The sequence below is a fragment of the Anomaloglossus baeobatrachus genome, chromosome 9 (assembly GCF_048569485.1).
Source record: "Anomaloglossus baeobatrachus isolate aAnoBae1 chromosome 9, aAnoBae1.hap1, whole genome shotgun sequence".
Classification (NCBI taxonomy): Eukaryota; Metazoa; Chordata; class Amphibia; order Anura; family Aromobatidae; genus Anomaloglossus; species Anomaloglossus baeobatrachus.
Genome location: NC_134361.1, coordinates 26732688 through 26804776, shown reverse-complemented (window position 1 = coordinate 26804776; position 72089 = coordinate 26732688). Strand labels below are relative to the sequence as shown.

The 72089-nt window shown below is 44.9% G+C and overlaps 2 protein-coding genes across 2 annotated transcripts; both read right to left on the bottom strand.

The window, feature by feature from the left end:
* Positions 1-14862: 14862 nt before the first annotated feature.
* LOC142250346 (uncharacterized) lies at positions 14863-46291 on the bottom strand. Its single transcript, XM_075322497.1, has 4 exons — positions 46245-46291; positions 18367-20697; positions 18167-18273; positions 14863-15415 (listed from the first exon to the last, which is right to left on the bottom strand). Exons 2-4 carry the CDS (start codon positions 20138-20140, stop codon positions 15350-15352), a joined length of 1947 nt encoding a protein of 648 aa, XP_075178612.1. The 5' UTR covers positions 20141-20697; positions 46245-46291; the 3' UTR covers positions 14863-15349.
* Positions 46292-48268: 1977 nt separating this feature from the next.
* On the bottom strand, positions 48269-56385 carry LOC142251752 (uncharacterized). Its single transcript, XM_075324803.1, has 4 exons — positions 56321-56385; positions 51901-56255; positions 51563-51672; positions 48269-49428 (listed from the first exon to the last, which is right to left on the bottom strand). The coding sequence occupies exons 1-4, from the start codon at positions 56383-56385 to the stop codon at positions 49354-49356; spliced, it is 4605 nt and encodes a 1534-aa protein (XP_075180918.1). The 3' UTR covers positions 48269-49353.
* Positions 56386-72089: the final 15704 nt, after the last annotated feature.

Sequence of the window (72089 nt, the reverse complement as noted above, 5' to 3'; positions counted from 1 at the left end):
CACTAGCAGGGATCATGTGGCAGATCTTTGGGAATGTAAAGGTTATTTTGGAAAGGCTGTTATTATAGGATCATTATACGTGACCCATCTGGCAGAGCACAGAGATACCTGATACAAGCTGAGCCAAGATACAATTGCTTATTAATAAAATGGATTGGAAAATTCTGATAATAACGTATGGTTTTCAGGGCATACTGGTATTTTTGGTTTGCAGTAGTTGGAGAGTCCCTAAGTTGGAAACTACCATTTTTACTGTGTCTACATTAACACCATCAAGTGTGGTGAGTCATCCAGAATATCAGATTAATTTTAATGAGTATGGTGTAATACTGCTTTTCACCTGCGGAGGCAGTATAGAAAAACTAAACACTTGCTGCTTGATCCATGACCAAATACAGATACCCTATGATTAATGTTTGGGCTGGGGATTCTTATAACATAAAGGATTTGTCATAATTACAACAATTGGTTGGAAAAATGTAGACTTTCTTTACACTGACTTCAGGTGCTTGAATGCATAAGATAGCTGTCGGCCATATTTCTCCTTACACATGCAATTGATTTGGCCAAAGCTTATGTATTTTCAATAGTGAGAGGGGAGTAAGCCAACATCAGACATCTATGTTGGTAGATTATCTCTCCTGAGAACAAAAGAACCAAGCGTTGAAATTCAACATGCTGAACCCTTAAGAAGGGAGGCCCCCTGTAATGCTCGTGGCCAGTGTAGGGGCAGTGAGCGGGAGTAGTGGACCCACTGGACCACAGGGGGGACCCAGGCTTACCCTTTAGTGGAAATGGCTTAACTAAGCACCCACCGCAAGGTGGACGCCTGGTACCACTTCCAGTGCAGTGACTGGGGCTGTGGCAGCTGACCACCAGGACAGGAGACGGAGTCGGGTATGGACACAGATGCAGGCAAGTGCAGATGGGATGACCAGGGCAGATAGGCAGGCAGGTATGGACAAGTATGGTGGGCATGGCAGTAGCAGATAGGTATGGGAAGGCAGACTCAGGTAAAGGTGATGGACACAGGGATAACGAGACCAGACAACTACCTAGAAAGACAGACCTGACAATGACTAATTAAAAGTGTTGAGCAGGCACATCCCCTAATGTGAGAATGCCTCAATACACAGTGCCTCTCAGCTATAGGCTGTAGGACATTTCCTGGAAATAGCGCGCTGACCCTTTATGAGGAGGGCTGGCGCGCGCACGCTTGCCATAAACACACTCTCGGGAGACCAGGGCTGTGTGCTCAGGCGTCGGGGTGGGAAGGAGGCAGCAGCACACGTGGATGGCCAGGGGATGCAACCTGGCTGGGGTGGCGAGTAAGTGGTGAGTAAGTCCTTGTTCCTGCAGGGATGCCAGCGCTACACCCCCCATAAGTACAAGATAATCTTCTTGTTTGTGAATTTGGGGAGCTTGGATGAGTTTCTATAATGTCAATCAGATGCGGTTGGGATCCGCAATATTATCTATTTTGTAGCGACTAGCTGATTTTGCCAAAATTTAAATTTGGCAGATCGATCAAATTAGGCAAGAAAATTCAATTTGCATGTCTCAAAATCCCAGAGAATAATAAAAGTAGGGTGTAAAAAAAAATTGATATTAACCTGTCACGCCGGGCTATTGGTATAGTGGGAAACTGGGGCCCCTAAGCTGACCCTTAAGGCTGCTTTACACCACACAATCTATCGTGCGATAGATCGTCGGTTTCACGGTTTTTGTGACGCACATCCGGCATCGCTGGCGATGCCGGACTGTGTGACACCTCCTAGAGACGCAGTATCGCTCACAAATCGTGAGTCGTGTACTGGTCGCTAGGTTCCATAATATTGGTCCTGAAAGCGGGCGACGGTTGTTCATCGTTCCCGTGGCATCACATGTCGCTCCATGTGACACCACGGGAGCGATTAACATCGCGTACCTGCCTCCCGGGTCAGCCGCTGGCTGTATGTGGAAGGAAGGAGGTGGGCGGGATGTTTACATCCTGCTCATCTCTGCCCCTCCGCTTCTATTGGCCGGCGGCCGTGTGACGTCGTTGTGACGCCGAACGTCCCTCCCACTCCAGGATGTGGACGTTCGCCGCCCACAGCGAGGTCGCATAAGAGGTAAGTATGTGTGACGGGGGTTACTGACTTTGTGCGCCACGGGCAGTGATTTGCCCGTAACGCAAAAAGGACGGGGGCAGGTACGATCGATTGTGAAATTGCACAATCGGTCGTACCGTGTAAAACAGCCTTTAGACTAGAGGGCCTTGTGCTATCTCGATTCTCAGAGATTGGGATGTCTGAGTCTTCTTCCGGGCCCTGCTCCTGACCAGCCTGATCTGATACCCTCTCCCCAAAGGGGGTCGGGACAGGAGTGAGATTTAACCCACGGAAATAGACAAACGGGAAAAAACAAAACTCTGTCCCACAGCATGCACACACAGAGGTATAAGACAACAACAGATTAGGAGGAAAACAAGAGCAAGGTTGAAAACAACAAGATGACAGGTATCTCCACAACAACACCAAGCACAAAGCAACTCTTTCTCCAGAACCTCTGGGACACCACAACTCTCAGACCAACACAGCATAAACTATAGTTGGCGTAGGTAGATAATTTCCTCCAGCCTAAAAATGAGAGGAGCAGAAGTGATCGGTTTCCTTACATGTGATCAAAGAAGCCTACACGAGCAGGCTAGCAGAGGTTAGCCTGTTAATGAATGAGCAGACAGCAGGTTGACGCCCGGGTCTGCATGAGTTGAACAGAAACACCAGAGAAACCATTGGTTCGAGTGTCAGACTCTGCAATGGGAACAGAGCCTGACTCCGTCATGATAGTCGGTAAAACTAAACTATTCCTCTACTTCTGCAGCTCCTTGTCCAGCCCTCTACTCCATCTGACATCTTCCTTTCTCTGATACATGGTGTCTTCTTTGGGCATCATCACTCTACGCTTGGGCTTTCAGCGCCGAGTGTGTAGTTGATGTCACTGTGTGACGTTGTAACTTCGGAGACCTACTTAGTGTCGAAAGCCAAAAGTACAGAGCAAAGATGCTCAAAGAAGATATCACGCACCAGAGTAAAGAAGAGTCTGGCTAGAGAGGGGGACTGGACGGTACAGAGTGGTGGCAGCCGGACAGGTGAGCAGCAAGGTGAAATGTACATGAAGCACTGAAGGTGCCCCATTACTTATCCAAAAGTCGAAAAAAGGTCAAAAGAGATGATTCCAATAAATGATGATTGAATGATTTTTTCTGTGTGAATTTGTAGGCGTTTTATCTAGCATCTAGATCTCTATATTTCCAGAGTATGGATATTCCAGTCATGACTTATTGTCAGAGACGTTCCTTGCTCATGACGTGGCTCCAGGATTGAGCACATAAGCTTTGCATATATTACTCAGATCCTACAATTATCACCGAGGCTCCTGAAGGATCGCTAGGAATTCAAAGGAATTGCTCAACCTAAATAAGCAAAGTGCAAGTTGTTGTCATTAATCTCAGATACAAGATTTACAATTTCCCCATCCCGAAAATAAAAGCTAATAAGATAGATATTATTACGTAAATTAATTACAAAAATACATTATTTTATTATTTTAGATAGATGTTGAGGTACTCAGTCATTTCTCTGGAGAAGGCTTCTTGCATGACCTCTTATGCCATAATTTCCTCCTTATGGACTAGGTGGTTATTATGGACAAGGTCAAGCACGTGTGGACTCCTGGTGACCATATGAATTACAGTTCTTCTTCAGAACATTCTGTTATTGGGTTTGGCCTTCAGGGTTCTTGATGTCATCATGATCAAGACTTCTTTGATTGTCTTCCAGTTGGTGACTTTGGCAGAGACAGTAAAATACTCCTCCTACTCTTTATACTCAATCACCACCAAGTACTTCAGTTTGTTCTACAGGGTTGTTCCAATTTCATAAAGCGATGGCAAATCACTAGGAGCCTGAACCACCATCACTAGGAATCTATAGAACCACCATCACTAGGAACCTATAGAACCACCAGAGATCATAAAGTCCCAGCAATCACAGGTGTATGGAGCTTCAGCACAGCAGATTCGAATGAACGGAGGTGTGCTGTAGTTCTAATGCACAGTCGGTGGTGGGACACCACTGTCCAGGAAGGAAGCAACGAAAGGGCCTAGTGGCCTACCTGCTCAATTTCAGGATCGGTGGGTGTCCTAGAGGTCGGACCTTCTCTGATTAACAAAATTTGGCATATTCTAGTGATAAACCTTAACTTTATTAGATAGGGATAACTGTTTTATGGATCTGGAAACAGGGAATAAAATTAAGATCTGACAGAATAAGGGGATTGTCCATTGTACAAAAAAATCATGGGCTCTTCTTGAAGACCATTGTCCTCAATGCAAAATCTTGTATTGATAGTAATGATCTCATGTGGATAAAAGAGACCATTTAAGCCTTGGCATCAGGGCCTGTGTGCCACTACAATCCCTAAACCCACCATGATTATGCCCCTAATCCTTCCTGCCCAAAACAGCACCACATCTGTCAGTTGGTTGAGTCTGGTATTGCAACACTGTTCCGTTGAAATAATTGAGGATAAGCTGCAATACCACCTGTGGACAGGTATGGTGCTGTTTTTTCTTTTAGAAGAGGTTTCCAGCTACAGATATTTCTAACCTATCCACAGAATAGGTGATAAATGTCAGTTTGTCCTACTCCTGAGACTGCCACAGTTCACGAACATGGGCTTCTTCCATACATGACCAAGGTGAGGAGAAGTCTTACCTTTGTCATACTGATTAACGATTTCTGTGACCGAATAGATCTAATCAGATCCCAGATGATTTACTGGGATCTCTTTGTATATATCTTTGATAAGATCCTATAGATTAGACTTCCCCTTAAAGACTTGAGACTGCACATTTTTGTTAAGGGGTTAAATTCTTATTTTGGGTGTTGCCGTTTTTTAAGTATTCATAGAGGATCTCCTCGGCTTTTTGTCTTCTTTTTGGATTAGTCTGGGATGGGAGCGGTGATACTAGTGACTCAGCGCTCAGCCACGACACAGAAACCCGGCTCATGAATTATTAATGAGCTGCCACAATGCTTTCGATATTTTGCATCACTCTATGTCTTGCAAGAATCTGGTCATTTATGTCCTAATTACCTCTCATGACGTTGAGTAAGATTTAAAGGGGTTGCTTCTGTGAATTTTGTGTGTATCTCTCCCTTAGGAGGACCCAACATGTCCATGCAATACACAAACATCTCATAAAGCTGTGTAATCCCTTGTTTCACCTATGTAGGCGCTGCAGGCAATATCAACCTTGACTACCAGGTTGCAGCTGATCGTTGGAGGTCGAGGTGGCTAAACAGTTTGGAATACATTTTTATGTTGGGGCCATTTTTTTTTAACAATAAGCATTGTTTAAAGCATGCAATATTCTAAAGGGATTATATAGGATTATATTATTTTTAGAAAACAGCGCCACTTTGGTTATATTTTGGTATTGCAGCTCAGCTTTATTAGAAAGGACAAAACTGAACTGAAAATTGTACCTTTTACATTGACCGTTAGACGACAAACAATATACGGACATATCTTTATCTCTGCAGCTCATTTTCCTGCTTTGCTGTGTTAACTTTGGCAGGTTCAGCAGAGTCATCTCATTATCATTAGTGAAGTGCAATTATTCTCCTGTTGTTCTAAATAATGCTGATGTGGAGGTACTGTGCTCCTGTACCTGTCACTGATGGGTTTGCCTGGCTGCCATGGCAAAGCCATCACTGATCCCATTTTGGTGGGCCAATGTGTGCCCGAATGGCCCACTAAAGACACCTCACGAAGACTGCATCACTTAAAGGGATATTCTCAAGTTTTGAAGGTATCCCTAATACATGTGTGGCGCCCTGGACTAGCCAGGTCATCACAGGTACTACAACACACACCCCCACCCTGAGACAGGCACATCAGCCAGACACAAAATCCTTGTTGCCTCCCTCCAGGGGCTGATGTCCACACCCGGTGGGGTGGAGCCATGCGGTTGGCCCCACCCACTGAGGAGTACACAGTCCTGGAGGCGGGAAAGGAAGTCAGATCAGTGAGTGAGAAGTAGAGAACAGTTAGGGAAGTGCAAGGGAGAGGAGAAGTGAGGAGTAAACTGACCGTGTCCGGGTGTGTGGCCCGGGCACCAAGAGCAAGGTTGGCAGACGGTGGTGGCCGTCTGCAGGAGAGGCAGATCAACGCGGAACCGTAGGACCGGGGACAGGCGGTGGCCCGCCGGTACCGAACCGGGGAGCGAAGTGAAGCCATCACACACAGGCAGGGCCTGCGGACCCCGACCAGGCTTGGAGTTGCCTTTAGAGGTCAAATCCGTCAGTGACCGGAACCCCAGGGGTTTCCTAACAGCCAAGACCCGATTGAAGGCAACCGTCCGACCAGCAAAAGGAAATACAGCTACCGCCACAGCTAGAGTTCCAAGGGCCAGAGCCTGCGGGCAAAAGGGCTCCTCCGGCACATATACACGCTGGGGAGTGGGTTACTGGTGGGAATCCATCGGGACCGAACATACAAAAAGGTGCAGGGAAAGGCAGTCACCACCAACCGTCCGGGAGAAGCCACAGCAGCCGGCTGCGGGACCCGTCCATCCAGCCGTTTGGTTTACCAGAGACTTTGCGTACATTTGTGGCTGAGTGAGTACAACCGTGCCATCCGGCACCGTGCTGCGCAGTCCAGGCGACCCTGCACCTTGCCAACCCTGCCTCCCCGTCACCTCACCGGGCCCCGGGACCACCAACCCCTACCCACGGAGGGGGAAAACAACATCCCAGCTGCTCCCTACATTCGCTCCCGGGATCCCCGTCACCAGCAGCGGTGGTGCCCAACCTCACCACAACCCGTGGGTGGCGTCACGGACCAAATCCCCAAACCAAACTACCCCCTTTCACTCACTGGCGAGGAGGGCCGCGCGAGTCCCCGGATCCGGCCCACCGCTCGAGCCACCGAGTAGCCGTCGCAGCAGCGCCGGACCCGAGCGTTAGCGAGCGCAGCGCAGCGGCGTCCTCCCCGCCCACGACACATGGGATGAGGAATAACTTCCAGATCGGTGGGGCACAACCACTGGGACCTCACTGATTTCGAGAACTAAAGCTCTGAAGAACCCCTTGTAAACAAAGCAGTGGTCAATCAAGCGCTCTGCTGCTCCATTCATTCTTAGTGGAAATGATAAACAACTGCGGTCAGCTATCTCTTACGGTCCCATTAAAATTGATTGCCTTTGCAAATGATGACCACCGCTCCATTCACATTGGACACTTCAAAGCCCCAGTTCTTAGGGTTCCCAGTGGTTGGAATAAGTAATATGGAAATGTAGGAAGGTGGGCAGAACAGCCTGTTCAATTAGAGCAACCTAATAGGATTAGTAATGGGATACTGCCCTCTGCTGGCCGAAGAAATAATAGCCTGAGAAAGAAAAGTCACCTAAGAAAGAAAACCTGTCAGCAGTTTCCTGATGGGAGGCCGTTCAGGGTAGGATGAGTTTTGAAGGGAGCAGTGATGCAGAAACAGGATAAAAGCGGCCTGGAGGTGACTGGAAGGGGAGTTCTGGTGCGAAGAAGGAGAAACTGAGACATGTGCACGCAGGGGTGAGGATGGTGGCCTCCCCTGCAGAAGACTCACCTGGCCTGGTCTGTATTCCTAAACAGTCTGGGACAGGTAGTGTGCCTGAAAAAGACCCTGAGTCCAGCCTGCGAGACCAAGTCCCTGACACTGCCTGCCAAGACCCCGAGTCCAACCCGTAAGACTAAGTCCCCGACGTCACCTGTCAAGACCCCACATCCAGCCCGCGAGACCAAGTCCCCGACAACGCCCATCAAGACCCCAAGTCCAGCCCGCGAGACCAAGTCACTGACATCACCTGTCAAGTCCCCAACATCGCCTGTCAAGACCCCGAGCTTAGAGTACGTGGTCAAGCCGCAGACAACGCCTATCAAGACCCCCGGCTGGGACTACGTGGTCAAGCTGAAGATGTCGCTTGTCAAGATAGACATCCGTGGGTGCCCCAAATGTGCAAGGCTGTTGCTTCCTGCTCGGCTGTGCGGTACTTAATGTGGAGACTGTAATGATAGTGTTTTAAATTTAAGAGACTAAAGGCCCCGTCACACGCAACAACATATCTAACAATATATCGCCGGGGTCACGGATTCCGTGACGCACATCCGGCATCGTTAGTGACGTTGTTGCGTGTGACACCAACGAACGACCGTTAACGATGGAAAATACTCACCAAATCGTCCATCGTTGACACGTCGTTCATTTTCAAAAAATCGTTGATTGTTGAGGTCGCAGGGTGTTCGTCGTTCCCGAGGCAGCACACATCGCTACGTGTGACACCACGGGAATGACGAACTACAGCTTACCTGCGGGCGCCGGCAATGAGGAAGGAAGGAGGTGGGCGGGATGTTACGGCCGCTTTTCTCCTCCCCTCCGCTTCTATTCGACGGCCACTCAGTGACGCCGCTGTGATGCAGCACAAACCGCCCCTTTAGAAAGGAGGCGGTTCGCCGGCCACAGCGTCGTCGCTAGTCAGGTAAGTCCGTGTGACGGCTCTGAATGATATTGTGCGCCACGGGCAGCGATTTGCCCGTGACGCACAAACGACGGGGGTGGGTGTGCTCGCAAGCGATATCGCTGTGTGTGATGGGGCCTTTAGGATATAATATTGTTGGGACTACGGGCAGAGGCCCTGATATATATACATCCCTGTGGCGCCCTGGACAAGCCAGGACATCACAGGTACTACAACAACACACCCCACACCCCGGCTAGGCACACCGAAGCTAAACACAAATTCTTGTTGCCTCCCTCCAGGGGCTGATGTCCACACCAGGGGGTGGGCCAGGCGGTTGGCCCCGCCCACCAAGGAGTTCACAGTCCTGGAGGCGGGAAAAAGGTTCAGTTCAGTTAGGGAGTCGGAGAAGTGAAGTGGCAGTAGAGGAGACTGACTGTGTCCGGGTGTGTGGCCCGGGCACGTACAGCAAGGTTGGCAGACGGTGGTGACCGTCTGCAGGAGAGGCTGATTTGAGTGAACCGTAAGGATTGGGGATGGGCGGTGGCCCGCCGGTACCGGATCGGGGAGTGAAGAGAAGCCAGCACCTTCCGGAAGGGCCTACGGACCCCGACCAGCCTAGGAGTCGCCGTAAAACTGGTCAAATCCGTTAGCGAAGGGAACCTCCGGGGTTTCCCAGCAGTCAAGACCCAATTGAAGGCAACAGCTCACACCGTAGAGGGAAACACAGTCACCGCCAAGGCTACAGTTCCCAGGGCCAGAGCCTGCGGTCAAAAGGGGCTCCCTCAGCATCCACCCAAGCTGGGGAGCGGGTTATCGGTGGGAAGCCATTGGAACCGTAAACACAACGCAGGTGCAGGGAAAGGCAGTCACCATCAACCTACCGGGAGGAGAAACACCGGAGCCGCCTGTGGGACGCGTCCATCCAGCCGTTTGTTTTACCGGAGACTCTGCATTATTCATTGGCTGAGTGAGTACCACTGTGCCGTGCGGCACCGCGCTGCCCCCGCGACCCTGCACCTCACCAGGCCCCGTAACTCGCCTGCCATCCCTAACCCTCACCGGGGCCCCGGGACCTCCAACCCCCCTACCCACGGAGGGGAGAAACAACATCCAAGCTGCTCCCTGTCATCGCTCCCGGGATCCCCGTCCAGAGCAGCGGTGGTGTCACAACCTCACCACAACCGTGGGTGGCGTCACGGACAATATCCCCAAACCACACCACCCCCCCTTTCACTCACGGGCGAGAAAGTCCCCAGGATCCGGCCCACCGCTCGAGCCACCACCGAGCAGCAGCAGTAGCAGCCGGACGCGAGCAGTGGGTGAGCGCAGCGTCCCCTCCTCCGCCCGCGACATCGCCATACTAGTTGAAGTGGGTACGAATTGTTTAGTAAAGTAGTGCTCTTCCTGGAGCCAGCTAAAGCAAATCTGTACAAACAACTGCTCTGTCTATTGCTCATGTAATCTGAAGACTGGGAACAATTCATCTTGTGATAAATATCCCCTGTATTTTCCCCATCCCAGTTTGTGCATTAATAAATACAGTTGAGTCATCTCTGTGTTTCCTTCTCTGTGTGCTGCGTCCTGGGCCTGCTGTTACAGAAACACCAGCTTACCTCTTCCAAGTATGGATGAATGTGAAGCGCAGAATCACACTGCTGCCATGTGTGTACAAACGATAGGGAAAATATATTGCAAAACGATCCAATTTCAGATGTATAATCTTGAGGAGTTAAAATCCAAAATTTATCGGTACACAGTAGTGTAACTAGAGTGCTCCGAGACCCTGTAGTAATGTCCTCCATCCTGTAATAATATCCCCCATCCTGTAATAATGGTCCCCATCCTGTAATAATGGCCCCCATCCTGGCCTCTTTATTTAATAATGTCCTCCATTATGGTCCCTGTCTGTAGTAATGTCCCCAGTCCTGTAATAATGACCCCCTTCTGGCACCATGCTTTAATAATTCTCCCATCCTACCCCTTATTATTTAATAATGACCCCCATCGTGGGCCCTTTATGTAATAATATCCCCCATCTTGAGCTCCTTCGTGTAATGATAGCTTTTGTCCTGGACCCATTATGTAATAATGTACCCTATCCTTTAATAATGCCCCCCATCCTGGCTCTCATTCTTTAATAATGACCCCCATCATGGTCCCTTTACGTAATAATATTTCCCATCTTGAGCTCCTTCGTGTAATGATGGCCCTCGTCTTGGACCTTTTATGTAATAATGCCCCCCATCCGATAATAATGTCCCACATCCTGGCCCAACTTTTAATTATGTCTTCCATCCTTTCATCCTGACCCTCATTCTTTAATAATGTCCCCCATTCTGGGCCCTTAATAATGTCCCTCATCCTGGGCCCTTAATGTAAAAGTGTCTCCATCGTGGTTCCTTCCTATAATGGCCCTGTCCTGGGCACATCCTATAATAATGGCCATCATCCTTGTACCCTCGTTAAACACTTTTAAACACAAAAAATAATTTATCCTTCTTACTTGTCTAAACTCCCTCGACTAGCAGCACCCTCTTCCTCCATAGTAGCTAACACAGAGGAGAAGGCGGCACATGGCGGTGATGTCATGTGATGCCCGCGATGAGCACACCGATGTCAACTGCCAGCCTCTGATAGGCCGGTGATCACTATAAGTATTGAGGGACAGGAAGCTGGTGGTCTCTGCGCCACAATATACTTCAACGAAATGCGCATCTGTAGAAGCTGTCATAGTCGGGCCTCCTACCTGCACAGGCCCGATTGTGGTTGCACTCTTTGTGACGGCGAAGGTTATTTCGCTTTTGATACAATTAAAACAAAAGGATACAGTGAGTGCTAAAAAACCCCCAACGCATTTCAAGAATCAAAGTATTTTTAGTCTCGGCCCAGTGGTTGGACCCCAAGTGATCGGGAAGTTATACCCTATAGAATAGATAGGGTATAACTTCCAAAATTGAGAATACCCCTTAAAATGCCATTGTCAGAGTTGGCAGTGGCATCTAAAGTGGTTAAATAGTAGTTATCGAAGCGGAATAGGAGTGTGCCACTAAAAATAGTGTAAAATTAATAGTTTATTACGTAAGATAGCAGCTAATGAAGTGGAAAACCTCCAAACTAAAGGTGAAAAGTGTTTGTTTCTCACATGGTGTATGGCGGTGGTCCCAGTTCTTGGTGATGGTCCTACCTCTTGGCCACCACTTATGAGAATTACTGAACGTTCCGATTACATAACATTTGTCCACCGGTTTATAAATAGACCCTGATATTGGCAATCAAGGTAAAGATAACACAATGTGACATTGAGAACATATCGCAGATAACATATTTCATAATATCTGGCATGAGGTCAAGTGAACTTTGATCAACGTTCCCGAGAGGCGTCACTCGTTCTAGAAGGAAAACTAATTATAGACTGGATTGTTGGCTGAAAGTGAAATAGATCTTGTCGCGGAAGCTACGCTCACCGGTTACAATCAACCGCTACTAAATATTGTCATAAAGTTAATTAGGAATAGTCGTCCTCGCTCATAAACATGTGTTATATATACTGGAGGGTGCACCGTAAAAATCCTTAGCTCCTGGAAGGAATTTGATGTTTTTGTCCATCCATCGGGCAGCTCAGATCTAACCCCTTCCACATTCAACGATTGTGACTGAAGGCATATTCTCAATACTCCTTAGATCACACACCGGAGGCCAAACAGACTTTTGTTTTGCTTTAATGAGGAGAAAGAACTCTGAAATAGCTACATGCAAATGGAGTTTCAGGTTTGGCTTCTTTTCCTAAGTCATGTGATAACGCTCTTTAATGTGATGATATTCACTTATCGGATTACTCCTTTTGTGACGCTCCTGGACTAGTCAGGACATCATAGGATACTGCACGCTCTTTACCTCATAGTGCAGGACTCAAACCCCCAGGGTTCTGGATTCCCAACCTATAGTACTGCCTCCATCAGCATCCAAAATCCCAACCAGACCTCACACCACACCCTGTCAGACACACCAGTTGGGCTGCTGAGTTGGAATAGCGCCGCCCATCTCTATGCAGCCGACTCCCTCCTCTGAGGAGAGTGTGAGTCCGTTCCGGGTGATGCAACGCGAGACTTGCGCGAGATAAACGCGAGGCACTCGCAAGTGTGACACCGGCCTTAAGGCCCCGTCACACACAGAGATACATTTTTGGCAGATCTGTGGTTGCAGTGAAATCGTGGACATATTGTTCCATTTGTACACAGCCACAAACCTGGCACTGATTGTCCACAATTTCACTGCAACCACAGATCTGCCGCAGATTTATCTCTATGTGTGACGGGGCCTTTAGGGGTACTTTGCACACTACGACATCGCAGATGTGATGGGGTCAAATCGAAAGTGACGCACATCCGGCGTCGCTGTCAACATCGGAGTATGTGAATCGTTTTTACTACGATTAACGAGCGCAAAAGCGTCGAAATCATATGATCGGTGTAGCGTCGGTCATTTCCATAATTTCGGAAGGACCGATGTTACGATGTTGTTCCTCGTTCCTGCGGCAGCACACATCGCTGTGTGTGAAGCCGCAGGAGCGAGGAACATCTCCTTACCTGCGTCCCGGCTGCAATGCGGAATGTTTACGTCCCGCTCGTCTCCGCTCACCTGCTTCTATTGGCCACCTGCCGTGTGACGTCGCTGTGACGTCGCACGAACCGCCCCCTTAGGAAGGAGGCGGGTCGCCGGCCAGAGCGACGTCGCAGGGCAGGTAAGTGCGTGTGAAGCTGCCATAGCGATAATGTTCCCTACGGCAGCTATCACAAGATATCGCATGTGCGCCGGGGACGGGGACTATCGCGCTCGGCATCACAGCATCGGCTAGTGATGTCGTAGTGTTAGTCTGAAGTATTGGCAAACACAATCCAATCCCTCCCCATTATTATGATCCACACCACCCAAAAATGATAGCAACATCTACCTGTGGCGCCCCTGAGGCTTCCGTCGCCACAGGTCATTGCACCCCACCAGCGGTGTGATGCCCCATTCTGGGAGAGGAAGAGAGTGAACTCCCCTGGTAAATCCACACTACACCCATTCTTAGGTACATACTAGGACCAGGGAAAGTGGCAGGCAACCCTCCCATGCTGCATGCTGGGAGGTAAGACCCATCCCTGCTCCTATAGGTTACAGCTTAGCAACTGGGGAGGTGGGAGGAGCCATCTGAGAGCAGACACAGATAGGAAGGTCAAGTTTAGTCAGTCTACCTCAGGGAGAGCAAGGGTGAAGAGCCAGCATGTAGTTGGAGAACAAGAACGAGAGAAAGGAGGGAGGAGGAGGCCTGCTGGAGGCAGGCAAGGAGGAGAAAGAAAAGAAAGAAGGAAAGAAAGCTCCAAGTCAGACAGGAGCAGAGGAACTGAAGGAGACGCTTCCTGGTGAAGACCCTGGGACCCAGAGGTCCAGGTGACACCACGTAGGAACAGAAGGAGTCGCAGGGCCACGGGTAGTCCTGGAAGTATCACGAGCAGGCCTAGAGGTACCAAGGAGAGAGGGCCCTAGAAGTGCCACGGGTAGTTGTAGGCTGCGGTGGCCTGTTCCACAGTAACATCGGTGGAGGGATTAAGCTGCGACAGGGGACGGTCCCTAGAGACTGGAGGAGTGCAAAATCATCTCCAAACAGTAAAAACCGAGGCCCAGGGACGTTGCAAGCTCCCAGGGCCAGAACCCATAGCAGACTTCCAGAAAAGGGGTAATCAGCCGACAGGTGACCCCCCAGCCTGGAGGCTGTAGTGGAGGCCAAGCCAGGTCTATCCTAACAAAGGCAAGGCTAAGGAAGACAGCAGAAGAAAGAGACACTAAGAGAAGGGCACCGGCTTTCTCTCTCAGAATCACCCAGAAACGGCGGAGGTCCCTGACAGTGGTCCCAGCAGTCCAAGGGTCCCTGCAGCTGTGACAAGAACTGTGAGTAAAGAACTTGAACTGCACCCTTGAAGTGGTCTCTGTTATTTCATCTGCATAGACATTCACAAGCACCAACTGTGCCCCGGGCATTGCTCCACCTGTGGGGAGCAGTACTACCATTGCTGCCATAATATCATCCCGGAGGCCTCACACAGCAGCGGCGGCTTATTAGCCGCATACCACAGGTGGCGTCACGAACACAACCATTAACAAGCAAGCCACATATTCTACTGACACCCACCAGGGCCACGGAGCCGGGCCCAGCCACCACTGACTACCACAGGACTAGTCCGGCCCGGCACCGAGTGTCCCATAGCCCTGGGGTGGGCGAGTCATACCCATCCAGTGTAATGACTGACGTCCATCCGGTTTGTTGTTTTTTGGTTTCTTTAATCGTCAGAGCATTTGTAGCTACAGAACATATAACTTTAGGATACATATCAAAAAAATAAATTATTTAATACAGTTATTACAAAATCTTACATAACATCTTTAAGTTTAGCACTGACCCGCAATGCTGCATCACTTTGGTTATCAGATCAGCAAAAACGCTTTCATCATATCACCCGATCCGGTTAGAGAAAAATAAAAGATAAAATATAACATATGTAGTAGACACATAAACCACTGGATGTCGCCCTCACACTGCTTTCTATATTGCGGAGCATCTATAACACACACAGTGGCCATAGGGCGCCAGAATTGCTGAGTAATCTCCTAAATAAATACTATACGGTTCCAAAGATTCAGTAACAGTCAATTACGACAGGATGTAATACTCGCACTGGCCAGTAGTGGCAGTATATCTCTCTATGGACATAACACTGATGAGTTGAAGATAGAAATCTGTACATTTTAGATATTGAAGTCAGCAGCTTAAATAAAGGAGCCAGAAACAACGTAGCGGTTCATTCCTTTAAGATTTCGGATATGGTATATCGCCTGCAAAACAAAATGAATAGTTAGAGGAGCTTTGTCTTTTAATAAATATTCATTAGGTATCACACGATAAAGTCAATATTAGGGTCACCTAAGGCTGACGTCACACGGGACGATATATCGTGTGATCGTTCGCATGAGCGATCGCACTCGCCCCCATCGTTTGTGCGTCACGGGCAATTTGTTGCCCGTGGTGCACAAAGTCGTTTACCCCCGTCACATGTACTTTCCTCCCGAACGACCTCGCTGTGGGCGGCGAATATCCTCTTCCTGAAGGGGGTTGGACGTTCGGCGTCACAGCAACATCACACAACGGCTGCCCAATAGAAGCGGAGGGGCGGAGATGAGCGGGACGTAACATCCCACCCACCTCCTTCCTTCTGCATTGCCGACGGCCGCAGGTACGCTGCAGTTCGTCGTTCCCGGGGTGTCACACGGAGCAACGTGTGCTGCCACGGGAACGATGAACAACCTGCGCGCAGAAGGAGGAACGATTTTATGAAAATGAGCTACGTGTCAACGAGCAACGATAAGGTGAGTATTTTTGCTTGTTCACAGTCGCACATCTGGCATCGTTTGACATATCGTAGCGTGTGACAGCTACGATATGTCAAACGATGCCAGATGTGCGTCACAGAATCCGTGACCCCGATGATATATCGCCCCATATATCGTAGCGTGTGACGCCGACCTTAGTAAATCAAAAGTGATTGTGTAACGACCATCATTAAAAGAAAAACTCAAAAAGCTAATTTCACGACCATCTGTCGGGAGATGTTTATGCTTTATGGGTTTATATGTTGAGGGTTGTTGTAATGCAAGTTGTGGATTGTCCATGGTTTTGTTAGCATTAACTGATATCTTGAGAAACTAGAGTCCATGCCAAAATTTGTGGAACGTTAACGTTGGACTTAGGGGTGGAATGATCGCGGTTGCAGGGATTGCGACCATGGCCGGGCCCTGGGTACACGGGGCCCATTGGCCCCAGCCCATGCTTTAGAAGGATGTGCGTCCGAGGCTGCATATCCAGTTGAAATGCATCGCAATGCATAGACCTGTCTGGTCCATGCACTGCAATACACGGTGCTGGCCGTGATTGAGGCGGCGCATGACAATGATGTCATGTGTTGCCATAGCACGGACGCCACTGTCTGACGGCTATAGAGGAGGATGGCGCACAACATGGGAGCTGGGGAGGGTGAGAACAGTATACACCAGGAGGGAGACAGTATAGACCAGGATGGGCCCAGGAGAAGAACATATATACCAAGAGGAGCCCATTAGGATGACAGTATATACCAGAAGGGGACAGTATATACCAGGATGGGGGCATATATACCAAGATGGGGGACATATATACCAGGATGGAGGACAAATTTACGAGGATGAGGGGCATATATACCAGGATATAGAACAAATACTGTATACCAGAATAGGGGACATATTTACAAGGAAGGAGCCCAGGATGGGGGACATTACTACATAATGGGATGGGGGAAAGGCAACTTGTATGTCTTTATAGGATTTAGAAAGCTAAATATATCCATACATATACATACATCTGACCAACATGCGGTGATGCATGGGGTCCCAGGTCCAGAATTTGCATCAAGGCCCATCAAACTCTAGTTACGCCAATGATTGGACTCATCTATATATTTAGGGCGGCTTTGCACACTACGACATCGCAGGTGCGATGTCGGTGGGGTCAAATCAAAAGTGACTCTCATCCGGCGTCACTTGCGGTGTCGTAGTGTGTAAATTTTAGATGATACGATGAACGAGCGCAAAAGCGTCGTTATCGTATCATCGGTGCAGGCTCCGCACATTTCCATAATGCCGGTGCCGCGACAGGTACGATATAGTTTCTCATTCCTGCGGCAGCACACATCGCTGTGTGTGAAGCCGCAGGAACGAGGAACATCTCCTTACCTGCCTCCAGCGGCTATACGGAAGGAAGGAGGTGGGCGGGATGTTTACATCCTGCTCATCTCCGCCCCTCTGCCGCCATTGGCCGCCTGCCGTGTGACGTCGCTGTGACGCCGCACGACCCGCCCCCTTAGGAAGGAGGCGGGTCGCCGGCCAGAGCGACGGTCGCAGGGCAGGTGAGTGCATGTGAAGCTGGCGTAGCGATAATTATCGCTACGCCAGCTATCACAAGATATCGTACCTGCGACGGGGGCGGGGACTATCGAGTGCGACATCGCAGCATCGGCTTGCGATGTCGCAACGTGCAAAGCCCGCCTTAGGGTTTCAGATGCCATATTCTAAGTAGCATCTGTTCAAGTGTAGACGGATTCTACTAGTTCCTTAAAATGAATAGGATCTGAATTGCTAAATTTCTGGTCCATTGGGGGAAGACAAATACTCCATGGTTAACCCTAGCCCTATTAAAAACAGCTTGAGATAATTAGAGCAATCCATGAATGGCCATACTCCTCACAATCATCCCACTCTGTGGTGCAGAATTAGGCCGGGTTCAGACAAGCCTGTTTCATGGTCCATATATGGTCCCCTATCCCTGAGCTCATAGCCTTATAGACATGTAGGGGGCTGTCAGTTTAGGTTGATAGACCCCCGGTCAGTCCAGGTATTACGGTCCGTATATGGACCATGAAATACATCCATCTGAACCCAGCCTTACTAATAGCAGTTTCAAAAACTGATAATGACCCCCCAGGATTAGATGTTTTAAGTAAAAAAATGTTTTTCCATTTGTGCTGCTTGAAAATTAGTTAAGAAAGAAAGACTTACAAATAATGTTCCTCCAACAACAACAAAAGCTCCGATGCCAACAGCCAAGGAGATGACAATGATTTTCCAAGGAGCCAAGAAATTGATGGAGCCATTGGTTGTGGCAACTAGAAAAAGAATCAAGTGGTGAATTAGCTCACATTCATCTATTTTCCTTCTAAATCTCATGTATATGTCATGTCTATGATATACTAATTTACCTGAATTCTGGCCCTGGGTGCCTTGGTTTTTGGTGATTGAGGAGAAGTGGGTCACTTGAGAAGAAGAACTGGAGTTGGTAGCTGCTGTTGAAGAAGGCTTTGTGTCTGTGCTCAAGCCAGTGATGGTGGAAGGTGAAAACGTGGTAGTAGATGTCTGGTTGTTGGGAGACATGGATGTGTTGCTCATTGGAGCCATTGAGTTATTTGTTAAGTTCATTGTGGTTCCCTGTGTTGATGTTGACACTGATGAGTTAGTTGAAGTATTTATGGAAACTGTTGAAGAACTGGAAACACCAATGTCTGAGGATGTCGTCATGCTTGGTGGAGTTGTGTGGACACTGGAAGAAACTTCAGTAGTATTAAGTATTGATGACACTGAAGATGAGACTGTTTTAGTCATGTCAAATGAGGGACTACTGGTGACAGTAGATTGGCTAGAAGCCGGTGCCATGCTACTGGTGGATACTGTTTGAATACTGGTTCCATTTTTGGATGAAGTCACAATATCAGTGGTTGCAGTTGGTGCTGATGATTGTGTAGAGCCTCCCATGTATATGGTTGAATTGGCAATATTACTTGAAGATGCCACTGTGTTACTGTTTGGGGTGGACGTGATACTTGTTGGATTAGAAGATGAGGTTATATTGGTCAAAATAGTAGGTGACGTAGAAGTTTCACCAGAAGACACACTGGAGGCACCTGTAACATTATCAAAAGAAGAGATTGGACTTGAAGTTCTTGTCGAAGAACTAAAAGATTCATTAACCTTGGTAACACCTAAGATGTTGATTGTGGTGATACTGGAAGTTGTTGGGTCTGCAGTTGTCACTGAGTCACTTACAACTGCCTGGCTTGTAGTATCACTGTTGAATGATGTTATTGTGGTTCTAGTGTGGGAAGGTGGGTTACTGGCATCATTCCCAGAAGGTGTGGTCAAGCTGCTCTTATTTTCAGAAGATAAACTGGAAGACGTTGATGAATTACTCATTATGGTATGAGGACTGGTGCTAGGAAATTCTGTTATGCTATCAGTCGTTGATTGGTTCCTATCGATAGAAGATGTCACCATGATGTCTTTAGTTGAAAGCCTTGAACTTGATTGTGTGACTGTATCAGTTTTAGAACTTAGTGTGACAATACTTGAAGATTCTGGGATTATACCAGGTGCTGATGTAGCAGAAGATGCATCTACGTTGTTTTGAGAAGATGGTTGGCTAAAAGTTCTTCCCAAATGGGAACTGGTTGACATTGGTGAAACATTTGTCGTTATCAGAGAAACACTGGCTGCAATAGTATTGTTAGGAGCAAGAGGGCTACTAGTTCCTGTACTAATGTCTGTGTTGTTGTATGATACTGACTGACTACTAGTTGCTCCTACTTTGGTAGATGATGTTGATGTACTGGGACTTGTCTCCATACCAGTAGCTGATGTCAAGAATGGTGCTAATGTACTAGAAGACATATTTGCGCTATTACTTTCCAGTGATTGATTTGTTGGTAATGGATGGGCACTGTCAATGTTGGTCCTTGATGTGATAACCGATGTAGTTGAGCTTTCGTTTGAAGCAGTCATCGTAGACTGTCCAATGGTATTGGCTGCCGATGGAGAAATATCAGAAGAGGCAGTGGTCACTATATTTGATTTTGGTTCAGTTTTGGTTACAGTTGTTTGGATGCTTGTCTGGTAGGATAAGTTTGTTATGGTACTAGGTGTCGATGACGTAGATGAAGTACCATTAGATGATGGGTTATGGGACATCATGCTTGCAAACATCAGAGAAGAGGTTCTGGAAGATGTTGTGCTTGATGGTAAGTAGGTGGTAGGCAGTTCTGGTTGGGTACTTCTTGATTGCGTATCGGTTGATGTAGTATTGCCACTTGTGGTGGATGATAGGTCAATGGTTGGTATTATTTGACTGCTACCAGAAGGTGTTCCTGTCTCCAATGTCCCATCTGGTTCAGTACTGCTTTCTGTCGATAAGGGTGTGGTGGGATTCTCTTCTGGTTTTACACTCGATTCAGTAAAGGATATTGTACTTTTAGATGTGGACTCTACTGGTTGACTGCTGGTTTTGGTGATGGAAACAGATGTCTTTGTTGTATGTTCTGGTTGACTACTGGTTCCATTAGATGGCAAAGCATTTGTGGTCTCTTTTGGTGGATTACTGGTTTCATCAAAGATAAGAGTGGTTTCCGTAAAGTATAATTCTGTTGTCTCTTCTGGTGGACTACTGGTTAGTAGAGTTTCCGGAGCGTCAGTAGTACTGGGAAATATTAAGCTGCTGATCGTGCTGATGAAGGATCCAAATGACTGTGCTTCAGTATTCTGCCCTGTAAAAAGTGACAAAGTTTGAGACATCCACCAATATAATTGCTGCCCATTGATACAAACGTTGAAATACACAAGTTTTCTAAACCAGACCAGATAGATTTTTATACCATATTTTAATCCCATAAACCCAATTCTGATGACTCCATACCTAACGCTCACACCTATAAACAAACCTAGGATTTCACTGTGTTGAGCGCCTTTGCTGGCTGCCAGCAGTTTTTTCTCTGGCTGGTCTCCCCGAGATCAGTGATTGTTTTGTTTGTCTACTAGGCATTGCTCCCACCTGGCCAGAATCCTACTCCACACTGATGAGGGGCAATACCCCGAAACAGCTGTCTGTGGATGGATACCTGGCCTTGGTATTTCCCTTGTCATATCTTTAAACTTGTCAAAGAGTTGGATATTGACTAAAAGGGCCACTTAATATGGTGGTTATGGTGGTCTCCTAAAAAGAGCCACTCCTTGGCTAGGTCCTTCCCGGAGGGATATCTGGCTATTTTCTGTGTCGAGACTCCTAACAGAAGCTCCATGGACCTTTTTTGATTTACCCATAAACAAAGCTATTTTAAGATAATAGGTAGATAATGTGATCCTACGGAGGCATAAGGACAGAGCTCTATCTGGCACCTGTTACGGAAAAATTAAGTCAAAAATATAATTTCCTACAAAACTTCATAGCTTTGGTGAACATTGCTGATTGCTGCAGCTGAATTTGCCCGTTAGAATATGAGCAATGCGGCCGAAGAGGATGCTCTGCTTCTCGTAAGATTAATGCCGTATGTGCACCTCTAGAAAAGGGCAGGGTCACTGTCCTCCAGAGGATCAGTCCCACATCCTCACCCTTAGATAAGGTCAATGTCTCATTCTCACCCTTATATAAAGTCAATGTCTCATTCTCACCCTTATATAAAGTCAATGTCTCATTCTCATCCTTATATAAAGTCAATGTCACTTTCTCACTCTTTCATATAGTCAAAGCCATATTCTCAACTCTATGTAAGGTCACATTCTCATCCTTATATAAGGTTCATATCTCATTGTCAACCTTATATAAAGTCAACACCACATTCTCACCCTTATATAAGGTCAGTGCAAAATTCTCACCTCTATATAAGATCAATACCACATTTTCACCATTATGTAAGGTCAATGCTACATTGTCACCCTCATATAAGGTCAATGTCATATTCTCAACCTTATATAAGGTCAATGCCATATCTTCACCCTTATATAAGGTCAATAAAACATTCTCACCCCTTATATACGGTACATGTCACATTCTCACCCGTATATAAGGTCGATGTCACGTTCTCACCTTTATAAAATGTCAGTGCCAAATTCTCACCCTTATATAAGGTAAATAAAACATTCTCACACCTTATATAAGGTCAATGTCACGTTCTCACCCTAATATATGGTCAATGCCACATTTTCACTATTATATAAGGTCAATGCCAAATTCCCACCTCTTTGTAAGAACAATGCCAGATTTTCACCCTTATATAATGTCAATGCCACATTCTCACCCTTATATAAGGTCAATGCCACATTCACACCCATATATAAGGTCAATAAAACATTTTCCCCTGTATATAAGGTCAATAAAACATTTTCACTATTATATAAGGTCAATGCCAAATTCCCACCTCTTTGTAAGAACAATGCCAGATTTTCACCCTTATATAAGGTCAATGCCACATTCTCACCCTTATATAATGTCAATGCCACATTCTCACCCTTATATAAGGTCAATCCCATATTCACACCCATATATAAGGTCAATAAAACATTTTCCCCTGTATATAAGGTCAATAAAACATTTTCACTATTATATAAGGTCAATGCCAAATTCCCACCTCTTTGTAAGAACAATGCCAGATTTTCACCCTTATATAAGGTCAATGCCACATTCTCACCCTTATATAATGTCAATGCCACATTCTCACCCTTATATAAGGTCAATGCCACATTCACACCCATATATAAGGTCAATAAAACATTTTCCCCTGTATATAAGGTCAATAAAACATTTTCCCCTCTATATAAGGTCAATGCGACATTCTCACCCATATATAAGGTTGATGTCACGTTATCACCCTTATATAAAGTCAATGCCACATTCTCACCCTTATATAAGGTCAGTGCCAGATTCTCACCCTTCTATAAGGTCAGTACCAGATTCTCACCCTTATATAAGATCAGTGCCAGATTCTTACTATAAGGTCAATGCCACATTCTCACCTTTATATAAGGTCAATGCCACATTCTCACCTTTATATAAGGTCAATGTCACATTCTCACCCTTATATAAGATCAATGCCATATTCTCACCTTTATATAAGGTCAATCTCACATTCTCACCCTCATATAAGGTCAATGCCACATTCTCACCCTTATATAAGGTCAGTACCACATTCTCACCCTTATATAAGATCAGTGCCAGATTCTTACTATAAGGTCAATGCCACATTCTCACCTTTATATAAGGTCAATGCCACATTCTCACCTTTATATAAGGTCAATGTCACATTCTCACCCTTATATAATATCAATGCCATATTCTCACCTTTATATAAGGTCAATCTCACATTCTCACCCTCATATAAGGTCAATGCCACATTCTCACCCTTATATAAGGTCAGTACCACATTCTCACCCTCATATAAGGTCAATGTCACATTCTCACCTATATATAAGGTCAATGCCATATTCTCATCTCTATATAAGGTCAGTTTCATATTTTCACCCTTGTATAAGGTCAATGTCACATTCTTACCCTTATATAAGGTCAATGTCACATTCTCACCCTTATATAAGGTCAATGTCACATTCTCATCTTTTTAAAAGGTTACTGCCATATTCTAACATTTATAGAAGGTCAGTGCCATTTTCTGACCCTTATATAAGGTTAGTGTCCCCTCATCACCCTTATATAGGTCCAGTGCCATATTGTTACCCTTTTATAAAGTAAATTTTGCCTTATCATGATCCTTACAGTATCTGATTGTCCTGAGCTCACTCATCTACTGCGTCCTCACAAACAGTCCAAAAAAGTCCCATTTTGGTTTCCTCTCCGAGTTCCTTTCCTCGCACTTATCTTCTGGGATTCCCTGTTCTTTATACTCAGCCATCACATGCAAGACTCATGAAAGTTCTAGAAGTTTTATGGTCCCTTTTCTTCTCCGCCATCTTGGACCTTACACATATTCCATTCATCTAGATAAGAGTGTATTATCTTATAATCATAGATTTCATGACCTGCAGCTATATACTTCTGTATACTCCTACTTTATTCCTATATACCCTACTGTACCTCTATATACTGCTAGGAGCCAGACAGTACAATGTGGCAGATTTACTTACCCGCTATGAGGAGCAGCAGCAGCAGGGCCGGGGGGGCAGCGCGCAGTCCTGGGGATGTCATAGCAGCTCTCACAGTTGATTTAATCTTAATAAAACGATTTCCGAGCCCCTGAGTACAGTTTTATATGCCATGATTAATCCATGGGTGGGGCAATGACTTAATTTTTGACATCATGGTTGTTCTCAGGATGAGGCATCTCTTTTGTAAACTGTACAGATACCTCTCATATACAAAAGGTGAAAAAGGGAAAGCAGGGAGTGTCACCACCGGAGTGATCTCTCCAACCATGAATAAGAGCCCTTATCTACAGAGCGGGGTGTAACTGTTTATATACATAGAGATAACTCATTACTAAAACGTTATATATTGCATACACAAGAGGTTGTGAAAGAGCCGGATGCATAGATGAGAATGAAAGAGAAAGAAAGAGAGAAAGAAAGCAAGAAAAGAAAGAAAGAGAGAAAGAGAGAAAGAAAGAATCAAAGAAAGAGAGAAAGAAAGAAAAAGAAAGAAAAAATGAAAGAAAGAGAAAAGACAGAAAGAACAAAAGAAAGAAAGAAGGAAAGAAAGAAAGAAAAGAGGGAAAGAAAGAGAAAGAAGGAAAGAAAGAAAGAAAGACAGAAAGAACAAAAGAAAGAAAGAAGGAAAGAAAGAAGGAAAGAAAGAAGGCAAGAAAGAAAGAAGGAAAGAAAGAAGGAAAGAAAGAAAGACAGAAAGACAGAAAGAACAAAAGAAAGAAAGAAGGAAAGAAAGAAAGAAGGAAAGAAAGACAGAAAGACAGAAAGAACAAAAGAAAGAAGAAAAGAAAAAAAGAAAGAAGAGGGAAAGAAAGAGAAAGAAGGAAAGAAAGAAAGACAGAAAGAAGGAAAGAAAGAAAGACAGGAAGAACAAAAGAAAGAAGAAAAGAAAGAAAGAAAGAAAAGAGGGAAAGAAATAGAAAGAAGGAAAGAAAGAAAGACAGAAAGAACAAAAGAAAGAAAGAAGGAAAGAAAGAAAGAAGGAAAGAAAGAAAGACAGAAAGACAGAAAGGACAAAAGAAAGAAAGAAGGAAAGAAAGAAAGAAAGAAAAAAGGGAAAGAAAGAGAAAGAAAGAAAAAAGGGAAAGAAAAAAGGAGAAAGAAAGGAGAAAGAAAGAAAGAGAAGAAAGACAGAGAAAGAAAGAGAGAAAGAAAGACAGAGAGAAAGGTAGAAAAAAAAAGAAAAAGAAGGGAAGGAAGAAAGACAAAAATAAAGAAAAAAAGAGAAAAAGAAAGAAAGAGAAAGAAGGAAAGAAAGTACAAAAGAATGGACTAAAGACAGAAGGAATAAAAAAGAAAGATAAAGAAAAAGAAAGTGAAAGGAAGAGAGAAAGATAGAAAGAAAGAATAAGTAAAAGAAAGAAAGGAACAAAGAAAGAAAAGGAAAAATAAAGAAAGGGGAAAAACAAAATGAAAGAATTAAAGAATGGAAAAAAAAGAAAGACAGAAAGGGAAAAAGAAAAAAGGGAAAAAGGAAAAGAATGAAAGGAAAAAGAGAGCATGAAAGAAAAAAAAGAGAAAGAACTAAAGAAAGATATAAACAGAAAGAAAAAAAATATAAAGAAAGCTCTAAAGAGAAAGTAAGAGAGAATAAAAGGAAAAAAAGAAGAAAGGGAAAGAGAAAAAAGGGAATGAAAGAACAAAGAAAGAGAAAAAAGTAAGAAGGGAAAAAAAAGAAAGAAAGAAATAAAGATATTAGATAGATAGATGGATGGGTAGATAGAATGATCGGAAAAAATAAATTGGAAAATAGAATAGATGGATAGAAAAAAAAGACAATAAAAATAATAAATAGGTTTGATCTGGCTATGCTAAATAGATAAATTGGCCAACTTGTGCAATTTTAAGACAGAAAGCAAAATAAAGGTATAGAATGACAAAAAAAATAAATAAGAGATAGACAGATAATATAATTAGAAAACTAGAACAACACATTTAGGAAAGATAGATCATTCTATTAAATATTTTTTCTTAAATGTTTCAATACCATATCCTTATTCTGAAATCACGTCTCAACCCAAATATTCCTCCACCCCGTACCCACCCAACAGCTGTAGGAAAGAGTCAGAAGAAATGGATGTTAGAATAGAAGTCAGACAGATCCTGTACTTTACAGACGTGCACTGCAGGATGTGATATACTTTACACACACGTATGGAACATATAGTAAACTTTGTCTATTCGTGTCCTATTAATAAAAGAAAACTTTCTATTTTTCGCGCTTTGTCAAGCAGAAATGGTGAGAAAACACCCGCTGCTCCCGGAGGACATCACAAGAATACAACTTCTGTAGTGTCAGACAGGATTTAGGATAATTTTTGTTATACTCTTGTGGTCCTGGACCTTATTACTGAGTCCGGGTGTCCTATCTGGGAGACGTAACCATGTAAAACAATATAATAATCCACCAATGAAACCAAGGATGACACAGCCTAGTTGAATGGAGCCAATCTCCCCCCTGTAGGATCCCACGCGAGGGTGGTACAGACGTCTGCAAGGGATTTACTGAGATGCAGAACGAGTGCTTTGGACTATGTGTCATGTGTGAGGAAGAGGTCAAGGGTGTTTCGTAGGATGAAAGTGCAAGAACAGACAGAAAAAAATATAACCTCTATGGATTAGGCTTGGAGAGAAGGAGTTATCACTAGGCGAAGTCATTGCATGCAGATGGAAAGTAAGTACACCCTGCAGCCCAACATTATGAGTCAGGACAGATGGGTTCCTGAAGAACAGGAATGGATGTGGGTGGCACAAACATGGAGATAACTGTGAAATAAAGATAAAGATTTAGGAAATAATCAGTGCAAGTAGCAGGAACGTGAGTCAGAATATTCAGGAAAGAGCGTAATAATAAAGTAAAAGTCAAATAAATAGGAAATAATCTTATTGGTAAGATGCTCACTAAATGAGGGACCTCTAGTTAAGCAACTTGTCAAACTAGTGTGTGGACTCCAAGGGAAGCTACTATTCTTCACCCTCAATTTTTCCCCCTAAATTCTCCATGTTGGAGCCTACTAAGTAGTCATTATTTTACGCCATTGTCCAGCAAGGATGTGATGATAATACATATGAGTAAGTTGTGTTAGGCAAAAGTCAATACCAAAGAGTTGGTCAAAGCCAGGAAGAAAAAACAGGGGATATCCTAAAGTCAAAAGATGGAACCGAGATCAGTATCGGGGAGTACAATGAGGCGTAAATCAGGAATGATATAAGAGTAAAGATCCAGCCAGGATATAATCTAATAGTTACGATGTTCACTAGTGATGAGCAAGCGTGCTCACCACTGCCCATTACTCGATCGAGCATCGGGTTGCTCCAACGCGACTTGTGTACGAAGTATAATGGAAGTCAAAGGGAAACACCAACATTCGCAAACTTAGATGCTCGAGACTCGATCAAGTAACAAGATTTATATGTCCACTAAAGGATGGACCTCTAGTTCTGGAACTTCTACAATTTTATTGAATCATGCTACAGACTCCAAGGAACGCTCCTTTTCTTCACTCACCTTACCTGCTGGAAGCTCCATGATGGAGTCTCTTAAGTAGTCACCAATTGGCACCATTATCAAGCTTGGACGTGATGATGATACATATGAGTTGATCAAAATATGCAAGGGTCAATAAAGATGAGTAGATTAGAATACGCAAGGGTAAATAAAGATGAGTAGATCAGAATATGTAAGGGTCAATAAAGATGAGTAGATCAGAATATGTAAGGGTCAATAAAGATGAGTAGATCAGAATATGCAAGGGTAAATAAAGATGAGTAGATCAGAATACGCAAGGGTCAATAAAGATGAGTAGATCAGAATACACAAGGGTCAATAAAGATGAGTAGATCAGAATACGCAAGGGTCAATATAAAGAAGTGGGTCAAAGGTAGAAGGAAAAAACCTGGGAAATTCTAAAGTCAGAAGAAGCAGCCAAGATCAATATTATTGAGTACAACAAAGCGTAAATCAGGAATGAGGTTGAAGTACAGGTTCAGCCATGATATAATCCTATTGTTATGGTTCTCACCGAAGGGGGTCACTTTAGTGTTGGAACATGTTTAGCTTTGTCAAACAAGGGTGCAGAGACAAAAGGACCCTCCAGTTTTCACCCACCACCTTTGCCAGCAAAGGTCCAGGTCAGAGCTTCTTAAGTAAACAGCAATTGGCACCATTGTCCGGAAAGGATGTGATGATAATTAGTGATGAGCGAGCATGCTTGTAACTACTCGGTACTCGCACGAGTATCGCTGTACTCGGGCTGCTCGGCGGGGACCGAGTAATCTCGCGATACTCGTGCTGTACTCGTGGTCTTCATTTCTGCATGTTGGCGCTCTTTTGAGAGCCAGCCCTCATGCAGGGATTGGCTGGCAGACCACTGCAATGCCACAGCCCTGTTAGTTGTGGAATTGCAGTGATTGGCCGGCCTGCACAGCGTGACCGAGCCTTTATACCGGCCGGCGCGCTGTGCTCTGCTCACAGCTATCCAGACAGTGAGTGCAGGGAGAGTGTCGCTGATTCAGGGAAAGGTTTGCGGCCCTTTATAGCTTTTTCAGTTGCAGGGCTGCAAACAGTGTGACCAAAAGTCCTTCTCAGGACTATTCTAGTTGTATACAGGCAGGCAGGGTATAGCCAGGTCGGAGTACAGTAGCAGAGTCCTTCTCAGGACTATTGTTGCTGTATACAGGCAGGGTATAGCCAGGTTGGAATACAGGCTAGTGACCAAAAGAGTCCTTGTCAGGACTATTGTACCAGTATACAGGCAGGCAGGCAGGCAGGCAGGCAGGGTATATAGCCATTCCTAGTGGTGACCGTATACCAGCCTTCATCATATCTGGGGCTGGTGTACACAGTCTAAAACAGTCCTGATAGTGTCAGACTTCTCAGCAATTGTCGCTCCTAAAACCTGTTAGGTTCTTAGTGCGTCCGTGCTTGCATTTAAAAACCGCACGTGTGTGCCTGTCGGTGGCAGCGTACAGGTGCACTTGTGTGCGTTTTTACCAAACTATTATATAACGCACAAGTGTAGTGTATAATACACGTCAGTCAGCAGTGGCTGATAGTGTCAGAGTTCTTAATTTTTGCTCCTAAAACCTGTGTTAGGTTCTTAGTGCGTCCGTGCTTGCATTTAAAAACCGCACGTGTGTGCCTGTCGGTGGCAGCGTACAGGTGCACTTGTGTGCGTTTTTACCAAACTATTATATAACGCACAAGTGTAGTGTATAATACACGTCAGTCAGCAGTGGCTGATAGTGTCAGAGTTCTTAATTTTTGCTCCTAAAACCTGTGTTAGGTTCTTAGTGCGTCCGTGCTTGCATTTAAAAACCGCACGTGTGTGCCTGTCGGTGGCAGCGTACAGGTGCACTTGTGTGCGTTTTTACCAAACTATTATATAACGCACAAGTGTAGTGTATAATACACGTCAGTCAGCAGTGGCTGATAGTGTCAGAGTTCTTAATTTTTGCTCCTAAAACCTGTGTTAGGTTCTTAGTGCGTCCGTGCTTGCATTTAAAAACCGCACGTGTGTGCCTGTCGGTGGCAGCGTACAGGTGCACTTGTGTGCGTTTTTACCAAACTATTATATAACGCACAAGTGTAGTGTATAATACACGTCAGTCAGCAGTGGCTGATAGTGTCAGAGTTCTTAATTTTTGCTCCTAAAACCTGTGTTAGGTTCTTAGTGCGTCCGTGCTTGCATTTAAAAACCGCACGTGTGTGCCTGTCGGCGGCAGCGTACAGGTGCACTTGTGTGCGTTTTTACCAAACTATTATATAACGCACAAGTGTAGTGTATAATACACGTCAGTCAGCAGTGGCTGATAGTGTCAGAGTTCTTAATTTTTGCTCCTAAAACCTGTGTTAGGTTCTTAGTGCGTCCGTGCTTGCATTTAAAAACCGCACGTGTGTGCCTGTCGGTGGCAGCGTACAGGTGCACTTGTGTGCGTTTTTACCAAACTATTATATAACGCACAAGTAGGGAATACACGTCAGCACAGCATTGCAAAATGCGCAAGGGCATTGGCAAGGAACAAGGAAGTGGACGTGTGATGGTGGTGCAGGCAGAGGCCGAGGTCGTGGGCAAGCTCTAATTTCGCCACAACAAAGGGCCACATCTAGTCGCTCGCACGTCCTGTCCCAAATTCTTGGGGACCGCAGCAGTACACCGCTCTTGAACCAAGACCAGTGTCAACAGGTTGTTAGTTGGATAGCAGATAATGCTTCCAGTCAGATTGGCACCACCACAAACACTCTGTCTTCCACACGGTCAAGTGTCAGTAGCCGTGATACTGCACCGCACATTTCTGAACCTGATCCTCCTTCCTACCACCAGGCTGAGTACACGTCCTCCTCGGACATTAATGATCCCACACTTGGACACTCGGAAGAGCTGTTCACGTTTCCATTCACACATTCTGGCCTCTCGCCAGCTCATATTGAAGTGGGTCATGAGGAGATCGTCTGTACAGATGGCCAAATATTTGAGCAGCCACGTTCTCACGAAGTTGGCAACGTGTCTCAACAAGTGGTGGACGATGATGAGACACAATTGTCAGGAAGTCAGGAGGAGGAGCAGGGTGCGGAAGAGGAAGACGACGTGGTGGATGATCCAGTAACTGACCCAACCTGGCAGGAGGATATGCAGAGCGAGGACAGCAGTGCACAGGGGGAGGGAGGCGTAGCATCACAACAGGCAGTAAGAAGCAGGGTGGTGGCCCCAGGCAGAAGTCAGGCAACCGTTCCCCGGAACAACACGACGACACAAGGTGCCTGTACAAATGTTAGGTCTTCCCGAGTCTGGCAGTTTTTTAAGTTGGATCCAGATGATTCAAAAAAGGCCATTTGCAACACCTGCCGTGCCAGCATCAGCAGGGGTACCAAAACTAGCAGCCTGACCACCACCAGAATGATCAGGCACATGTCAGCCAAGCACCCGACTTTGTGGGAAGTACAACAGAGTCGAGGAGCAGTGCTTGCTGATGTCACTGCTACGTCTTCGCTGGTTGTGCATGCGAGCCAATCCCCTGTCCATGCTGCCTGCGAACAAGCCTCCTCCACTCCTGCACCTGCAGTTGCCTACGCAGAAAGAACACCATCATCAAGCACGTCCTTGTCCCAGCGCAGCGTTCAGTTATCCATTCAGCAAACCTTTGAACGCAGGCGCAAATACACTGCCAACACCCCACATGCCACAGTTCTAAATGCTAACATTTCGCGACTGCTTGCGCTGGAAATGTTGCCTTTTAGGCTGGTGGAGACAGAAGCATTCCGTGACCTGATGGCGGCAGCTGTCCCACGTTACTCGGTCCCCAGCCGCCACTATTTCTCCCGGTGTGCCGTCCCCGCGTTGCATAACCACGTGTCACAAAACATCACACGTGCCCTGAACAACGCTGTTTCACCCAAGGTCCACCTAACCACAGACACGTGGACAAGTGCTTGTGGGCAAGGCCGCTACATCTCGTTGACGGCACACTGGGTTAATATTGTGGAAGCTGGGACCCAGTCTGAGCGAGGGACGGAACACGTCTTTCCCACACCAAGGTTTGCAGGCCCTACCTCAGTCAGTGTTTCACCCACACTCTACAGCTCCGGAATGTCATGCTCTTCAGCCTCCTCCTCCTCCTGCGCATCCTCATCCACTGTACCCTCCACACCAGTCACAAGCTGGAAGCACTGCAGCACTGCCTCGGCGAAGCGGCAACAGGCTGTGCTGAAGCTAATCTGCATAGGTGACAAACCCCACAATGCAGAAGAGCTGTGGACAGCTCTGAAACAGCAGGCAGATCACTGGCTCACACCTCTGAACCTAAAGCCAGGAAAGGTCGTGTGTGACAATGGCCGGAACCTGGTGGCGGCTTTGAGGCGAGGCCAGCTGACACATGTTCCATGCGTGGCCCATGTGCTCAACCTCGTGGTTCAGCGGTTTCTAAAGTCATACCCAGAGCTGTCTGATCTGCTGGTAAAAGTTCGCCGCCTGTCTGCACATTTTCGAAAGTCACCTACTGCTTCAGCCGGCCTTGCCGGCTTTCAGCGCAGTTTGCATCTTCCGGCTCACAGACTGGTGTGTGATGTCCCCACGCGTTGGAATTCAACTCTGCACATGTTGGTCAGGATATGTGAGCAGAAGAGGGCAGTTGTTGAGTACCTGCATCACCTAAGCCGTCGGGAAATGGGTCAAACTCCACACATAACACCTGAGGAGTGGAGATGGATGTCAGACCTATGTACCATCCTCCAAAACTTTGAGGACTCCACCAAGATGGTGAGTGGTGATGACGCCATTATTAGCGTCACCATACCGCTACTCTGCCTTCTAAAACGGTCTCTGCTGAAAAACAAACATGATGCATTGCAGGCGGAGCGCGATGAGTTGCAGCAAGAAACAGTAGTGGGTGTGGGTGATGATAACACACAGCCCAGCCTCGTCTCATCACAACGTGCAGTGGAGGACTATGACGAGGAGGAGGATGAAGACATGGAGCAACTCTCCGGCCAAATTGAGGATATGACATGCACACCAGTCATATCCTCGGTTCAGCGTGGCTGGCCAGAGGACAGGGTAGATGAGGAGGAGGAGGAGGAGGAGGAGGAGGAGAACAGCATGTTCAGTCATCTTGTTGGTCAGGCTACTGAAGTCCTGGCTGTTAAGAGTCTGGCGCACATGGCTGACTTTATGGTAAGCTGCCTGTCTCGTGACCCTCGCGTTAAGAACATCTTGGCCGACAATCATTACTGGTTGGTAACACTGTTAGACCCACGCTACAAGGAGAACTTTTTGTCTCTTATTCCCGTGGAGGAGAGGTCAACCAAAATGCAGCAGTTCCGGAAGGCCATAGTCACGGAAGTAGGCAAAGCATTCCCCTCACAAAACGCTAGCGGCATAGGTCATGAATCAGTGGACAACCGAGGCGTACAGCCGAGAGAGGCACAAGTCCAATCCGCCAGAGGTAGGGGAACAGTCTTTAAGATGTGGGACAGTTTTCTCAGCCCCTCACGTACCACAGCCCCTGAGGTGCGGGGTAGTGCCACAAGAAATCCTAAGTTTGCCCAGATGCTGAAGGAGTACCTTGCAGATCGAACAACTGTACTCCGACATTCCTCTGTGCCTTACAATTATTGGGTATCCAAGCTGGACACGTGGCATGAATTGGCTCTCTACGCCTTGGAAGTCCTGGCCTGCCCTGCTGCTAGCGTTTTGTCAGAGCGTGTTTTTAGTGCCGCAGGTGGAATCATTACAGATAAACGCACCCGCCTGTCAACTGAAAATGCTGACAGGCTGACTCTGATCAAGATGAACAAGGGTTGGATTGGGCCAGACTTCACCACACCACCAGCAAATGAGAGCGGAATTTAAAGTTTGCCATGTACCTCCACTCACCCATGGGTACACACTTCTGGACTTTGGATAATCGCTGGACTGCTCCTCCTTCTCCTCATGCGCCACCATGATGATGACCGTTACAAATTGCAATACTTAGGCCTTTGTTTCAGGTATACCCCCAGTGGTAAATTTTTTCGCCCATTCTTTGCAGAATGGACATTACAACGACAGGAGACCCGCTCCTTTGCAATGGGAACAATGTTTTGAGGCCCTCATGCACGTCTCTACCCAGGGACAACGTGGAGCCTCCCAATTTTTGGCTGCCCTGCCTAAGGGCTATACTATAATACACCCACTTCCTGACAATGGACACTTAATGTTTTGAGGCCCTCATGCACGTCTCTACCCAGGGACAACGTGGAGCCTCCCAATTTTTGGCTGCCCTGCCTAAGGGCTATACTATAATACACCCACTTCCTGACAATGGACACTTAATGTTTTGAGGCCCTCATGCACGTCTCTACCCAGGGACAACGTGGAGCCTCCCAATTTTTGGCTGCCCTGCCTAAGGGCTATACTACAATAGACCCACTTCTTTCCAATGGGCACTTCAGGTTTACAGGCCCTCATGCACGTCTCTATCCAGGGACAATGTGGAGCCTCCCAATTTTTGGCTGCCCTGCCTAAGGGCTATACTATAATACACCCACTTCCTGACAATGGACACTTAATGTTTTGAGGCCCTCATGCACGTCTCTACCCAGGGACAACGTGGAGCCTCCCAATTTTTGGCTGCCCTGCCTAAGGGCTATACTACAATAGACCCACTTCCTTCCAATGGGCACTTCAGGTTTACAGGCCCTCATGCACGTCTCTACCCAGGGACAACGTGGAGCCTCCCAATTTTTGGCTGCCCTGCCTAAGGGCTATACTACAATAGACCCACTTCCTTCCAATGGGCACTTCAGGTTTACAGGCCCTCATGCACGTCTCTACCCAGGGACAACGTGGAGCCTCCCAATTTTTGGCTGCCCTGCCTAAGGGCTATACTACAATAGACCCACTTCCTTCCAATGGGCACTTCAGGTTTACAGGCCCTCATGCACGTCTCTATCCAGGGACAATGTGGAGCCTCCCAATTTTTGGCTGCCCTGCCTAAGGGCTATACTATAATACACCCACTTCCTGACAATGGACACTTAATGTTTTGAGGCCCTCATGCACGTCTCTACCCAGGGACAACGTGGAGCCTCCCAATTTTTGGCTGCCCTGCCTAAGGGCTATACTACAATAGACCCACTTCCTTCCAATGGGCACTTCAGGTTTACAGGCCCTCATGCACGTCTCTACCCAGGGACAACGTGGAGCCTCCCAATTTTTGGCTGCCCTGCCTAAGGGCTATACTACAATAGACCCACTTCCTTCCAATGGGCACTTCAGGTTTACAGGCCCTCATGCACGTCTCTACCCAGGGACAACGTGGAGCCTCCCAATTTTTGGCTGCCCTGCCTAAGGGCTATACTACAATAGACCCACTTCCTTCCAATGGGCACTTCAGGTTTACAGGCCCTCATGCACGTCTCTATCCAGGGACAATGTGGAGCCTCCCAATTTTTGGCTGCCCTGCCTAAGGGCTATACTATAATACACCCACTTCCTGACAATGGACACTTAATGTTTTGAGGCCCTCATGCACGTCTCTACCCAGGGACAACGTGGAGCCTCCCAATTTTTGGCTGCCCTGCCTAAGGGCTATACTACAATAGACCCACTTCCTTCCAATGGGCACTTCAGGTTTACAGGCCCTCATGCACGTCTCTACCCAGGGACAACGTGGAGCCTCCCAATTTTTGGCTGCCCTGCCTAAGGGCTATACTACAATAGACCCACTTCCTTCCAATGGGCACTTCAGGTTTACAGGCCCTCATGCACGTCTCTACCCAGGGACAACGTGGAGCCTCCCAATTTTTGGCTGCTCTGCCTAAGGGCTATACTACAATAGACCCACTTCCTTCCAATGGGCACTTCAGGTTTACAGGCCCTCATGCACGTCTCTATCCAGGGACAATGTGGAGCCTCCCAATTTTTGGCTGCCCTGCCTAAGGGCTATACTATAATACACCCACTTCCTGACAATGGACACTTAATGTTTTGAGGCCCTCATGCACGTCTCTACCCAGGGACAACGTGGAGCCTCCCAATTTTTGGCTGCCCTGCCTAAGGGCTATACTATAATACACCCACTTCCTGACAATGGACACTTAATGTTTTGAGGCCCTCATGCACGTCTCTACCCAGGGACAACGTGGAGCCTCCCAATTTTTGGCTGCCCTGCCTAAGGGCTATACTACAATAGACCCACTTCCTTCCAATGGGCACTTCAGGTTTACAGGCCCTCATGCACGTCTCTATCCAGGGACAATGTGGAGCCTCCCAATTTTTGGCTGCCCTGCCTAAGGGCTATACTATAATACACCCACTTCCTGACAATGGACACTTAATGTTTTGAGGCCCTCATGCACGTCTCTACCCAGGGACAACGTGGAGCCTCCCAATTTTTGGCTGCCCTGCCTAAGGGCTATACTACAATAGACCCACTTCCTTCCAATGGGCACTTCAGGTTTACAGGCCCTCATGCACGTCTCTACCCAGGGACAACGTGGAGCCTCCCAATTTTTGGCTGCCCTGCCTAAGGGCTATACTACAATAGACCCACTTCCTTCCAATGGGCACTTCAGGTTTACAGGCCCTCATGCACGTCTCTATCCAGGGACAATGTGGAGCCTCCCAATTTTTGGCTGCCCTGCCTAAGGGCTATACTATAATACACCCACTTCCTGACAATGGACACTTAATGTTTTGAGGCCCTCATGCACGTCTCTACCCAGGGACAACGTGGAGCCTCCCAATTTTTGGCTGCCCTGCCTAAGGGCTATACTACAATAGACCCACTTCCTTCCAATGGGCACTTCAGGTTTACAGGCCCTCATGCACGTCTCTACCCAGGGACAACGTGGAGCCTCCCAATTTTTGGCTGCCCTGCCTAAGGGCTATACTACAATAGACCCACTTCCTTCCAATGGGCACTTCAGGTTTACAGGCCCTCATGCACGTCTCTATCCAGGGACAATGTGGAGCCTCCCAATTTTTGGCTGCCCTGCCTAAGGGCTATACTATAATACACCCACTTCCTGACAATGGACACTTAATGTTTTGAGGCCCTCATGCACGTCTCTACCCAGGGACAACGTGGAGCCTCCCAATTTTTGGCTGCCCTGCCTAAGGGCTATACTATAATACACCCACTTCCTGACAATGGACACTTAATGTTTTGAGGCCCTCATGCACGTCTCTACCCAGGGACAACGTGGAGCCTCCCAATTTTTGGCTGCCCTGCCTAAGGGCTATACTACAATAGACCCACTTCCTTCCAATGGGCACTTCAGGTTTACAGGCCCTCATGCACGTCTCTATCCAGGGACAATGTGGAGCCTCCCAATTTTTGGCTGCCCTGCCTAAGGGCTATACTATAATACACCCACTTCCTGACAATGGACACTTAATGTTTTGAGGCCCTCATGCACGTCTCTACCCAGGGACAACGTGGAGCCTCCCAATTTTTGGCTGCCCTGCCTAAGGGCTATACTACAATAGACCCACTTCCTTCCAATGGGCACTTCAGGTTTACAGGCCATCATGCACGTCTGTATGCAGGGGCATTGGTGAACCTCACAATTTTGGACTGCCCTGGCAAAGGAAAATACTACAAAGACTCACTTCCTCAAAATGGGCACATTAGACTCAAGAGGCCTTCATGTACGTCTCTTCTCAGGGACATCGGAGTGCCACACAATGTTTTCACGTAAAATCTTTCATGTATTAATCTCAAAAAGTAACATACACCAGCTGTATCTCACTATTGGGTATGTGCCCTTAACATTTCCGCCATGAAAAATCATTTTGGGGTCATTTTGGAAGGTTTTCTGGTGAGTCCGTAAAAATGGCGTAAAACGCGGACAAAATTGTTCACAGCTGTGACTTTTCAGTGATAAATGCTTCAAGGGGTCTTCCCCATGCTGTTGCCATGTCATTTGAGCACTCTTCTGAGACTTTTGTTACATTTTTAGGGTTTCTCCATGCTGCCGGGGGGTCATTTCACAAAAATACTCGGGTCTCCCATAGGATAACATTGGGCTCGTTGCTCGGGCCGAGTACGCGAGTATCTTGGGAGGCTCGGCCCGAGCTTCGAGCACCCGAGCTTTTTAGTACTCGCTCATCACTAATGATAATACATATGGGTAGATCAGGATAGGCAAAGGTCAATACCAAAAAGTTCGTCAAAGCCAGGAAGATAAAAAGAGGGGAAATTCTGAAGTCAGAAATTGCAGCCAAGATCAGTATCAGGGAGTACAATGAAGTGTAAATTTGAAGAAATTAATCAGGTACGAGTAAATTTAGGACTTCTTAAAGGGGATATCTGGGGAAAATAAGTTGTTGCTGCTTAAAAAATAAATATAAATTAGTACTCAACATTGCTGATCTCCCACAGGATTGGTCTGTGTTTCCTGGTCGTGTCCTTGACACAACGAAAATTACCGGAGATGTCAATCATTGGCATCAATCTATGATTGACATAACAAAAATGGCCAGAGATGTCAATCATTGGCCTCAATCTATGATTGATTGGTTATCACTGACCATTTCTGAAAAGGATGGAACAGATCAGCAGGGACTGGGTTAGTGTCGGGACAAGAGGTATGGGCGATTGTTGAGGGTAAGTATTTATCCTTTCATTTTCTTTAGACAGTCTGAAGCCTTCCAACAATATATTCATTTTTCTTTATATTCCATGGACAGCCATAAAGGGATATTCTGGTTTCAGAAGATAAATTAAATTTTTTCTATAATGAAAATTTGTTTAATTGGTTTTCAAAATCTCTGTTGCTTTTATTGTTTACCTTTTCATCACTTTTCGTGCTCATGTGAGGGTGATAAATTGGTATGTGGCTGATTGAAATGTACAGGCAGTTGGGTAAAGGTTGGGTAATTGGTTTATTCCGTATACAGAGAATTGTGTAATGAAGGTTTTACCTGTGTTTATCTGTGTTTGCGCTTGTGAATAATCTGCTACTACAGCTCATGTTCTGACGAGAGTGTGAAGATTACGTTGTACAGATGTATACATCACCGGTCTTGTCTTCTGAGCTCTGTAGACTAATCATGCACTACGATTCTTATTGACCGTTCTAAATTTCCATGACATACTTTTTCTGTTGATGCCAGTGCTCTTTAACCCACTCTTAGTTTTTTTCCCTTTCCCACCTCCAACACTTCGGCCCTGGCCTTATATATTTAGTTGTGTGGTGACACCTCTTCTTGGAGACTCCTCGGTGTAAGCAGACTAGGTTATCGACTTACCTGCCAACGTTTTGAGAGCATCCAAGAAATGGAAGAGACCCCATGGACTCCAAGAAGACTTAGCAAATCTCATCGGGGGCAACAGAAATTTCTGAACTATTGAGTGCTAACTGAATGTTATCTGTGTGTAGCACAGAAATATTGTGACATTAAACTCTAGGTGCATTAACTGTCATGGGATAGTACGAATATAACAGGGGTTCCTACACTGACCCTAAGGCTGGGGCCCCTGCGCTGTCCCTTATCTCGAAGGTAGGCTCGATGGTAGCCAAGTTTGAGCCCCAAGCGTGACCCCGTCTCCTGAGCCCTGATGCTATTCTTCCCCACTCTGGGAACCCAGAAATGAAAACCCCACAAATAGGTACATACAAGGGTAAACGAAAACTCGCACACATTGTACTTAGACATGAAGGGAGGAGAGTATGTGAACTGGGGAGTAAAGCAAAAGGGGTAGGGTATTAACGCACAAATGGAGGACTCACACACCACGCGAAACTGCAACTTGTTGATCACCATATAATAGGATCCAAAGGAACCGGGAAATTAAACTATATCTGACACTCAGCCCCAGGAAACAGAGCCTTATAAAGGGTGAAGGCAGCTGGTGATCAGCAGTCTGAGCTCCCAGCAGATGATCACAAGCCAGCAGGAATTAACCGCTGCTTAACCGGAAAGCGGTGAAGACAGAACCAGCCGACGCACATGACAGGCTGTGCAACTAAGTGATCCCAGGCTGATTGTCAGACTCCGCTATGTGAAGTGAGTCCGACGCTGCCATGTCACCCAGTGAGGGAAACGCTGAACACTGCACAACCTATAATACTGTGCAATTATTGTAATTGGTAACTCATTTCCTGATAATAATGCAGTGTACACAGGATTCCGATCACCGTACATATTAACAAAATGCTTGTTTATAGGGTTAAATGATCTTTAGGCCTGCTTAAAAAAAAAAGTCATTCTCGGCAGCACATCGCCTTGTGCAAAAATCAGATGTGCTACCGAGAACAATGGCAGCCTATGTACACAGATCTATCTACAACTGATTGTTCTGTGTAGATCTGAGGCAGGGCCTACCTAGCTAAACGGGCCGATTGGCAGTCGTTTCACGTCACAGGTCAGCTGGAGAAAACTGGGTCATGGAAAGGGCTGAGCCTAAAATATCCAAGGGGTGGGAACAGATAAAAAAAAAAAGTATGGCCTGCAATATGGGTAAATCTATGCTTAAAAAGCTTGCAATTTTCCCAAAGAACAATTTCTGAAAGTTGATAAAACTCCTTTAAGTTTTACCAATTCCTTCCCAACTTCAAACTTATTTTTCCCCTCCCATTACTACGAAGAAGGACTTGCCATGAACAATCAAGAATCAAGATCTCATACAACTACTTTACATGGACAGAAAAAGTAAAAATGGTACAAGGACCAGAAAGCCGAGATAAATTAGACGTTGTCTAAGAAGGAACTTCTAACTCAAGGCTGATTATAGGGTGTCCTGTGACGGGAACTCCAGTAATCTTCTATATTACATACCTGCAAACTCTCTTGAACGTCCAGGTGGTCCTTAGACAAAGGCAAGAACTCTCGGCCTTCTAAAGGATTGGCAAGTCTCACAGGTGCCATTGAAGTCTCCTGGCTTTGGGGATGCAGAAATCCCCATTCAGTGGTTGTGGCAGAAGAACAAAGGGCTGGATGGGGTCCTCCATGATCACTCGCCTCTCCTCCTGCTCCTGCTCTTAACAGCTGATGGATATGGCTTTAAAGACAACTTTTAATCAGTTCATGAAGCCTAAACAACACCAGCATGAGACCTTGGCTACACAGCACCATTTTAGCCAGATACTGTATATTTTATGTTCTGGCATTTCAGGGAAAATATAATTTGAAAACCTGGCCCGGGCCCATACTGGAGAACACGGAGAGAGACAAGACTAGTTGGACACCATCCCTGGCTGGCTTTTCTCCACTTGCTCTTGGTGATTGACAGTTCTCTCCTTATGTGAACATACATGGAAGAGACCCCTCAATCACCTGGGGAGAAGTCTGTTACGTTAGGTACAGGGAATACCAAGCGCATGGCGAAAGGGAAGGGAAATCCTGTGTCTAGGAAAAGGGAAGATGGTGGCTCCTGACCAAACCTACTGCTGGTCCCTGGGGTCCTTCAAAACCATAGATAGGTTCCACAACTATGCATCGAGCCTGATACCTGACTCTAGGTATCCCTAATGCTGGGCCCTAAATACGGAACAAATGGGATGAGCTTTTCGTCAACCCAACAAAACACTATTGAAGACACAAGGAGGACACACAGGGGGAAAAGCATGAACAACTTATCCACAGATGGCTCAGGTAGCAGATCAGCAAAGCTTTCAGCAACGATACCACAGAGGAGTACAGAACAACTGCTTACAACCTAGGCTTGAAGGAAGTGAAAAATATCACCAGCAGCAGTCCAAAGGAGGAAAGGGTATATAAACACCAAGAGAATACTGATAATCAAGAGCTGGGTGGAAGTTGAGCTCCTGCTGGGTTCAAAAGGGAGATAAATAAATCCAGCAGGAAAAGCTACCCATACCAATGAATGCTGACAACAGGAGCAAGTAAAAATCAGAGAACATTCTGCACAGCCAGACGCTGTGACCTTCTATGGCCAGAAACCACATGACTATCTGTCACATGTGACACACCCCTGACAAAATTGGCCAGGTGCGGTGCTGGATTAGTTTCGTCTCTCCTTATTGTCCCCAGCTGGATCTCAAAACTATCTTCTAAAACATACCTGGCTGCAATCAGGCAGCCATGCTCTGATTCCTACTACCCATAATTCAGGCAGCATGATTCGAGTGACAGGTTTCTTTTGAGAAAGCTGAAATAAATAGGAGTTAATTAACAGAAAAGTGTCTATAGACTAATATAGTATTCATAAAGTGATGGAGTAAAGAAGATGAGATGACTCTTCTTATCTTGTCCCAGTCTATAGAGCAAAGCTGACAAGTGAACTACTGAGTCACAGTCATTGTTTTAGTAGTCATTGTATAAACTGCAATAGTTCAATTTTTTTTATATTAAAAATAATAATAAAGATCAGCACAAACAAAACCAAAAATATATATATATTTTTAATAAAAAACTGATTATAAAATGATGACATTTTCTGCTGGAACACTGTGAGAGCCATTCGTGTGATGATAGATGATATACTGTGAGTTAACATTGCCTCCTCTGCTCTGTTGGACAGGGAGGGGGATACACAGTGGAAATGTGGGGGCTGGAAAAAGAGGAAGCAGAGTTAAGAGGATTAAAAAAATTGGCAGTGACGAAAGTTTTATGAAAATTAATTTCGACATCGAACAATGTGGGAGTTTGTGTCAAGGAGGTAAAGTGTTTCTGCTTAAAAAGCCCGAAGCTACAGAAAACGGAAGTGACTTTCCTCTGTGCCAGCCGAGACACGAGTGTTAGGAATATCCAATTGACTATGGATAAAATTTGAAGTGCTCAAAAGTGTTGTAACCGTGAAAGCTTATAACCTAGACCTTATGAAGAAAGCGTTTAAAGGGGAACTTCATCTATATTTATCTTCACAGAGATCATTGAGTCAATGGGCTCTGGAATAACAAATCGGTACCAAACAAGTAAGAGGTGGTCCCGGCACATAGAGCTTCAACATGGATCTTCGTACGTGAAAGCTCTTTTCCTGATGGAAGAGTATAAAGATGCCCATACACATTAGATTAAGATTGGGCGCACCTGCTGATATTGGCAGGATCGACCAACTACCTACTGTGATGATCAGTCCCTAGGTGTCGCTATATGCAACTAGTAGGCAGTGATTTGAAGAGTAGTCAAACAAGCCAAAGTCAGAGAGAAGGAGGATACACCAGGATACAGAGAGCAGGCGGAGATGAAGTTGGGGTACAGGCCATGGGTCAGGATACCGGGAGATCACATATAGAAGACAGGGAGCAGGTGGAGACGTGGTTGATGTACAAGCCGGAGGTCAGAAGCCAGGAGGAAACGACAGAGTCAGGGGAATGGGCGGAGAGGGTAAACTATGGTCCGGGGTAGAGAGACAAGATCAGAATAATACACAAGAGGGAGCCAGAAGCACTTACTGTGGAGCAGGAACTACAACTGTCGGCGTTCCGGTTGTGGTTGCTCCCCAATGAAGCAGAGCAATCACCTGGAATGAGGCGCATGGGAACAGGCTCCTCCCAGCACCAACACAGGACCAAAGGCTGGGAAACAACACATCCACCGAGCTCAATACCAATAGCAGAGCATTGGCTCTACAGGAACGCAGAGCACAGGATGCTCCACAAATCAAAACTGTGACACCTAATTCATGTTGGGTTGGAGCTGAGTGTTTATGTGTATGGGGGAACCTAAGAGAAAGACTGATGGCACATCCTACTTTCTAGTGTGAACAGGTGCAAACTGAAAATGAAAAATAGTACCAAAAGGGAGACAGCTGCACTCTGTAGTGCTAAGATATATGGAACAGTGAATATGGGAATATAGACATGGATTACTTGATTGTTTTTGGACTGCCGATTGCTTTGTTCTCCCAGAGATAAGCAGTTGGCCTACGTGTCAGCCAGTGAGTTTCTCATAGAGAACATAGGAGCTTGGTTGAAGATGTGTTTCTTTTTATGAAAGAGTAAGCTGAAATGGTTGTCAGCCAAATGATCGTTCAGTTGACATCCATCTAATGTTTATGGCCAACTTTAAGCTGGCTATAGACCTTCGACAGATGTCATCTATCAACTATCTCTCAAGGTTCCACATGGTAACAAAAAGGAGACAGCACTCTGTAGTGCTAAGATATATGGAACAATGAATAAGGGAATATAGACATGCATTACTGCTACGAAAAAAATGTAAAAATTGAGATACTTAGTACACAAAATTGGCCAGTTATATGTGAGTCCAATAGCCAGCGGCAAGGCAACCTCATTTTTGTTGGGTCCCTCTCAAACTAAGGCAAAATGAGGTTGCCTTGCCGCTGGCTGTTGGGCTCACATAAAACGGGCCAATTTTGTGTACTAAGTATCTAAATTTTCATGTTTTTTGATAGCAGTAATGCATGTCTATATTCCCTTATTCATTGTACCATATATCTTAGGACTAGAGAGTGCAGCTGTCTCCTTTTTGTTACTATGGGGAAACTTGAGAGATAGTTGATAGGTGACATCTGTCGAAGGTCTATAGCCAGCTTAAAGTTGACCATAAACATTGGATGGATGTCAACGGAATGATCATTTGGCTGACAACCGTTTCAGCTTACGCTTTCATAAAAAGAAACACACCTTCAACCAAGCGCTCCTATGTTCTCTATGAGAAACTCACTGGCTGACACGTAGGCCAACTGCTTATCTCTGGGAGAACAAAGCAATCGGCAGTCCAAAAACAATCAAGCCCCTTCAACATCTCCCTCAACTATCAGTTGACCGGTGCTTCCATGCACATTACATTGTCTGCCAAACTGGTTGATATTGGCAGCTTCGAATGGCATTACTCTAATGTGTATTGGGGCCTTAAGTAAAAAAATTTATCTTCAAATACTACATTAGAGCATTTTTAGTGATATAAGAGGTTCTTGGGACCTTCATCCATAAGCCAGAGCAGAGAGCTAGTGCCAAAAATGTGTTTCACTCCTACCATGAATGTATGGACACCTCCATGATCTCTATGGGTTTGTAATGTGTAATTTCTCTTGTGGGGGTGATACAGAAAAACTAGACAAACTAGTCAAAATTGGTCAATGAAGGTCTCAACAACAGAACTGAATGGAATGAACTTTTTAGATGTTGCACAATCTGGACAACGCTGGTGGTTTTTATCATGGACTGCATGTTGTACTGTCTACATTCCAACAGAATATGGGGTTTTCTCCAGAAATAGCTCTCGAAATGTTTACTGGTATCATCAAAGTTTTCATGTCTTATGTGAATAATGAGTTCCTCCTGGTAACAAAACATCTCTGTCCCTGAAGTTTGGCCTTCTTCCTATGTAGGCTTTCGAGTGCCATTTCTCATCGTTACATTAGTTGACGTTGACTTTGGAGTGGGCTTAGCAAAACGGAGCGCTCCATCTCCACATTCATACACACAGTCATTGAGATGTTTTAGAACATATTTGCACATACTCCACCATAAAGATCACAATCTGGACTATTTCTCGGCTGTGGCAATACTCACAAATATCTACAACGTCACAACGTCATAGCTCAGTGCCAAACCTTGTGCAAACAGCTCTTGGAAGCAATCTCTCTTGTGCAAAGCCTGGAATTAGCCGAGGCGTTGACTGTATACAGCTTGAATAAATATTTCTGTATTTGGAGTGACAGGGAATATGACATATGCATGAAGTGTCCTGTGAGTCACGAGCGATGACGCGCTATTGTTCATGGCGATTGCTTCTTCGTAGCAACAATGGGCGCGGAAAAATAAGTTTGAAGTTGGGAGGGAATTGGCAAGACGTAAGGAGTTTTCGCACAAAATTAATATTAATCAATAGATCTTGGGATAATAATAATTTCCACAATTGGAAATTATTAATAAATTTTTCCTGTGCTGAGATAATCTTATATATGTGTCCCTGCTGTGTACTGTGTAATGGCCGTGTCTGACCGTACAGGGACATGGTCTGATCATACCACAGCTACTGGCAGGGAAATGTTTTACCTCACAAAAAGTAGAATTTTGCGTCCTCCCCTGCCCAGGAGATGTGGTGTGATAAGACCATGTCCCTGTATGGTCAGACACGGCCATTACACAGTACACAGCAGGGACATATATATATAAGATTCTCTCAGCTCAGGAATATTTTATATAATCACATCCAATTGTGAAAATTATTATTTTTCCAAGATCTATTGATTAAAATGAACTTTGTTCATGGGAAAACTCCTTTATTCCCGATGGTCTGAAAGTGGAAAGATTCAGGGGTTTGTACCAATGTGAAAGGAGGCAGAATGCCTTTAAGTGGTAAAACATGACGAATTGTGTTCTTCATTTTCTCAGTAAATTGTTGGCAGTTTTTTATTTGAGGAACCTGCATTTTTTATGGAGGTACTGTCTGGTACCTCTCTGGACCCCATGGCACCAGAGCCTTTTTGGCTACTTGTTAGCTGCAGCATTGGGCAAAGCCACAACCACATATGTGCAATGAAGGAAATCAGTTGGACCTCCTTGGTCTATGCTATGGACTGGACACCTAATACATAAAGCTGAGTGTATGTGTGTGTGTATGTGTGTGTGGTGTGTGTATGTGTGTGTGTGTGTGTGTGTGTATGTCCGCAAAAGGAATCCGCACCATCGTATTTAAAATCATGAAAATTTGCACAGACGCCTCATGTGACTCAGGGAACGTCATAGACTATGTTTTGAGGGGAAATTGTAACCCTGTTCTTTACAGTTATTCGCCAGCTTACTTACTGTTTGGATGTGTGAGGTGATATATTGGCTGTTTTGACAGCTATCCTGGATATTTATCAGGTGGCCTATAGTAACCAATCACAGATCTGCTTCCATTTTGCTATTGGTCATTAATAGGAGCTCTGATTGGTTGCTACAGGCAACAAAATACATTCTTAGTAATAGACAGCTTATGTGTCAGTTAATATGATTTTTTTGGAGAGAGGGACAAAGAGAGACAGAGATGGCTAGAGAGACAGAGAGACACATAGAGAGACAAAGAGAGAGACAAAGTGACAGACAGACAGAGATAGACAGAGAGAGAGACACAGAGAGACAGAGACAAAGAGAGAGACAGAGTGACAGACAGACATAGACAGAGAGAGAGACACACACAGAGAGACAGGGACGAAGAGAGAAACAGAGAGACAGAGTGACAGACAGACATAGACAGAGAGAGACACACAGAGAGACAGTGACAAAGAGAGAGACAGATAGACAGAGTGACAGACAGACATAGACAGAGAGAGAGACACACACAGAGAGACAGGGACAAAGGGAAAGACAGAGAGACAGAGTGACAGACAGACATAGACAGAGAGAGAGACACACAGAGAGACAGGGACAAAGAGAGAGACAGAGAGACAAAGTGACAGACAGACATAGACAGAGAGAGAGAAAGAGAGACACACACAGAGAGACAGGGACAAAGAGAGAGACAGAGAGACCGAGTGACAGACAGACATTGACAGAGAGAGAGACAGAGAGACAGGGACAAAGAGAGAGACAGAGAGACAGAGTGACAGACAGACATAGACAGAGAGAAAGAGAGACACACAGAGACACAGGGACAAAGGGAAAGACAGAGAGACAGAGTGACAGACAGACATAGACAGAGAGACACACAGAGAGACAGGGACAAAGAGAGAGACAGAGAGACAGACAGAGAGAGAGAGAGACACAGAGAGACAGGGACAAAGAGAGAGACAGAGAGACCGAGTGACAGACAGACATTGACAGAGAGAGAGAGAGACAGAGAGACAGGGACAAAGAGAGAGACAGAGAGACAGAGTGACAGAGAGAGACAGAGAGAGACACAGAGAGACAGGGACAAAGAGAGAGACAGAGAGACAGAGTGACAGACAGACATAGACAGAGAAAGAGAGACACAGAGAGACAGGGACAAAGAGAGAGACAGAGTGACAGACAGAGAGAAAGAGAGACAGAGTGACAGACAGAGAGAAAGAGAGACATACAGAGTTAGACAGAGAGAGACAGAGACAAACAGAAAGACAGACAAAGAGAGACAGAGAAAGGCAGAGACAGACAGAGACAGACAGAGAGAGAGAGACACAAAGACAGACACAGAGAGACAGACAGAGAAAGGCAGAGAGAGACGGAGAGAGAGACAGAGAGAGAGACAGACAGAGAGACAGACAGAGAGACAGAGAGATAGAGAGGCAGACAGAGATAGAGAGTCAGACAGAGAGAATGAGAGAGAAAGACAGACACAGAGACAGAGAGACAGAGAGACAGAGAGAGACTTAAAGAGACAGAGAGACACAGAGGGACAGAGACAAAGAGAGACAGAGTGACAGATAGACAGAGAGAGACAGACAGAGAGAGGCAGAGAGACACAAAGAGACAGACAAAGACAGACAGATAAAGTCAGAGAGAATGAGAGAGCCAGACAGAGAGAGACAGACACACACAGAGACAGAGAGACAGACAGAGAGAGACATAGAGAGGGAGACAGACAGAGAAAGGGAGAGCGGGAGAGAGACAGAGAGACACTTAGTTATTATCCCGGGCAACGCCAGGTACTATAGCTGGTCAATATTATAAACCTGAAATACCCCGTTCCATATGTGCCAATTTGGTACTTAGTTTTTCAAGAGTATGGTCTCGTGCTTTGCATCCATGGGCAGATGAGTCCCTCCTTGTGGAGCATCCAGATTATCCACTGGGTAAAAATTAGTGTGATTTTTCAATTATGAAATTAATATTTTTAAAAAAATAAAATAAATATTTTCTATCAGTCCATGTAATTTTTGGCAGAAATAATTTAATTGATTTCATACTAATGACATAAATACATCGCTGCTCATTGTAATGAGCTAAATAAACAAGATGGAGAATAACATATATTAACATTAATAGTGTTGTCCAACTTTTTTTTTCTTTTAGCTTAAATGCATGAATTTTTAGGCTCAATTTTTTTTTAACAATTGGATGTTATGAAAAATTTTGCACCTTTTGGTTTTAATTATCTTGTTTTGCTGCACGTTCAACTGTAGTCTGGTCATATATCAGAAAAAGACATATAAAGGGATACAAATTCTCAGAGCATCATGCATTTAAATAATAAAAAAAATTCTCCAAAGGTGGACAACCGCCTTACGAGCCAACCAAGGACATTGAGGAACATCTGCTCTTAGTCCAGCTCAGTCTGAGAACAACTGAAAATATATACATATACAAGGCGTAATAAATATAATATTACAGTACAGGTTACTTATTACAGATACTTGGTGTCAAGGGTGTACGCGGAAGAGAGAAGGACCACCGGACTATAATAAGGTCGGTGGGTAAAATATTTAGTAGGATCTCCATCCCACTTGACACCCTACAATCAATAGAAGTGGTGTACACATACTCCTCTTCATTATAGTCTTTCCTGGCTTTCTTACATTTGTCATGTAGTCATCAGTCCTGATGGAATCTGTTTGCCTCCTGCTGTCTCCTCTCCTGAGACCGGCATACTGGTCCTCTGCATCCGAGATGGCCACCTTAGTGGCCTTAGAGGCACGGAGATGACGATGGTGATGGTGGCCCACCTGGTCCTAGAGTCTTTGTTGTCCCAAAAAGTCATAAGTTGACCAGGATTATGAAAGATGGTGGGTAGTTGGAGGCTCCATTACAGATTTTTACCAGAATTTTACCAGTGAATTGGTTCAACCAGAGCCGGGCCGACTCCATCTCTTGAGCACATAGTCTGTAAATGTGGCATATTTCTGATGTGAATCATCTCACATCCCTTTTTCTTGACACTTTTACATTGTGATTTTTTTTTGTTTTTACCCCCGTAGTACAACATGTTTGAGTTTTTTTTAGGGACGCTGAAGTTTAATTAATAAGGATTCACAATGTCTTCATTTACAACGTACACCGTGGGTCGCCTTCTCCTCCTAGATGAACGGGCGATCTAGAAAAAGAAAGGGTAATATTTATTATATATCACATTTGCTACTATTTTGGTTATGTATAGGGGTCCATCATTGTAAGGACCTTTGAGGTCTCTTCCAACTCTACCTTTCTATGATTCTATACATATAGCTGGGATGATTTAGTAAAAACCTGCCCTCGCAGGGGGTTGGACCCGATGGCCCTTAAGGTCACTTCCAACTCTACTGTTCTAGGATTCTATGATTCTAAGGACAAGCTGCTGTGAGGAGTAAATAATGGACTGTTGGCCGGTGTACTTTGGTCTTCACATTATGATCAGTGGTGGACTGAAGGCTAGGAGTGGCCTACCCTCTCGAGAGATCAGCAGTAGTGATGAGCAGACCCAGACTGTAAAAGTCATAATTTAAAAAAGCCGTATAGGGTCTCTCTTATTTTGATACACAGCCAAGATAAGTGCACGGCTGGGGGCTGCAGCCTGTAGCCATATGCTTTATTTGTGCTGGGTATCATAATATGGGGGACCCTACGCCAACTTATTTATTTATTTTTACACCAGGATAGGGACACAGACAACGTGTGTGATTGCAAGCAGTCAGACACATAGGGTGGAATGTGGTCTGACTGCAACCAATCACAAACGCGGAGACTGCCGGTGGGTGAGGGAAGCAGTGCAAATGTATGAAGGATAATAAGCAGCCTCGGAAGCAGTGTTACCGATGTGTGGGAGACTTGGTAAGTATAACACACCTGCTTTATTCCCCCTACCCTTTTCTACCACCATTTTAAAGCACATGATTTGGTTCCCCATAGACTCATATGGCAATCGACGTCCAGGCAGTTATCTGGGATCAATTCTGGGCTGTTTTTTTTACAACCTGGTTGGATCTGCCAATCTCAGGTATCTGCGTGTTAGCCCATCACTAATTGGCAGTGGGCTTTCGGTTACGAAACGTGATGTGGGACTAATTGTTGGGCAGCCAATTATACCCTGCCTTGAGCTTCCATAAAAGGCAGACCTGGAGGCCATAGTTAGATCTCTAGTTTCTATTGCAATCCATCATCACCCATTGATTGTGTTGTGAAGGTACCACTGAGCTGACAGAGGTAACCATCTACCTTTGCTGTATACATACAGCATGAGGTGAGAAAGGGGTGACCTTGGTCAATTCACTGTTTTGTGTCTACCTCTCCTACGGGGACTAATGCCCTAACTGGATATGAGGAAAGTGATGGTTTTAGGAGTTTGAGGCAAAATTGGTGCTTTGCCCGATGCCAAGTCTAGCGTCAGCATACGGTTTGCCCGGTAAAGTGCAGACGACACTCAGTTGGCCTAGGTTTCCATTGGTGACATCCTATTGGAATCCACTGTCAATCATGACAGCGGTATTTAACAGGTTGGAATTGATTGGGAGACCATTCCAACGATGTTTTGCCTCCCAAAATAGAATAAAAAGATCTCCGAAAGTCATATGGACTCCAAAAGGTCATGATAAAAAAACTATAGCTAGTACCGTAAAAAATAAATAAATCAAGAACCTATACAACTCCATTGACAAAAAAAGTGATATCTTTTGGTAGGTGAGGTGGAAAAATCGAAAGGAAAGGGGTGTAAACTTGTACTTTGTCACCTATGGTCCTGCAAAAACCTAGATCCAGCCCTGCCTGGTGCAATGTGCAACTCTGTAAACCTTATACAAGGTTTGTTTGTAGGTTAATGGAAACATATTAATCTGCATAGGAGCTGTTTATAAAAAAGGTACTATTTTTTTACATCAATTTTACAACTTTTCTCCATTTTTTAGATATATTGTGAAAATATAAAAATACCCTATTGTGGAATCTAATATCTAAATGGCTACAAAGAGCATTTATCACTCTGGAGGACCCAACTGAGTAACGCTTAATTTGCCCTTTAGAGGCGCTGCAGGGAAATTGAAAACTCGCAGACTAAATATCCAAACTTTTACATAAGCTAATGGCGGTTACCAGCCCTAAGATACCCTGTTAATAAGTTATCTTATCGGGAACCTTATAATAAAAGGGTATTGTCTCAAGGAGAATACTCTTTTAAGTCATTTGGAAGATGTATTATTAGTTACTGCCATCCTCATTATCTATTGATTCAAAAGAATATCCTTTATTTCTATACTTACTGCGTAGACGATGCAACAAAGACAGCTGAGACACAGGATAACTGCCAAGCAAATGAGAATGATGCCCCAAAACGGAAGACCCAAACCTCCTTGTGTAGACTTGTTAGTACCTGTCAGAAACGCATAAAATAAAATATTAACTCCATTATCAGGCGGTTTCTTTATGATTTAACTTTGTGTTGTAATTTTTTGGAAAATATTTGAGTTTTGTTGGGGTTTTTTCTTCCTACCACAATTTTGTTGCTGGTGTCCTAAACTTCTGACAACCAGCTTTTTAATCATATAAGGCTGAGTTGGATAACTCCTTGAATGGCATAACATAATGTATGTGAACTTACTTGATGAAATTATGATGCTATGGCTGGAAGAAGACACTTTTGCTACAGATGCCATTGATTCTTTGGTGGTAGAAGATGTTAGTTTAGACTTGACAGTTGTCTCCATAGTACTTGTGGTAAGACTTGTGGACTTAGACGTTGATACAGTGTGTGTAGCTCTTGAGCTAGTACTTAGTTCTGAAGTTGTTGGTTTTCTTGTGGTACTTGTTTTTGGGGTACCAGTAGTAGTTGTTGTAGAAGTTGTAGTTGTGGTTGGTTTCATTGTTGGATGTGGGCTAGACGTGGTAGCTCTAGGTGTTGTTTTGGTGGTAGTTGCTGATTTGCTTGTAGCTGTTGTAGTTGAAGGTATCTGGGTGGTAGTTGGTGTCACTGTTGTAGTTGTAGTAATTGTTGTCTCTGGTGTTGTTGTTGTTGATGTTGTTGTTGTAGTACTTGTAGTTGTGCTATAAGCAGACGTTGTTAGCTGTGAAGGAGATGTTTTCTTTCTCGTTGTAGAACTAGTAATGGTAAGGGATGTTGTGGTCTCAGAGGTAGTTGTAGTTTCCATACTAGATGTCGGTGGCTTACTTGATGTCTTAGTTGTTGTCTTTTGTGTTGTTGTAGATGTTGGTGTTGTTGTTATTGTAGTAGGTATAGTACTTGTTGTTGTGGTATAAGTAGACGTTGCTAGCTGTGAAGGAGTTGTTTTCTTTCTTGTTGTAGAACTAGTAATGGTAATGGATGTTGTGGTCTCAGGGGTAGTTGTAGTTTCCATATTAGATGTTGGTGGCTTACTTGATGTCTTAGTTGTTGTCTTTTGTGTTGTTGTAGATGTTGGTGTTGTTGTTGTTGTAGTAGGTATAGTACTTGTAGTTGTGGTATAAGTAGACGTTGCTAGCTGTGAAGGAGTTGTTTTCTTTCTTGTTGTAGAACTAGTAGTGGTAAGGGATGTTATGGTCTCAGGGGTAGTTGTAGTTTCCATACTAGATGTCGGTGGCTTACTTGATGTCTTAGTTGTTGTCTTTTGTGTTGTTGTAGATGTTGGTGTTGTTGTTATTGTAGTAGGTATAGTACTTGTAGTTGTGGTATAAGTAGACGTTGCTAGCTGTGAAGGAGTTGTTTTCTTTCTTGTTGTAGAACTAGTAATGGTAATGGATGTTGTGGTCTCAGGGGTAGTTGTAGTTTCCATACTAGATGTTGGTGGCTTACTTGATGTCTTAGTTGTTGTCTTTTGTGTTGTTGTAGATGTTGGTGTTGTTGTTATTGTAGTAGGTATAGTACTTGTAGTTGTGGTATAAGTAGATGTTGCTAGATGTGGAGTTGTTTTCTTTCTTGTTGTAGAACTAGTAATGGTAATGGATGTTGTGGTCTCAGAGGTAGTTGTAGTTTCCATACTAGATGTTGGTGGCTTACTTGATGTCTTAGTTGTTGTCTTTTGTGTTGTTGTAGATGTTGGTGTTGTTGTGCTGGTGGTCTCAGTGTCCCATGTAGTATTGTCGTTCTCTGGTTTAGTACTAGTATCAGGGGAAGTATCTGTAGTATCTTCATGATGAGTGTTGGTGCTAGTGGTCTCAGTGTCCCATGTAGTATTGTCGTTCTCTGGTTTAGTACTAGTATCAGGGGAAGTATCTGTAGTATCTTCATGATGAGTGTTGGTGCTGGTGGTCTCAGTGTCCCATGTAGTATCACTGTTATCTGGTTTAGTACTAGTATCAGGGGAAGTATCTGTACTATCTTTGTGATAAGTGTTGGTGGTCTCAGTGTCCCATGTAGTATCGTCATTCTCTGGTTTAGTACTAATATCAGGGGAAGTATCTGTAGTATCTTCATGATGAGTGTTGGTGCTGGTGGTCTCAGTGTCCCATGTAGTATCACTGTTCTCTGGTTTGGTACTAGTATCAGGGGAAGTATCTGTAGTATCTTCATGATGAGTGTTGGTGCTGGTGGTCTCAGTGTCCCATGTAGTATCACTGTTCTCTGGTTTGGTACTAGTATCAGGGGAAGTATCTGTACTATCTTTGTGATAAGTGTTGGTGCTGGTGGTCTCAGTGTCCCATGTAGTATCGTCATTCTCTGGTTTAGTACTAGTATCAGGGTAAGTATCTGTAGTATCTTCATGATGAGTGTTGGTGCTGGTGATCTCAGTGTCCCATGTAGTATCGTCGTTCTCTGGTTTAGTACTAATATCAGGGGAAGTAGCTGTAGTATCTTCATGATGAGTGTTGGTGCTGGTGGTCTCAGTGTCCCATGTAGTATCACTGTTCTCTGGTTTGGTACTAGTATCAGGGGAAGTAGCTGTAGTATCTTCATGATGAGTGTTGGTGCTGGTGGTCTCAGTGTCCCATGTAGTATCACTGTTCTCTGGTTTGGTACTAGTATCAGGAAAAGTATCTGTAGTATCTTCATGATGAGTGTTGGTGCTGGTGGTCTCAGTGTCCCATGTAGTATTGCTGTTCTCTGGTTTGGTACTAGTATCAGGAAAAGTATCTGTAGTATCTTCATGATGAGTGTTGGTGCTGGTGGTCTCAGTGTCCCATGTAGTATCGTCGTTCTCTGGTTTAGTACTAATATCAGGGGAAGTATCTGTAGTATCTTCGTGATGAGTGTTGGTTCTGGTGGTCTCAGTGTCCCATGTAGTATCACTGTTCTCTGGTTTGGTACTAGTATCAGGGGAAGTATCTGTAGTATCTTCGTGATGAGTGTTGGTGCTGGTGGTCTCAGTATCCCATGTAGTATCACTGTTCTCTGGTTTGGTACTAATATCAGGGGAAGTATCTGTAGTATCTTCATGATAAGTGTTGGTGGTCTCAGTGTCCCATGTAGTATTGCTGTTTTCTGGTTTGGTACTAGTATCAGTGGAAGTATCTGTAGTATCTTCGTGATGAGTGTTGGTTCTGGTGGTCTCAGTGTCCCATGTAGTATCACTGTTCTCTGGTTTGGTACTAGTATCAGGGGAAGTATCTGTAGTATCTTCGTGATGAGTGTTGGTGCTGGGGGTCTCAGTGTCCCATGTAGTATCACTGTTCTCTGGTTTGGTACTAGTATCAGGGGAAGTATCTGTAGTATCTTCGTGATGAGTGTTGGTGCTGGTGGTCTCAGTATCCCATGTAGTATCACTGTTCTCTGGTTTGGTACTAATATCAGGGGAAGTATCTGTAGTATCTTCGTGATAAGTGTTGGTGGTCTCAGTGTCCCATGTAGTATTGCTGTTTTCTGGTTTGGTACTAGTATCAGTGGAAGTATCTGTAGTATCTTCGTGATCAGTGTTGGTTCTGGTGGTCTCAGTGTCCCATGTAGTATTGCTGTTCTCTGGTTTGGTACTAGTATCAGGAAAAGTATCTGTAGTATCTTCATGATGAGTGTTGGTTCTGGTGGTCTCAGTGTCCCATGTAGTATCACTGTTCTCTGGTTTAGTACTAATATCAGGGGAAGTATCTGTAGTATCTTCATGATGAGTGTTGGTTCTGGTGGTCTCAGTGTCCCATGTAGTATCACTGTGTTCTGGTTTGGTACTAGTATCAGGGGAAGTATCTGTAGTATTTTCATGATGAGTTTTGGTGCTGGTGGTCTCAGTGTCCCATGTAGTATTGCTGTTCTCTGGTTTGGTACTATTATCAGGAAAAGTATCTGTAGTATCTTCATGATGAGTGTTGGTTCTGGTGGTCTCAGTGTCCCATGTAGTATCACTGTGTTCTGGTTTGGTACTAGTATCAGGAAAAGTATCTGTAGTATCTTCATGATGAGTGTTGGTGCTGGTGGTCTCAGTGTCCCATGTAGTATCACTGTGTTCTGGTTTGGTACTAATAACAGGAAAAGTATCTGTAGTATCTTCATGATGAGTGTTGGTGCTGGTGGTCTCAGTGTCCCATGTAGTATCACTGTGTTCTGGTTTGGTACTAGTATCAGGGGAAGTATCTGTAGTATTTTCATGATGAGTGTTGGTGCTGGTGGTCTCAGTATCCCATGTAGTATTGCTGTTCTCTGGTTTGGTACTAGTATCAGGGGAAGTATCTGTAGTATTTTCATGATGAGTGTTGGTGCTGGTGGTCTCAGTGTCCCATGTAGTATTGCTGTTCTCTGGTTTGGTACTAGTATCAGGGGAAGTATCTGTAGTATCTTCGTGATGAGTGTTGGTGCTGGTGGTCTCAGTGTCCCATGTAGTATTGCTGTTTTCTGGTTTGGTACTAGTATCAGGGGAAGTATCTGTAGTATCTTCGTGATGAGTGTTGGTTCTGGTGGTCTCAGTGTCCCATGTAGTATCACTGTGTTCTGGTTTGGTACTAGTATCAGGGGAAGTATCTGTAATATCTTCATGATGAGTGTTGGTTCTGGTGGTCTCAGTGTCCCATGTAGTATCACTGTGTTCTGGTTTGGTACTAGTATCAGTGGAAGTATCTGTAGTATCTTCGTGATGAGTGTTGGTGCTGGTGTCCTCAGTGACCCGTGTGATATCACTGTTCTCTGGTTTGGTACTAGTATCAGGGGAAGTATGTGTAGTATCTTCATGATGAGTGTTGGTGCTGGTGTCCTCAGTGACCCGTGTGATATCACTGTTCTCTGGTTTGGTACTAGTATCAGGGGAAGTATGTGTAGTATCTTCATGATGAGTGTTGGTGCTAGTGCTGGGGCTCTTTCTGCCTATGGTAGTACTGGTATCCTCCGGCATGGTGTGAGTAACAGAGGAGGCTTTTGTAGTATCTTTTTCTTCAGTGGTGGTAGTATTGGGAATGGTGACAGTGGTAAACGTACTAGAAGCAGTTATTATGGAATGTAAAGTTTCCGCAACTGACGCGGTCTCTGAAAAAGACACTCTACTGTTCGACTGTTCATTAGTGTTCCTCGTCACAGTAGGGTTTACTGTGGAATCACTTTGGTTAGTTTTCTTAGCAGTTGACATAGTTATTATTGGGCGAGCAGTTGTAGGGTGGGTACTAGTAGAAGTAGCAGTGGTCAGTTCAGAAGTAGTTTTGAGAGTATGGCTGGTTGCAGTGTATGTTGACCTTGAAGTCTTTAGAGAGGTGCTGTGGGTACATTTCGGTTTTTTACGTGCTGTTGTTTGGGCTGCATACAAAAAAATAAATAAAAAAGAGAGACACAGACATTAATATACGAATTGTTCTCATGTACAGTAGTCTATGTAGCTGTATTTGTGCTATGGGCCAAGAATTCGCTATCATTCAAGCATTGTCTTCTACCTTACACTATGTCTACCATTCTCTTTCCAATAAAACTCTTTTTTTTAATTTTCTGAATTACTTTTTTTGTCTTTGGGGTAATGAAACACCTACATAGGTGCTCAATACCCAAAATGCCACATAGAAAAATGTATTCAACTTTTTAGCATATCAGTATCTTATTATTAATATAAACAAGTTGCCTTCATTTTTATAGAAGCTTTAAATTTCATAGCAGTTTATCCATTTTACGGTTAACTTCTGATCATTTTTTACCCTTGAGTACTCTGTTGTGCTAAGATATGTAGAACAATGAATATGGGAATATAGACCTGCATTACTGCTATGAAAACCATGTAAAAATTGAGATAGCACACAAAAATGACCAATTTTATGTCAGCCCAATAGCCAATGTCAAGGCAACCTCTTTTTGTTGGGTCCCTGTAAAACTAATGCCTCTCTTTGGGTTAAAAAACCTACAATTTACCATGTAAAAATTGAGATACTTAGCACACAAAAATGGCCAGTTTTATGTGAGCCCAACAGCCAACTATGTTTCATTTCAGTTTGCACCTGGTCACATCTGATGCTTTATGTGTGAACAAAACGCGCGTGAGCAACATTGTGCTCGGGTACGCTCGGTGCTCAGCCCTGTGCAAGCCGCTTGCAGTGTTTGAACGGCGCACACTGGGGGTAACAATGGCGTGATCACATGTAGTGTGCAACCCAAAAGAATTGTTTGAAAAAGCCCGCCGACCCTCCCCGGAAGTGACCTTCTTATGGCTGGCTGCATGTGGACAGATCAGAAAAAAAATTCTCAACATTGAATCCGGTTTAAAGTTATGCTGAGAAGTGGTCACCATGAACCATCTACTCAGACAGCACTACTCATAAGGACATATTAAAAAACTAGAGGACAAAGAGTATATGTGCAAAATAGACACATTTTTATTAGGAAAAAAACACAATAGGCAATTAAAAACACGAATAAGACATCACCAAAATGAATAATCTGGGGGAATTTTAAGATTGTTACACATAAATGACAGGGCCTTTCTCAGAAAAACACCCAAACCATTCCAGATACCCAGGATACAAGTGGATCCAAGAGATAATTAAAGTAAGGGTATCACAAAGTGTAATTAGAATTAAATCGGGTAAATCTGAGACTCCTAGTCATATATACAATTACTATTCAAAATGGGATAGGATTAGTATCACAAAGCACCACCCAGGACTATTCGTAGGATTAATGTATAGCTGCCAAATGCAAACAAAGAAGATCCGTTGTAAGAGCACAATAGTCACATATAGGTTGTGTATGTAAAAGAACCCTCTATGGAGCTCCCAACCATGGACAGAGTGTTACCTGGGAATCTGGTGCATAACAGGGTAAAGCCTTCAGTTTGGAGACCCCCACAGTGAGGAACCTGGACGTCATCGACGCGCGTTTCGCATGGTGAGACAGCTTTTTCAAGATGGAGAGTACCATCTAGGAGTCTCAGATTTACCCGATTTAAGTTTAATTACACTTTGTGATACCCTTACTTTAATTATCTCTTGGATCCACTTGTATCCTAGGTATCTGGAATGGTTTGGGTGTTTTTCTGAGAAAGGCCCTGTCATTTATGTGTAACAATCTTAAAATTCCCCCCAGATGATTCATTTTGGTGATGTCTTATTCGTGTTTTTAATTGTCTATTGTGGTTGTTTCCTAATAAAAATTTGTGTATTTTGCACATATACTCTTTGTATGTGGACAGAGACTCAAACTGCCAATCAGTGACTTGCTCTGGGGTTTGAGTCCAGATCGAGCCTGTGGAGGCTTGGCTTGTTTGCTGCCGGCGATCCGAGCCTCCACAGAACCGCTCATTTCTAGTGGTTAGTTGCTTGTTAACAAGTCCTCCTTTATGGAAGTGAACAAACCCCTTTAACACTAGAAGTCCCAGAGAGGGGTCATTTAACATTTCTACCATTGGAACCCTATGGAGCTCGAAATTTCTGGGACTTCTAGTGTTAAGACACGTGTATTCTGTTAATAGTGCTTACGAAAGTAGCTGCAGAAACTCTGATTTCCCTTCATAAAATACCCCAACCTTAATGACAAATGATTAAAGAGTTAAACTGTTGATAAAGACTGAAACATACTTTTGGTAAGGTATTTGTACTATGTATGATACGTACAGTGTTTGGATGTTTTTAGATGTGTGTCCCGTGTTGTGCCTGATTCTGAGCCATAAAGACCTAAGGAAATAAATGTAAAAATTAAAAAAAGGATAATGATTAAGTGGACTGATAATAGCAACTGTACATAAAGATTTTGCTTCTAAAATGTAAGACTTCCAAATCAAGGGGTTCTACCAAGATGGAATACGAAAGCTAACAAAGGAGTGTTCCGGGAATCGTATACTGGACCCATAACAATCAGGAGAACAAAGCACCTTGGTCCATTTGTTCTTCTGATTGGTTGGCGTCTAGTGGATAACCCACCATTGAATATACAATGGATGTATATTCCTAGAAACAAGTTTGGTTTCTTGGTTGGAACATCTTCAACTCAATAATAGATCAAAGTTGTAAACGGTAGCCAAACTCAACAGATCTCGAAGAGGTTGTCCACTCCATCACCCACTGTGGAGGTTCTCTGAAAATTACCCAATCAGCATTCGTAGCATAATGTTTTTGTAAAATTCCCTTCAGTCATTAGTCTTTTGAGGTTATTTATATCAGATGCCACTAGTATAGATATAATGAGGTCTCTGATGCTTTCGAAATAAGGTTTTCAATGACCAAGTCTGAAAAAGGATTTAAGAAGATTGGACATCAATCATTACATTGAAAGATCATCTGTAAGTTGAGAATGAACCAAGTCAAGAACGGATTCTGAATATCTTCTAATGGAGCTTGAGGATAATGTGAAACCTAGTTGAAGACTAAACCTCAACACTAAAATGACCATAAACATCTAGGTAACTTCACCAAAATATGTCTGAAGAAAAGTGGAAAATTCTAATCTAAACTCAATAAAATACCCTGGAAGAATGTAAAGCAAAATATATTTTAGGAGTTCAAACACATTACCAGTATCATATTTGGCCAAAGTCAACACTATCACAAGATGGGCTTTCCGGAGAACATCTGTTACCACCACTTGCATTATATTGATCTTGTAAGCTAATTTCTATATGACATCATGAGAAGAGACCTTACCAACACCCAGAAGACACAGTCCAAAGAGGATAATGTTCATCTTTCCATATAGCTTCATATTGCACAGTGTAGGACGTAAGTAGAGTCCAAAGAGAGAAGGTTCCAGGAAGAAAGGTGTACGGAAAAGGGCCCCGAGGCTTCCCAATGCCTATTTATGTATATGCCTGGAGGGCGGTTATTGATACAAGGTCGTTAACCTTGTATGATGGAACATTAGTGATAATTTTTAATTATTTGATAAAGGTCCTCGGTGCTGTGTGCTCGGGGCCGCTAAATATAGTGATGTTAGTAGTGAGTAATTTGTTGAGGAAAGGTGTGAAGATCTGATTATGCGGCAGGAGGACTTTATTTACTTAAAAGCAGATATCAAACCAGTGTTTTGGAAAACTATAGAAGATGATGATCGTCACTGCAGGGCTTTATAAGGATCATTGGGGTATATACAACCAAGATCCCTCTAATTTAGAATTTGGGGGTATTTTTCATCTCTTAAAGGGTTTGTGTCTGTAGGATCGGCGATAACTTTCCGATCACTGGGGATCAAAGACAACAAGTGATCTAGTGGTGCAATATCAAACGATATAAAACTTGTTTATTTTTTTTTAATTTTATTTAAATGTTAATACATTTGGAAATTGAAAAAAAGAATAATACAAAATGTATGTGTCAACATTTTCTGAGATCCTTAACTTTTTTTTTTATTTTTCCTGCAATGGAGCTGTTTTATTTCTTGGGTGACCTGATGTTTTTATTGACTCCATTTTTGTCTTCATTCATTGGTTTTTATTGATTTTTCGTTCTTTCTGAAGTTTATCATTGATAACTAATTTCATATTCTAATAGATCAGACTTTAAGAAACATAGTAATATCAAACACTTTAATTTTTTTTCTTCTTCAATTATAAAAGGGGAAAAGGACAGTGGTTGAAATATTATTTTTTTTTGTTTTTTATCTATTTTTTTAGAGAAAACCTTTGATTATTAGGAATTAGATTATATGGGAATTTAAGTGGTGACATACATAATTACAGCTTAAGTCTTAAGACCCATACCCCTCAAATCTGCTTGCAGTTAAACAAGGCTATCTTAGTGATACTTACTAGTAATGAGCGAGCACTACCATGCTCTTGTGCTCCATACTGCTAACTAGTGATGACCGAGCACTACCATGCTCAGGTGCTCGGTACTCGTAACTAGTGATGAGCGGGCACTACCATGCTCAGGTGCTCAGTACTTGTAACTAGTGATAAGCGGGCACTACCATGCTCGGGTGCTCTGTACTCATAACTAGTGATGAGCGGGCACTACCATGCTCAGGTGCTCAGTACTCGTAACTAGTGATGAGCGAGCACTACCATGCTTGGGTGCTCTGTACTGGTAACTAGTGATCAGCGGGCACTACCATGCTTGTGTGCTCAGTACTGGTAACTAGTGATGAGCGGGCACTACCATGCTCGGGTGCTCAGTACTGGTAACTAGTGATGAGCGGGCACTACCATGCTCGGGTGCTCAGTACTGGTAACTAGTGATGAGCGGGCACTACCATGCTCGTGTGCTCAGTACTGGTTACTAGTGATGAGCGGGCACTACCATGCTCAGGTGCTCAGTACTGGTAACTAGTGATGAGTAGGCACTACCATGCTCGGGTGCTCAGTACTGGTAACTAGTGATGAGCGGGCACTACCATGCTCGGGTGCTCAGTACTGGTAACTAGTGATGAGCGGGCACTACCATGCTCAGGTGCTCAGTACTGGTAACTAGTGATGAGCGGGCACTACCGTGCTTTCGGTGCTCGGTACTCATAACTAGTGATGAGTGGGCACTAGCATGCTTGGGTGCTCGGTACTCGTAACTAGTGATGAGTGGGCACTACCATGCTCGGGTGCTCGGTACTCGTAACTAGTGATGAGCAGGCACTACCATGCTCAGGTGCTCGTAACTAGTGATGAGCGGGCACTACCATGCTTGGGTGTTCCGTACTCGTAACTAATGATGAGTGTTCTGTCTTCTATTCATTAAATTGGATAAGGGTAATATCGTTTGTTGCCCACAAGAGGTCACTGTTGGCTTTCTTATGTTTTCCTCATACATCTCTACAGTATTTCTGTTTTGGAGCCTGTTGCTTTAAGGAAAAGATACTTCCTTGGACTGCCCCTTTTTTCCCTTCCCTTACTGAGTTGGAGACGCAGATGTCTTGGTGTCTCCATAGGATTCAGAGGTGCTATGGCCGGCTCCAGTTCCTTTCTTCAATCGTTCCTCCTGACTAATGGATCCCGGTAGGAATCATTGTACTAGACTACATATTTGTGTTGGAATATGTGTACAGTTGTTATGTAGGCACTGTGAAGTGGCAGTGGCTCTACTCAGATTACATAGGCTGTGATACATGCAGAGCAGGTGTAGGGCAGCTTCAGCAGTGTAAATGTTGTATTCAGTCATATGCATTGCTCTCTGTGTTATGCAGATTCTGTAAATACCAGTACTACTATGTATGTCATTCTGTTATTTGTGATATGCCTGTACTGATATGGATTTGTATCTTTTGTTATAGTTTTTACCAATCAATCATCCATTTCTTATGATCATCCACCTATCCATCATCATTTAATAAATAAAGACTTAAAGGCAACACAGTCTGTTTATTGAAACATTGGATGAAGGTTAGCTGTATGCCGGAGTCCACACAGCTCACACGTGGACGAAGGCAGAACAGTAAAAACGAGTTGCTGGTCGCAGGCAGCGATTGTACGAACTGTACGGGACAGCTAACACCCACGCTACACAGCACACGGGTATTACAGCAGCCGCCATACAGCTACATAGAACAAGAGCGCAGTCCAGCTCCAGTAAAGATAGCCGGTCGCAGGCTGTAGTACGGGACCGCTAACATCCACGCTGTACCGCATATGGATGTCGCAGCAGCCACCATACAGCCGCAGTGACTAGACCGCAGTACGCCAGAAACCACCATTCCACTCTCCACCACGCGGAAGGCCGTCCGCAAATAGACTCTGTTTCCCGCTAAAATAGTCTGCAGCCAAGTGCACAATGTCTGTCAGCCGAGCGTCTTCCCTGAAGACAAGGTCACGGGCAAGCTCTACTAAGTCCTCAATTAGGGAGCTTGCTGCCGTCGCCCGTGCTGAGGCCGAAGCAGCTAAAGTGAGGTCCTCCTTCGCTGAACAGGAAATGCAACTCAAACTAAAACAGACAGAGAGTGCACGTCTGCAAGCGGAGCTAGAAGCAGAGAGTGCACGTCTGCAAGCGGAGCTAAAAGCAGAGAGTGCACGTCTGCAATCAGAACAAGAAGCAGAGAATGCACGTCTGCAACTGACTTTAGAAAGACTTGCCGTAGAAAAGGAGACAGCGGCCGCAATAGCCAAGGCAGAGTTCCTGGAAGCGACAGAGCACCCCGAAGAAAGACGCAGCGATGTTCTTAGGCCGGACCTAGACCAGCAGGATCCAGCACAGCGCGTCGCAGAATACGTCTACCAATACTCCAGGATAGATGACAGCTCAGATGTGCTTCACCGAACAGACTACGCAGACTGCCAGCCATCCAACCTCGAATTACACCGCTTCAAGCAAGAGAGTGTACAGCACGAGGAGGTTCACCAAAACTACTATCCCACAGAGCGGAAGATACAACTACCATTTACCACAAAGAGACACCTTTCACTCCGGGGAGGTACTATGCTGACTTTCCGAAGGCGGAAACACCCTACAGGTATGGTGATACACCACACAATAGACATGACCATACACCGGCTCGCACCAGCACTGACCAAGCCACCATGGACTTTGCAAAGTTCTTTGCTCGTCGAGATCTGGTCACAAAAGGACTTGTAAAGTTCAATGATCGTGCCGAGAATTATAGGTCATGGCGAGCCTCGTTCCAGAACACCATAAGAGGTTTGGACCTTTCTTGTAGTGAGGAGTTAGACCTCCTGGTAAAATGGCTTGGTAGTGAATCGGTAGAACACGCCAAAAGACTAAGAGACATTAACATTAAAAACCCACCCAAAGGTCTACACTTGGTGTGGAAGAGACTTGATGAATGCTATGGGTCCATAGAAGTTATTGAAAATGCTTTGTTTAAAAGAATTGATGACTTCCCTAAGATAGGACCCAAAGGCTTTCAAAGGCTAAGAGAGCTAAGTGATCTGTTAGTGGAGTTACAGGTTGCCCAAGAGGAAGGAGATTTGCCCGGATTGGCATTCTTGGATACCGCTAGGGGTGTCAATCCGATAGTGCAAAAACTTCCTTACAATCTACAAGAAAAGTGGGTCTCACACGGTTCACGGTATAAGCAAACACATAACGTGCCATTCCCTCCTTTTGTTGTATTTGTAGATTTTGTAGCTCAGCAAGCTAAAATCAGAAATTACCCTAGTTTTGATTTTACTCTGTCGTGTACCACTGCCCCCGGTGTCAAACCCAGTAGGACACCCGTGGCAGTCCACAAAACTAACATTGTCTCCTCAGGTCCTGCTCACAAAGAGAGTAAGCATCCTCCAGAAGAGAACAAACCCCAGGATATCAGTAAACAGTGTCCTCTACACCGGAAACCACATCCTCTACTAAAATGCAGAGCCTTCAGGGAGAAGTCTCTAGAGGATCGCAAAGGCTTCCTCAAGGAACACAAGATCTGCTTCAAATGCTGTGCTGCAACATCGCACATGGCCAGGAACTGCGAAGCTAGCGGGAAATGTGCAAAATGTGACAGCACGCATCACAATACAGCCTTACACCCTGGACCACCTACACGAGTGTTGCCGCAAGCAGAAGAACACGATGGAAAACAGAAGAACACTGATGAAGACACCACGGTGGTTACCTCTCAATGTACGGAGATCTGTAAAGGACTCACAGGAGGAAGGTCCTGTTCGAAAATCTGCCTTGTCAGAGTCTACCCAGCAGGCCGCAGGGACAAAGCAATTAAGATCTATGCGATCTTGGACGACCAGAGCAACAGATCTCTTGCCAAGTCCATCTTCTTCAGCAGTTTCAACATTGCGGGCCCCGGTTCTCCCTACTCCTTGAAGACATGTTCAGGCACCGTTGAGACGGCGGGGAGGAAGGCAACCGGATACAAGGTGGAATCCATAGATGGCCAGACCTGCCTATCATTACCCACCATACTGGAGTGCAACCAGATTCCTGACAACAGGTCCGAGATACCTTCGTCAGAGGTAGCAGCTCATCACCCCCATCTGAAGCGTATAGCTCACCTGATTCCAGAACTGGACTCAGAAGCTCCAATAGCCTTACTCCTTGGAAGAGACATGCTACGTGTGCATAAGGCTAGAGAGTCCATTAACGGCTCCCAGAACGCTCCATATGCGCAGAGACTTGACCTAGGATGGGTCGTAATAGGAGATGTCTGTCTAGGAGGAGCACACAAGCCAGCCTCAGTCAACAGTATGCTCACCAACACACTAGAAAATGGACGTCCGTCTTTCTTCCGACCATGTCACAACAGTCTGTTGGTAAAGGAATTACCAAGCAGTACTCCTCTGCCATGTCCTTTCGCAGTTCCTTCCAACGAAGACCACGCTTGTGAGGGCGAACAAGACCACATAGGCTGTACAGTCTTCCACAGGACCAAAGAGGACAACAAAACAGCAATGTCCATAGAAGACAGGATGTTCTTGGATATCATGGACCAAGAAATAACCAAAGACAAGTCGAACAGCTGGGTGGCACCCTTACCATTCCGACCACGGAGACAACGCCTACCCAACAACAGGGAACAGGTCTACAGTCGATTTGTCTCCCTCAGACACAAGCTCAAGAAGTCTCCCGAGATGAGAGAACATTTCTTTACCTTCATGGAGAAGATATTCCGAAATGACCATGCGACTAGATCCGTTGCACCAAGTCACCTTAAGGACACTACATGGTTCACAGGCCCTGCCTTCCTGTACCGAACAACATCCTACATCAGCAGGCCCGATACATTTGAACTGGTGGATCCAGATGTCGATGAAGACCTTCGTCCTCAAGTGTCAGCTCTTCATACAGTGGTTTCAGGACGTCACCTCGGATCTCATCGGTTCAGTAGATTCTCAACCTGGAACTCACTTGTTAGAGCCATCGCTTTTTTACTACACGTGACTCAGTTTTACAAGTCCGAACTACCAACAAATCAGAGATGCAGTAAAGGTTGGCATCACTGCAAGCATGCGTTTACTGCTCCCAACCTAGAGAAAGCCAAGATTACAATACTCCATGTTGTACAAAATAAAGCCTACAACAAGGAGATAGACAATCTCGACAAAGGACTACCCATTCCTAGAGACAGTGCGTTGAGGAAACTCGACCCGTTCATTGACAAAGATGGGCTGCTGAGAATAGGTGGCCGCATTCAAGAAGCTAAGGTAGAAGTCTCAGAGAAACACCCGGTAATAATTCCCGGACTTCATCACGTCACAACCTTGCTCATACAACATCATCACATCTTGGTGAGACATCAAGGTCGTTTGTTTACCGAAGGGAGTCTACGAGCGGCTGGACTATGGATAGTCGGAGCGAAGAGAAGCGTGAGCAAACTCATCTTCAACTGCGTTACGTGTCGCAAACTTCGTGGCATGTTTCAAAACCAGAAGATGGCTAATCTTCCACCTGACAGGCTCAGTACTGAACCCCCTTTCACCAACGTTGGACTGGATGTGTTCGGCCCCTGGTCCGTAGCTACAAGACGCACTAGGAAGGTCCATGCCGAAGCAAAGTGTTGGGCAGTTCTATTCACCTGTTTGTCTGTCAGAGCTGTTCATATCGAAGTAATAGAATCTATGGACACTTCAAGTTTCATAAATGCACTTCAACGCTTCATCGCTATCAGAGGCCCTGTGAAGCACATTCGTTCTGATAGAGGCACGAACTTTATTGGAGCAGCAAGAGAACTCCAAATCCCTTCCAATCTAGACATTACAAATGTAGAGAGGTACCTAGGTGAGCAAGGATGCACCTGGACCTTCAACCCACCACACGCTTCGCACATGGGAGGCACCTGGGAAAGAATGATAGGAATTGCACGCAAGATTCTAGATTCTATCCTCTTGCAAGCAAACACCAGACTTACCCACGAAAGCTTGACTACGTTCTTGGCCGAAGTTACAGCTATCATGAATGCTAGGCCATTGACAGCTCTTTCTGGAGATTCTGGAGACTCAACAGTTCTTACTCCTGCCATGTTACTTACACAGAAAACCTGTGTCCCAGGAGCTCCACCTGGAGAATTCACCGAGAAAGACCTCTACAGAAGACAATGGAGGCAAGTACAAAACGTGTCCAATGCCTTTTGGGACAGATGGAGGAAACAATATCTCTCCACTCTGCAAACCAGAACAAAATGGCAGAAAGACCATCCAAACATCAGACTTGGTGATGTGGTACTTGTAAAGGACAGTCAATCACACCGAAATGAGTGGCCACTTGGCCTAGTCACCAAACCCTTTCCCAGCAAGGATGGGAGAGTACGCAAGGTAGAGGTCAGAGTGAGCAAGCTCGGAGAGAACAAACTGTTCACCAGACCAGTCACTGAACTTGTGTTGTTGTTATCCCCTCAGGAGTCCAATAGTGGCATTGGTTAACGCCAAGCGGGGAGTGTTCTGTCTTCTATTCATTAAATTGGATAAGGGTAATATCGTTTGTTGCCCACAAGAGGTCACTGTTGGCTTTCTTATGTTTTCCTCATACATCTCTACAGTATTTCTGTTTTGGAGCCTGTTGCTTTAAGGAAAAGACACTTCCTTGGACTGCCCCTTTTTTCCCTTCCCTTACTGAGTTGGAAACGCAGATGTCTTGGTGCCTCCATAGGATTCAGAGGTGCTATGGCCGGCTCCAGTTCCTTTTCTTCAATCGTTCCTCCTGACTAATGGATCCCGGTAGGAATCATTGTACTAGACTACATATTTGTGTTGGAATATGTGTACAGTTGTTATGTAGGCACTGTGAAGTGGCAGTGGCTCTACTCAGATTGCATAGGCTGTGATACATGCAGAGCAGGTGTAGGGCAGCTTCAGCAGTGTAAATGTTGTGTTCAGTCATATGCATTGCTCTCTATGTTATGCAGATTCTGTAAATACCAGTACTACTATGTATGGCATTCTGTTATTTGTGATATGCCTGTACTGATATGGATTTGTATCTTTTGTTATAGTTTTTACCAATCAATCATCCATTTCTTATGATCATCCACCTATCCATCATCATTTAATAAATAAAGACTTAAAGGCAACACAGTCTGTTTATTGAAACATTGGATGAAGGTTAGCTGTATGCCGGAGTCCACACAGCTCACACGTGGACGAAGGCAGAACAATGAGCGAGCACTACCATGCTCGGGTGCTCTGTACTCGTAACTAGTGATGAGTGGGTACTACCATTCTTGGGTGCTTGGAACTCGTAACTAGTGATGAGCGGGCACTACCATGCTCAGGTGTTCAGTACTGGTAACTAGTGATGAGCGGGCACTACCATGCTCAGGTGCTCAATACTGGTAACTAGTGATGAGCGGGCACTACCATGCTCGGGTGCTCAGTACTGGTAACTAGTGATGAGCGGGCACTACGATGCTCGGGTGCTCGGTACTCGTAACTAGTGATGAGCGGGCACTACCATGCTCAGGTGCTCAGTACTGGTAACTAGTGATGAGCGGGCACTACCATGCTCAGGTGCTCAGTACTGGTAACTAGTGATGAGCGGGCACTACCATGTTCGGGTGCTCAGTACTGGTAACTAGTGATGAGCGGGCACTACCATGCTCGTGTGCTCAGTACTGGTAACTAGTGATGAGCGGGCACTACCATGCTCAGGTGCCCAGTACTGGTAACTAGTGATGAGCGGGCACTACTATACTCGGGTGCTTGGTACTTATAATGAATAGTCGGATGCTCAGATAGGCTCGACTCGTTCACTGAGTATAATGGAAGTCAATGGAAGCTAGAGCATTTTTACTGGAAAAGTCCCGGAGACATGCTCAAGTTCTCCATTGACTTCCATTCTACTCGGTACACGAGTTGCGCCCATCCGAGCACCAATGGCTGGTTACAATCACCGAGCACCCCAGCATGGCAGTCCTCACTCATCATTATTACTAGCTCTTTAAAAGCCAAGCAATTTTTTCTTTTTTTTCATTGTTGAATTCCAGGAAGCAATACATTTTTAATTGTATTTAGTGGAACAGGTTGAGTTTATGAACGCCATCACTTGGGGGCACATGTAACCTATTGATTAAGTCTGTGTTCTTTTTTTTGGTTAATGGAAAAGCCCCGCAACATTCTGCCTTTTCTCTTTGCTATTTACGATGTGGTAAAAATAACACACTAAAAGGGGCTTTAACCGGGCTTTACACGTTACGATCTATCGTGCAATTGCACGAGCGATCGTAACCGCTCACGTTGTTTGTGCGTCACGGGCAATTGATTGCCCGTGGCGCACAAAGTCCTAACCCCCCCGTTACACGCACTTACCTCCCGTGCGACGTCGCTGAGGGCGGCGAACATCCACTTCCTGAAGTGGGAGGGATGTTCGGTGTCACAGCGACGTCACACGGCGGCCGGCCAATAGAGGCGGAGGGGCGGAGCTGAGCGGAATGTAAACATCCCGCACATCCCGCCCACCTCCTTCCTTCCACATAGCCGGCGGGAGCCGCGGGACGCAGGTAAGCGATGTTCATCATTCCTGTGGTGTCACACGGAGCGACGTGTGCTGCCTCGGGAACGATGAACAACCGGCGTCATGTTTCATAAACGATTTTATGAAACCTAGCGATGAGTACACGACTCATGATTTGTGAGCGATATTGCGTTGCTGGAAGGTGTCACACAGGCCGACGTCGCAAGCGATGCCGGATGTGCGTCACAAAAAACGTGACCCCGACGATCTACCGCACGATAGATTGTCTCATGTAAAGCAGCCTTTACATACTGCGATCTCGCTAACGATGTCACTGGTGATAGCACCCGCCCCCGTCGTTTGTGCATCACGGGCAAATCGCTGCCCGTGGCACACAAAATCGTTAGGAGCCGTCACACGTACTTACCTGCCTAGCGACGTCGCTGTTGCCAGACAACCGCATCCTTTCTAAGGGGGCGGTTCGTTCGGCGTCACAGGAGCGTCACTAAGCAACCGCCCAATAGAAGCGGAGGGGCGGAGATGAGCGGCTGTAACATCCCGCCCACCTCTTTCCTTCCTCATTGGCAGCCGCCGCAGGTAAGGGGTACTTCACACACAGCGAGATCGCTACTGAGATCGCTGCTGAGTCACGTTTTTTGTGACCTCATTAGCGATCTCGCTGTGTGTGACACTGAGCAGTGATCTGGCCCCTGCTGTGAGATCGCTGCTCGTTACACACAGCCCTGGTTCGTTTTTTTATTGTTGCTCTCCCGCTGATGAGCGCACATCGCTGTGTGTGACAGCGAGAGAGCAACAATCCTGAATGTGCAGGGAGCAGGAGCCGGCGTCTGACAGCCTGCGGTAAGCTGTAACCAAGGTAAACATCGGGTAACCAAGGTGGTTACCCGATATTTACCTTCGTTACCAGCCTCCGCAGCTCTCACGCTGCCAGTGCCAGCTCCTGCTCCCTGCACACGCTAAGTTAAGCGGTGTGAGCTGGTAACTAAGGTAAACATCGGGTAACCATACCCGATGTTTACCTTATTTACCAGTGTCCGCAGCTTCCAGACGCCGGCTCCGTGCAAGCGCAGCGTCGCTTGCACGTCGCTGCTGGCTGGGGGCTGGTCACTGGTCGCTGGTGAGATCTGCCTGTTTGACAGCTCACCAGCGACCATGTAGCGATGCAGCAACGATCCTGACCAGGTCAGATCGCTGGTCGGATCGCTGCTGCATTGCTAAAGTGTGAAGGTACCCTAAGCTGTAGTTCTTCGTTCCCGAGGTGTCACATGCAGCGATGTGTGCTGCCTCGGGAACGACGAACAACCTCCGTCCTGAAACAATCAACGATTTTTTGAAAATGAACGACGTTTCAACGATCAACGATAAGGTGAGTATTTTTGATCGTTAACGGCCGTTCGTTGGTGTCACACGCACGATGTCGCTAACGATGCCGGATGTGCGTCACGGAATCCGTGACCCCAGCGATATATCGTTAGATAAGTCGTTGCGTGTAACGGGGCCTTTACTTTATTTTTACACTATATATATATATATATATATATACATATATATATATACACCGTGTATATATATATATAACTCTAAATATATATATAAATAATATATATATATATATAATATATATATAATATAAATAATATATATATATAATATATATAAATTAAATATATATAATTATATATATATATATATATATATATATATAATTTTTTAAAAAATTTTTTTAATGTTCTATGATTGATTTGTTTTTCATAAAAAGCTTCACCCGATATCTGAGTGCAGACAAAATGTGTCCTCATCTTTTCTCTTCTCTTTGTGTGATGATAGAACACAATCACTATTATTACAGATTATTATTACTTAATTAATTATGGAAATATAAACCGGAGAGTAAACACGTCCATGTTTGTTCTCAGCATCTGCACGGTTTATTTATCCAGTCTGTTGCCGTTTGGTTTTCTTCGGATCCCGCGCTCTTGTCTGGATTGGTTTGACTTGGCACAGGATTAATGGCAGCCTCCTCATGTTCCCTATGGTACATACTGGATGGGATTCGATGCACCGGAACAGAAAAATTGGGTTTTTAAGCCAATTATGTTTTTGCCCTTTTATTTTCCCCTTTTTTTAAATTTTTTTTATTTTTTTCCCTCCAGCATAGCCATATGAGGGCTTATTTCTTTCCAGTTT

Bases quoted from the DNA above. Each gene is read 5' to 3' on its own strand.
- LOC142250346 (XM_075322497.1), bottom strand. From the start codon at position 20,140: ATGTTTGCAAGCATGATGTCCCATAACCCATCATCTAATGGTACTTCA. The intron at 18,274-18,366 runs GTAAATTAGTAT...TTCTTTTTCTAG, and splicing joins CACCCAGGGCCAGAATTCAG to TTGCCACAACCAATGGCTCC. The intron at 15,416-18,166 runs GTAAGTCTTTCT...TTTGTTTTGCAG, and splicing joins TTGTTGGAGGAACATTATTT to GCGATATACCATATCCGAAA.
- LOC142251752 (XM_075324803.1), bottom strand. From the start codon at position 56,385: ATGAAGATACTACACATACTTCCCCTGATACTAGTACCAAACCAGAGA. The intron at 56,256-56,320 runs GTCACTGAGGAC...CACTGATACTAG, and splicing joins AGAACAGTGATATCACACGG to TACCAAACCAGAACACAGTG. The intron at 49,429-51,562 runs GTAAGTATAGAA...TTCTTTTTCTAG, and splicing joins TTTGTTGCATCGTCTACGCA to ATCGCCCGTTCATCTAGGAG.